Source organism: Saccopteryx bilineata, chromosome 2, assembly GCF_036850765.1.
Source record: "Saccopteryx bilineata isolate mSacBil1 chromosome 2, mSacBil1_pri_phased_curated, whole genome shotgun sequence".
Lineage (NCBI taxonomy): Eukaryota > Metazoa > Chordata > Mammalia > Chiroptera > Emballonuridae > Saccopteryx > Saccopteryx bilineata.
Genome location: NC_089491.1, coordinates 376463850 through 376525471, shown reverse-complemented (window position 1 = coordinate 376525471; position 61622 = coordinate 376463850). Strand labels below are relative to the sequence as shown.

At 47.4% G+C, this 61622-nt stretch overlaps 1 protein-coding gene and 1 pseudogene across 1 annotated transcript; one reads left to right on the top strand and one right to left on the bottom strand.

Annotated features, from left to right (window-relative positions):
* The first annotated feature begins 23948 nt into the window (after window positions 1–23948).
* LOC136323622 (AP-3 complex subunit sigma-1-like) lies at window positions 23949–24524 on the top strand (annotated as a pseudogene).
* A 7057-nt stretch (window positions 24525–31581) lies between these two features.
* TBX21 (T-box transcription factor 21) lies at window positions 31582–44438 on the bottom strand. The gene is made up of 6 exons (XM_066255482.1): window positions 43771–44438; window positions 34727–34881; window positions 34260–34381; window positions 33584–33742; window positions 33375–33436; window positions 31582–33147 (listed from the first exon to the last, which is right to left on the bottom strand). The coding sequence occupies exons 1-6, from the start codon at window positions 44259–44261 to the stop codon at window positions 32529–32531; spliced, it is 1608 nt and encodes a 535-aa protein (XP_066111579.1). The 5' UTR covers window positions 44262–44438; the 3' UTR covers window positions 31582–32528.
* Window positions 44439–61622: the final 17184 nt, after the last annotated feature.

Below are 61622 nucleotides of genomic sequence, written 5' to 3'. Positions count from 1 at the left end.
GGAAGGAGAGGGGGAGGGGTGAAGAAGCAGATGGGCACTTCTGTGTGCCCTGGCCGGGAATCAAACCCAGGACTCCTGCACGCCAGGCCGACGCTCTACCACTGAGCCATCCGGCCAGGGCCTACTCAGTTATTTTCATTAACCCAGTAACTTATATCTCCTTCTTTTAAAAAATTTTTTTGACTGATTTGAGAGAGAGAGAGAAGCATCAACTTGTTCCACTTAATTGTTTCATTTAGTTGTGCACTCATTGGTTGCTTCTGATATGTGCCCTAACTGGGAATCAAATCTGTGATCTTGGCATGCTGGGAAAACTCTATCCACTGAGCCACGCAGCTGGGCCTTATAGCCCCCTTTTTCTTCTTCTTCTTCTCCAAGTGAGAAAAGGAGAAATAGAGAGACAGACTCTCGCATGTGCCCAGACCAGGATCCACCCGGCAGCGCTCATCTGAGGCTGATGCTCTGAGGTCATGCTCATAACCGGAGTTATTTTTAACACCTGAGGCTGAGGCGCCTCAGTTCCTAGAGCCGATGTGCTTGACCCAATCGTGCTATGCTTGCAGGAGAAGAGAGAGAGAGAGAGAGAGAGAGAGAGAAGTGAAAGGAGGAGGAGTGGAGAAACAGATGGTCGCTTCTCCTGTGTGCCCTGACTGGGAATTGAACCTGGGACATCTACATACCTGGCCGATGTTCTACTACTGAGCCAACTGTCCAGGGCCATTATAGCCCCTCCTTAATTCTCAATTTTTATTTATGTCTGAAGGCTAAAATGAAAAAGACTGATAACATGAAGTGTTGGAAAGGATATAGAACAATGAGTCTCTCATACACTGCTGGTGAGGGGGGGTGTGTAAATTGGTACAACAACTTGGAAAAGTGTCAATGCCTACTAAAGCTAAACTTAATATACCCTAGGTCCAACAATTACATTGCCAACAGAAATGAATGCATATGTTTCCCAAAGGACATATACAAGAACATTTGTAACATTCATTATTCATTATTACCAAAAATACCAAATACATTCCAAATGTCCATCAAGAGGAGAATGGATAAATTGTGGTTTGTTTATACAATGGAAATCAAAGCAATAGAGCATTAAAAAATACTGCTACTTACAAAAACATGAATGAATATCACAGATATAAGATTGAGCAAAAGAAGCCATACTACATAATGAATGATATCATTTATAGAAAGTTCCATGGTGCTAGAAAGCCAATTAGTGGTGACCTTTACGGAGAGGGATATTGGCTGAGAGGGGTTCCAGTGGAGGCTTTTGGGGTGCTGGCAGTGTCCTGAATTCACCAAGTTGTACATCTACGATTTGTGCACGTGACTGTGTATAATTATACCACAATACAAAGTGAAAAAAGAAAAAAGGACTTCTGTGCTGTGGTATTTTCCTTAAACGTACATTTCCCCTCTTGTGAGCTCTTCATTTCCTTCTTTTTGTTTCATATTTTATTTATTTTATTTATTTTTTTACAGAGACAGAGTCAGAGAAAGGGATAGATAGGGACAGACAGACAGGAACGGAGAGAGATGAGAAGCATCAATCATCAGTTTTTCGTTGCGACACCTTAGTTGTTCATTGATTGCTTTCTCATATGGGCCTTCAGCAGACTGAGTAACCCCTTGCTCAAGCCAGTGACCTTGGGTCCAAGCTGGTGAGCTTTGCTCAAACCAGATAAGCCTGCACTAAAGCTGGCGACCTCGGGGTCTCGAACCTGGGTCCTCCGCATCCCAATCCAACACTCTATCCACTGCTCCACTGCCTGGTCAGGCTGTTTCATATTTTATTAATAGTTACATTTGGTTATTTTAAAAAGTTTGTTATTTCTAGAGTGAGCATAATTAAATAATATACATACTCTTTGCCCAGAATTGTCATGCTGGCTTTTCCTAGGGCTTTCTTAATCATTACTTGAGGACTGTTATTCAACTTCTCTATAATTAAGTTTTTGTTTTTTTTAAATTTTATTTATTCATTTTAGAGAGGAGAGACAGAGAGAGAGAAGGGGGAGAGGAGCTGGAAGCATCAACTCCCATATGTGCCTTGACCAGGCAAGCCCAGGGTTTCAAACCGGCGACCTCAGCATTTCCAGGTCGACAGTTTATCCACTGCGCCACCACAGGTCAGGCTATAATTAAGTTTTTTAAATGCAAGTAGTAATTTTATTATATTATTTTTAATTATGGTAAAATACATATATCAAAAAACTTACCATTTTTAAGTGTGCAGTTGTATAATTCTGCAACCATCACCATCATTCATTTCCAAAACTTTTTTCATCTTCCCAAACTAAAATTCTATATCCATTAAACATTGAGTCCCCATTTTCTGGCAACTACCATTTTATTTTCTGTCTCTATAAATTTGACTACTTTAGTTCCTTATATAAACGGAATCATGCAGTACTTAACAGGAATTTGCTATTTTTATTTTTTTTATTTTTTTGTTTTATTTTATTTTATTTTTTGTATTTTTCTGAAGCTGGAAACGGGGAGAGACAATCAGACAGACTCCCGCATGTGCCCGACCGGGATCCACCCGGCACGCCCACCAGGGGCCACGCTCTGCCCACCAGGGAGCGATGCTCTGCCCCTCTGGGGCGTCGCTCTGCCGCGAACAGAGCCACTCTAGCGCCTGGGGCAGAGGCCAAGGAGCCATCCCCAGCGCCCGGGCCACTTTGCTCCAATGGAGCCTTGGATGCGGGAGGGGAAGAGAGAGACAGAGAGGAAGGAGGGGGGGGTGGAGAAGCAAATAGGCGCTTCTCCTATGTGCCCTGGCCGGGAATCGAACCCGGGTCCCCCGCACGCCAGGCTGACGCTCTACCGCTGAGCCAACTGGCCAGGGCCGCTATTTTTATTTTTAGTGAGAGAGATAGACAGAGAGGGACAGACAGACAAGGGAGAGAGATGAGATGCATCAACTCATAGTTGCGGCACCTTAGTTGTTCAATGATTGCTTTCCTGATATGTGCCTTGACCAGGGAGCTCCAGCCAAGCCAGTGACCCCTTGCTCAAGCCAGTGAACTTGGGCTCAATTCAGCAACCTTGGACTTAAGCCAGCAACTTTGGGCTCAAGCCAGTGACCATGGAGTCACGTCTATGATCCTGTGCTCAAGCCAGATGAGTCTGCACTCAAACCAGTGACCTCAGGGTTTTGAACCTGGGTCCTCAGCATCCCAGGCTCACACTCTATCCACTGCACCATTGCTTGGTCAGGCCTTAACAGAATTTTGAAGAGGTCAGTCGTTCCCTAAAGTTTGATGTGAATGTTACATGGAGGAGAAAGTATGTTTTCAGATACTAGAAAGTCATATTGTCAACACTGAAAGAAAATAAAAATACTTTCTTATATATTTTATAAAGCAGCAGAACACTTGAGATGACCCTGATCTGTCCACGGTGCTGATAATTCACAAGCCATTTGCCAAACAGGTTGGAAAGATTTGATAGCTAATTATAAAGCTATTGGCTTTATGGTTTCCAGTCTCAAGGAGAACTGTGGGTCTAGACTCTTCTCCCCCCATCCTCACCTGGAGAAAGTGAATCAGAGACATCCTGTCTTGAAACCAATTGACTAGAATACCAAGGAGCCTTGAAAAGAGTTACAAAGCTCAAAAAAGGTGCAAAAAAAAAAACCTTGTAATCGTGTATATATCCATAAATATATCATGTATATATACAGTAAGAATATATATATATATATGATAAGAGTATAGGAAAGTTGGATTAAGATTTTTTTTTAAGGAGGAGAGAGAGACAGAAGTGGGGGAAGAGCAGGAAGCATGAACTCATAGTTGCTTCTTATATGTACCTTGACCAGGCAAACCTAGGATTTGAACCAGCAACCTCAGCATTCCAGGTCTACACTTTATCCACTGTTGCACCACGGGTCAGGTGGATTAAGATTTTTAAATAAAGAATTACAGTAACAAACTCAGAACTCAGGATAACAGTAAACTCTAGGAGAGACCACGGGAACTGCATAGGGAAAGAGGACACAGACAGATGCAAAGTTATTGGTATTGTTTTGGGTCTTAATTTGTGTTTGATTCATTTATTTTTATTATTATTACTTTAAATCCTAGGATATATGCCACATGTATTTTTATATGCACCAAAATTCTATATAAAAGATAATGAAGATTAATATTCCTTAAGGGAATCTTGAAAAGAGTGAGTTAAGCCTAGGAATGTGTTTACCTCATGCTGGTAGAATTGGGTCACCCCCCCAAAATAAAAACTTTAGGTCTATCACCTCCCACATTTTTGATTCTATTGAAAACATATAAATTGTTAATCTTACTACACTTTTATATTGAAAATGACACTATATAAAATAATATATTATAGACTAGTTTAGAAACACTGCTTTGTCACATTTACATTTTATGAAACTATTTGATCCAAATTGCTCCTTTGGTATCTTATTCTTGTTTTCATTACTGGAGCTAAGCACTTCCATCTGAGCTACTTGAGAAGGAGCAATTTTTGCATCATGTGTGACTTTGTCCCTGGAAATTTTATCCCAAGATACTCGTTCGTTACTCATGATCTTCATATTGGAACCACCAATTGTATAAAATTTTCATTTTTATTATGAAAACAAAACAGACAATATAGAGAGGACATACAATGAACTCCTATAATCTCATCCCCCAGAATGAACAATTATCAACCTTTTTGGGAAGGTGTGTTTTCATTCGCCTGGGATAAATGCCCTGGAGTGCAATTGCTGAGTCTTATGTTAGTTGTGTCATCCAGATGACTCTGCATGTGCGAACTCCATATGAATGGAGTGAGCATCGCCCTGGCCGTTGGTTCAGTGGTAGAGCGTCAGCCTGGCGTGCAGAGGTCCCGGGTTCGATTCCTGGCCAGGGCACACAGGAGAAGCGCCATCTGCTTCTCCACCCCTCCCCCTCTCCTTCCTCTCTGTCTCTCTCTTCCCTTCCCGCAGCGAGCAAAGATGGCCAGGGCTCTGGGGATGGCTCCTTGGCCTCTGCCCCAGGCCCGCAACAGAGCATCGCCCCCTGGTGGGCAGAGCGTCGCCCCCTGGTGGGCGTGCCGGGTAGATCCCGGTCGGACGCATGCGGGAGTCTGTCTGTCTCTCCCCGTTTCCAGCTTCAGAAAAATACAAAATAACTAACTAAATAAATAAATAAAACAGTGAGCATTATCCTTCTACGACTTCCCTTTTATTTCTGTTTGAACCTAATGGTATATCGTGGATATTTACACGATCACATCATTCATCTCGATAAATTCATACTCTGTTCCATTGCATGGTTCAGACAGAAACTGTGACCTGCACTGAACAAGCCCCTCCCGAGCAGCCACAGCAGTCATCCTCTCCCAAGAGCACCACCTTTGCCTGCTCCCACACTGGGATACCCTGAAGTGTGTTCTCCAACCCGTTACTTTGTTTCCCTTGTAGCTTGTCAACATAACTCTAAGACTACTAATTTCTTTGACCTCTACTTTTATTTACTCCAGATTTTTCTCTGTTCTTGATTCATTATATTTTCTTCCTGAGCACATCTTCAAATTAGTCTTTCAAGGGAGAGTCTATGGGTGCTAAACTCTCTTAGGATTTACACATCCAAAAACCTCTTTACTTCGCCTCCACATTTGAATGTTACTTTAAGCGCGTTTAGAATGTTAAGTTTAAAATTCGGGGTTGTGCTGGACGCCGGCTCACTACACCTCTACTCAGGTTCCAGTTCTTTCTGGTGGTCAGGCAGGGACTTCTAGCTCTGGTTCCAGCATTGTGTACTCCGTGGACAAAACACAGTATCATTATAATATCATTATGTCTGATCCCCTTTACCAATTGAAGACCCTGACGATGCGGGGAGTACCATCTCAGATACACAGAGAAACCTGGCTAAATGGGGCCAGGAAGTTCTGGAAGGGCAGGAATCTCAGGCTGGCAAAGATAAAGGTTGAGGAAGCATAAATGGGCACCAGCTCCAGCCGTCATCTTCAGCGCGCGCTCCGCCACCAACACGGAGTGGCCTAGGATGAGATGTGGCTGGGGCGCCTAGGGAAAGGAAAGCCAGCCTCGCAGGACTCTCGAGGGTAGAGTAGCTCTGCCCGGCAGGGTGGCTCGGGTGCAGCTGGCCTGGTGGCCGCGGGGCGGAGCCCGAGGACCAGAGACGCCGGAGCGCGGGCCTTGGTAGCGCGGGAGGGGCCCGGTGTGCCGCGTCCTCGGTTGCCTCTGTGCGGAGCGTCGGAGGTCCCCGGCTTCCCCGGGGCTGCCGAGCTCGCTGTGCGGAGGAAGGTGCGGGTGCAGCGTCCGCGGCCATCCTCAGACCCAGTCCCCCAACGGTGAGAAACCCAGCTGGGCTGCAGGAGGAAGCCAGTGGTGGGATTCAAATAGTTTAACAACCGGTTCTCTGCCCCAATGACCGTTTTAAGTATGAAAAAAGATATACTCAAAGGTAGTTATTATTTCATGCATTTAATACTTAAGAATAATAAAAGAGGTACACAAAACCAGATTATAAGAAAGAGTTCTAAAATATTAATGAAAAAATATTTAATAATACCTGACAAAAAACAATAAAACTTATTTAAAATATTTCTAATGAGGGCTTGTCACCCCCCTGGTTGTTTGGCACTTTTCCTTTTTATGTTAGATGTTTTTTTTACTGAAGTAACAAATGTGAGGGAATTAAAATGTAGTATTTCATCAAAGGTATAATGAGTTTTATGAAATGAATAAATAAATATTATAATAGTTCCAACAAATTTTTTTTCACCTATGGACAGAATAAACGTTACTATGGGCACTTAGAATACGCTGTTGTGCAGATGAATGTCAAAATGAATAAGGAATGTAAATTTGTGGTTTCCACATTGGGCAGCTGCCCAGGTGCCCACTTTAGAGAGAACCCAGATTACAAGTGCCATTTTAACAACCGGTTCGCTGAACTCAACAAAAAATTAGGTATCAGCTCTGCTGAATGGTGCGAACTGACTGAATCCCACCCCTGGAGGAAGGGCGTGGTCCTGGCACTGGGGAGGAGCCCATAGGGCGCTGGAGGCCCCATGCTCTGGGGAGGGGCTCAGGTATCTTACAAGAGTTCTAGTTTCCAATCCCGTTAACAGCCTACATTGTGAACACTACCGCTTCCTTTTACAGGACGGAAGGAGAAAACGAGACACCTGACTCCCAGGGCAATGGTCTTTCCATGCCCAGAGCTACTTCATTTTTCTGGATTGTTATCTATCCTGCCGTCTCACCAGAATGCAAGACCTAGGTGCAGGGCCCTGACACCCCTGAGGCCGCAGCTGATGCTGTCCTAGCTGTGATTTCAAATGACAGAAGGTTTACAGAACCCCCATCTTGAGCCAGGGCAGGGCAGGGGCACACAGAACATGGTGGATAATGTGATTCAATGGAAGCTTCCCAAAGGATTTCTGCCCTGAAGGACAGGTTAGGGCATGGTCAGAGCAGAGCTGCGAGGGCTTCATAGGGTGCTGCCCTGGGTACTGGCACAGGAAGTGAGGCCCCCAAAGGCGGTAAAGCTCACCACCCCCTGAAGCATACCAGAAGCCCAGACTGGACATCTGTTTCCATCCTCAGTCTCCTGACACAGTTCCTTGAGGGTGGTCCTGAGTTTGATAGCCTGGGGTCCTCTTCACTGGTGGCCCAGTGGTGCAGCCTCCCCCGGGACCTGTGACATGATCTCATTCAAGCTACTGAGTCATCTTAAATGAACTGGAACCTTCCTTTGCCCACACACTAAGCCTTGTGGTTTCTCTCAGCATGCTGGTTGCTGGCTGGAATTTCCTCAGCTCGGAAGGTTGGCATTGAAGAGTGTCTCTTTGGCCCTGGCCGGATAGCTCGGTTGGTTAGAGCATCATCCGGATGCACAGAGGTTGCCAGTTCAATCCCCGGTCAGGACACATATAGGAAAAGATTGATGTTTCTCTGTCTGTCTCTCCCCCGCCCCTCGTCTCTAAAATAAATTTAAGAAGGAAAAAAAGAGTGTCTCTCTGCCTAGGAGTTTGGAGGAAGCCTCTGGGCTCTCAGAGGACTATGGGAGGGCACGAGGAGAGCAAGTCCTTCCCAGCTTCACGGAGGACAGTTCAACCCAATAGAGTCGCTTGGGTCAGGTGTAGCCATGTGTGGGCAGGGAAGACCCTCAGCTCGCTTGGCTTGTAGGGCCAGACTTCCAGGCAGGCCAAGGACTTGTGAGTCTTTGTTCCAGATCCCACCAAAGAGGCCAGACTTTCTCCAAGCCCTTGGGGCCCCTGTCCTTCCAGAATCACACACCATAATGGCACAATTTGGGGTGATATCTTCTACCCAGTCTGCACCAGCACACTCTGGCATCTCCCCTCCAATACTGCAGCTTCAAGGGTCTGAGTGACCCTCCTCTTGGCCCTCACAGGGAGTGGGCCAGGCTTTTATCAGTGTGACCACCAAAGCAAGGAGACCGTAGGAGGTGGGAACAGGCACTCAGGCCCCATGGGTCCTGACTCCATTTTTCTTCCCTAATGTTATTTGATTAGTTGTTGCTGTTGCTTTTACAATGAATGTGAGTTTTTCTTACAACAATTTATTTGATGATAAAAAGAGGAAGAAAACGTTGTCCGTGTGAACGCCATTCCCCTATCATATACAGATATACAACTTAGGGTATGTGTGTCCATCAAAGCATATGGGAAACTCTTGAACAATTCTTACAAAAGTGTGAATGGTGTCACCTCCCAGGAGTTGGACAAAGAATGGGAGCAGGACTTCAGTGATCTCTTTCATTCCCTTTAGAATTGCTTTTATGATATTTACAAGAAGCTAGAACATCTTTTAGAATTAAAATAAATTTAAAATAATTATTTGTGTATTTTACTCCATGATTCTACTCTTAGTTTTTTTTATTGTTGTTTGTTTGTTTGTTTGTTTTTTATGACATGAACAGAGAGAGGGACAGGTAGGGACAGACAGGCAGGAAGGGAGAGAGATGAGAAGCATCAATTCTTCATTGCAGCATCTTTGTTGTTCATTATGTGCCTTGACTGGGGGACTACAGCAGACTGAGTAGCCCTTGCTCAAGCCAGCGACCTTGGGCTCATGCTGGTGAGCCTTGCTCAAGCCAAATGAGCTGGCGCTCAAATTAGTGACCTAGGGGTTTCAAACCTGCGTCCTTCGTGTCCCAGCCGATGCTCTATCCACTGTGCCATCACCTGGTCAGGGTCCACTCTTAGTTCTTATCCTAAAACAGCAAGCATATGTTGGCATAGATTCATATGCAAGGATGTTGGCTGAAGCATAATTTGGAGGCTTCTTACAGATTGACAATCTAACCATCCATCAATAAAGAATTGACTAAGTTGTTACCTACTCTCCCAATTAAATATAATACAGATTTCATAAATCATGCTTTTATAAATTATTTGATGATTTGGGAAAGTGATCTTGCCAAAAACAGGATACAAATTTAGATACAGTAATTAATATACATAATCTATATCTGAGTGATATATCGGTCTCTGAGTGATAGATTAGTAGCAATTAATAATTTTCTTATAAAAATTTTTATATGCAAGAACATACCAAGAGTGATTGAGTTAAATAAATATAGAGACCATTTAAGCCTGGAAAGGGTTCATAGACCCTCCTATCACATCTTCATAAAATGATGCCTGCAGTGGCTTGTGCCCCCAACCCTCACACCCAACACTTTTACTCCCAACTCTCCCCTCCCCTGATGCAACTCCCTCTTGACCCTCAGTCCTTAATTTATAGGACCTACAGTGTCTTTTCTGTCATCATCCTATAGCCTCCCCATACCCCTTAACAACTAAATATAAGTGTTCGAGGGCCGCCCAGATGGGGGCGCCCTGGGTCTGCCCTCTCTGCAGGGAGAAGCGGGCTGCGGGCTAGGCGGCAGGGTCCGGGGTGCGGCAGAGACCCGCTGCCAGTGTTACTGATGTGATATGGGGACTCTCCAGATAACTTGGGAACCCAAAAAGAGCACCCAATCCAGACCAAGGCAGAAAGAAACCAGGAAACATATTCTCCAAAATGTTGCCCCTCAGTCGAGTTATGAAAGATGGATAAAAATTAGCCAAGGGAAGAAAGAAAGAAGTTCAGGGACAGGGCGTAATCTAAGGAGCCATAAACCATTCAGCGGCAGCAAGTTTCTGGCTTGGACAAAAGGGCAAATTGTTGCGCAGTTCTTAGAGAGAAGGACACGGAAGAATTTTTGTGAGGTGAGGACTAGAGGTTGACACGTGAGGACTCTGGAGGGAGGGGAAGACTATGGTTCAGTTGGATGGAGACACCAATAAATGACTACACTGTTTTAGAACTATAGGTTGAGAAAAAAGAGTAAGCTGTGGAGATAAATTTCGGTCATCCTAATAGGTGGTGGTTAAACTAGAAGAAGGATGCTGTCACTCACAGAAAGTGAGAAGAAAGCTGAAAATACAAAGCTGAGAACATGCACATTGACTGAGTGGTGAATGGAGAGGGCACAAGCAGGAAGGATTCTAGAAAAAGAATAAATGCTGGCCCTGGCCAGTGGTTCAGTGTCTAAAGCAGCTGCCAGGCATATGGATGTCCTGAGTTCAATTCCCAGTCAGGGCACACAGGAGAAGCAACCATCTGCTTCTCTCCCCTCTCCCTCCCCTCCCTTCCCTCTTCCCCTCCCACAGCCAGTGGCTTGATTGGTTTGAGCATGGCTCTGGGTGCTGAGTATAGCTCAGTTAGTCTGAGCACATCAGCCTCAAGAGCTAAAAATAGCTCGGTACTCGAACATCAGCCCCAGACAAGGGGTGCTGGGTGAATCCGGTCGGGATGCATGTGGGAGTCTGCCTCATTATCTCCCTTCCTCTCACCTAAAATAAATAATAAAAAAATTTTAAAATATGCTGATCAACAGCACATTGTGAGAAAATGCTTTGTACTCACAGGTTACAAGGCCTCTGCATATGTAATTCTCTTATTAAAAATCTTTCATGGGAAAGAACAGATTGCCTACAAAGGAATAAAAATCGGGTTGTCATCAGAGATCTCTTCAGCAGCCCCTGATGCAAGCAGAAAGTGGAGCAGAGCCTGAAAGAGTGGAGAGATTGGCAAGACCACTGGTTATCCCCACATCTGTGCCCCTATTTTCCTTAGCAAGAGAACCTTGGGATTTTAGCAGGCACATAGCCATCTAGAGTCAAGGTTATATTTCCTGCCTCCCTTGAAGCTATGTGGCCATGCGACTAAGTTCCGGCTGTCCCTTCATTGCATCTTCCTCTATCCAACCTGTTGCCTGGAGAGCCAATATGAGGACATCGTCTTAATCCCTGAGGACAAAGACCACATCTTACCCGGGCCAAAGGAGAAAACTGGGCGGAGCCTCATCTTCTGCAGGCTTTTCCATGCGACAAAATAAACTTCAACTTGTTTGAGCCACTGTTATTTTGGGTCTCTTTATTTGCAGCTAAACTTAATCCTAACTGATATTGAGGGGAAATTATACCCAGTCCAAATATCAATCAAGTACAAAAATAAAATAGTCATTCTTGTACAAGCAACAATTCAAAAAGAAGTCAGGAAATAGATGTTTAAATATATTATTTAAAGCCCTAAAAGTAAATAATAGAAGGAGTACATAAATATGTGACTGGCAGGAATTAGGGAAAGAAGGGTAGCAGTGACATCAAGCTAACTTCATTGTCATTCATTGTAGGGAGTCAGGAGATACTGTTTAAATCTGATGAATTGCGTGCAGAGATATTAGCATGTTTTCTGGCATTATGGAAGTACGACCAGAAAGGCTAAAAAAAGAAATGGTTGAAAATGATTGATTGCTTCAGGGAAATGAGCCTGAGTTGATGGGGGAAGACTTTGGTTTTTCAATTTTACTCTCTTGCACACTTTAATGTACATTTTAAATGTACGGTTTTACTTGTATGTATGTAGCAGTAGTCCCCAACCTTTTTTGGGCCACGGACTGGCTTAATGTCAGAAAATATTTTCACTGATTGGCCTTTAGGGTGGGACGGATAAATGTATCACGTGACCGAGACAAGCGTCAAGAGTGAGTTTTAGACAAATGTAACAGAGGGAATCTGGTCATTTTTAAAAAATAAAACATCGTTCAGACTTAAATATAAATAAAACGGAAATAATGTAAGTTATTTATTCTTTCTCTGCGGACCGGTACCAAATGGCCCACAGACCGGTACCGGTCTGTGGCCTGGGGGTTGGGGACCACTGTATGTAGGAAAATCTCTGGAGCGTAAGTGTATAACTCAGTGGGGGACCCCTTCAAGGGGCCAGAGTGGACTCAGTGGGGAAGCGTTTGGGCACAGACTAAGGTTTCACTTTATAACTTTTTATATTATTTGGTGTATAACACATAGTGAGCACTCATTAGGTTTTTAAAAAAGAAAAAGAAAAACTTCAACATTTTTTTAAAAGAAAGTGGAGAAGGAAAAATAACGGACAGTGGCCAGAGTCTAGAAAATGTCAGTCAGGACAAGGCCTGCAAGGGCTCATTTCCCTGCAGCAAACAGATGTCTCTTAGCAAGTGTGACTGCCCTAATATTGGCTGCTTCCTGGAGTTATCCCATCCCTTGTCCTCCACAGCCAGACCTGAACGGAGTTTAAAGAGAATTACCCTCTTGGGAGGTGTCCTGCTCAAGTGTCCCACTTCCTGCTGGCATAGTTAGAGTTGGAATTATCTCAGAGCTGAGCAATCGGGGGCTTCTATGTATTTGCCAGGCTTGAGGTTTCTCTGGTGACACAACTCTCTTAAATCCTAGTTGGCTGTCTGCCACTTCAATTCCTAGGGATGCCATGTGCAAGTAACCAATGCTAGAAATCTTGCCCAGTCATGAAACTTGATTCGGAACCTGGCTCTTGTGGTTTGTCTCTTAGCAACAGGCTTGGGGGCTCTGACTATCCATCTAGGCCTTAGGTTAAGAGTCTTCCTTGGCATATGGACATCTGGAGTTGACTGCCCGGCATCCTATCTGGGACTGAAACCTTGAATTTCCTTTGAGGAACCATCTTTCCTTCTCCCATTCTCAACCAAAAGATTTAATCTGGGATTGTTTTCTTCCTCCAAATCTAGGGGTGTGCCAGTCAGTATGTTCCTGTCTCCCTAGCCAGAATGATTGTTCAGGAATGGGCCCATGCTCCGTGGTAGCTCAGAGTGAATCACAGAATTTAGGCTGAAAATGCTAGGACATGGACTTGCTCTTTCCTGATGATATTGAGCAAAGAAGTTTGTAGCCTCAAGAACTAAATGAAAAGGAAAGCTTAGAAATAAATAAAACTTTTGGACAATAATCACTTTACTACAGCCAAACACTCTCAAATAACTGTGGCCTAATCCCCACACATGTCCGCAAAGACCAAGTGAGGAATCTAGATTCATCCTGGTTAGTCTGTAAGTGAGTTTCTTCAACCACTGGCCTGGTGTCAAAGAAAGGCAGAATATAGGGTCAGGACTTGCCTCCCCGCTGAGAGTAGTATCCCCCACTCTCCTTTTGGGTCAGTGGAGATGATGTGGAAAACCCGGACTTCCACATCCACCTGTCAGTTAAGAAAGAGGGCCAACCTTTGCCTCGCGCAATGTCAGAGACAATCAGTTAACCCAGAAAGTTTAAATAAGATCTCAGTACCATAACAAGTACCAAATGTACAGATTTAAATAGAAAGTCATTTGTCATATCAAAAACCAGGATGTTCTCAAACTGAATGAAAAAGAAAAGTAATAGATCCTAACATAAAGGACAGACATGTTAACATTATCTGACAAAGATTTTAAAGCAGCCATAATAAAAATGCTTCAAAAAAAAGGAATCTCGGGCCTGACCTGTGGTGGCGCAGTGAATAAAGCGTCGACCTGGAAATGCTGAGGTCGCTGGTTCGAAACCCTGGGCTTGCCTGGTCAAGGCACATATGGGAGTTGATGCTTCCAGCTCCTCCCCCTTCTCTCTCTCTGTCTCTCCTCTCTTTCTCTGTCTCTCCCTCTCTTCTCTAAAATGAATAAATAAATAAAAAAAAAAAAAAAAAAAAGGAATCTCGGGCCACCAGGAAAGAAAGGAGAACACGGTAAACAAATATACAAGTAAATTCAATAAGTTTTCCTTCCCCTGTTGAGTTTTCTAAATTACATTTGACGGTTGAAGCAAAAAGTATAACACTGCCTGAAGCGGAATCTAAACGTATATAGAGAAAATATTTAAGACAATGTACTAAAAATGGGAAGGGTAAAGGGACCTAAAGGGAGGTGAGGTGTCTATATTTTATTTCAATTGGAAAATGACAATACTAGTAGACTGTAACAAGATATACATGATATATAATGTAATAACTAAAATGACTACTAAAATAAACTATACAAAGAGATATACTCAAAAACACTATAAATAAATGAAAACAAAATTCTAAAATATGTTCAAGTAACCTAAAGAAGAAGATGACAGAAACAGAGAAATGAAGAACAGAAAACAACCCTGAAATAAAAAATGAAATGACAGGCTTAATTCATAACACATCAGTAATTACATTAAATGTCAATGGTATAAATCTACCAATTAAAACACAGAGACTGGCAGCACGGATGAAAAAATATGACCCAACTATATGCTGCCTACAAGAAACTCACTTCAGGCCTGACCTGTGGTGGCGCAGTGGATAAAGCGTCGACCTGGAAATGCTGAGGTTGCCGGTTCGAAACCCTGGGCTTGCCTGGTCAAGGTACATATGAGAGTTGATGCTTCCAGCTCCTCCCCCCTGTCTCTCTCTTCTCTCTCTCTCCCCCTCTCTCTCTCCTCTCTAAAATGAATAAAATAAAAAAAAATAAAAAAAGAAACTCACTTCAGATGTAACACTATAGGCAGATTGAAAGTAAAAGGATGAAAAAAGTTATATCAAGAAAACAGAAATAGCTGTATTACTATCATATAAAGTAGATGTCAAAGAAAATCACCAGAAACAGAGATAATGAAAGAGTTCATCTATAAAGATAACATAACAATCCTAAATGTGTATGCACCAAAATACAGAGCTACAAAATATGTGAATTAAAAAATGATATAACTGAAAGAAGAAATAAACAAATCCACAATCATATCGGAGACTTTAACATCTCTCTCAACAATTTATAGAACAACTAGACAGAAAATTGGCAACTATACAGAAAATCAGCAAGTATTATTTTTAAATTTTTTAAAATTTTTTTAAAATTTTATTTATTCATTTTTTAGAGAGGAGAGAGAAAGGGAGAGAGAAACAGAGAGGGAGAGAGAGAATAGAAGGTGAGGAGGAGCTGGAAGCATCAACTCCCATATGTGCCTTGACCAGGCAAGCCCAGGGTTTCGAACCAGCGACCTCAGCATTTCCAGGTCGACGCTTTATCCACTGCGCCACCACAGGTCAGGCAGCAAGTATTATTTTTAATAATACCATTAACCAACATTATCTAATTGACATTTATAGAACTCTTCACTGCCATCAGCAGGTTACACATTCTTTTCAAGTGCCCACAAAACATACAGCAAGATAGACCACATCCTGGATTATAAAACAAACTCAACAATTTTAAAAGAATTGAAATCGTATAGCATGTGTTCTCCAACCATGGTGGAATCAAACTAAAAATTACTAACAGAGAGATAACAGAAAAATCTCCAAACACTTAGAAACTAAACAAAACATGTCTAAATAATCCATATGTCAAAGAGGAAGTCTCCGAGGAAATTTTTAAAATACATTGAACTAAAAAAAAATACATTGAACTAAACAAAATTTATGGGATGAAGCAGTTCTGAGAGACAGACTTATATAAAAGAAGAAATGGTCTAAATGATCTAACAACACCAATGAAAAGACAGAGATTAGCAGGAGGTGAATAAATATGATCCACCTATATGCTGACTACAAGAGACTCATATTAGATATAAGAACATGAAGAGGTGGAGGTGAAAGGATGGAAAAGATATCCCACGAAAGTAGTAACCTAAAACACACACACACACACACACACAGACACAGACACACACACACACACACACACGAGCTGTGGTGGCTACATTATTGTCAGACAAAATAGATTTAAAAATTTAAAAAGATTACAAGAGACAAAGAAGGACATATATATTGATAAAAGTTTCTATAACAATTACAAATATATATGCACTTAACAACAGAGCCCCCAAAATATATAAAGTAAGAATTGATGGAGAATAGATTAGTGGGTAACTTCTCAGGGGCTAGGGAAGGGGTAGGGTCTGGAAGGAAATGAGTGTGGCTATTAAAGAGCATCATGAAAGATCCTTGTGGTGATGAAAAGGTTCTATATTTTGACTGTATCAAGGTTGATATCCAGGTTGTGATACTGTACTGTTACCATTGGAAGAACTAGGTAAAGGGTACAGGGAATCTCTCCATATTATTTCTTGCAATTGCATGTAAATCTACAATTATCTCAAGTAAAATTTAAGTTTTATGTAAAAATGTATTATTGGTATAGTAATAGACAAATAGATGAATACAGTTATGTGCTGCTTAATGATGGGGATACGTTCTGAAAGCTGCATTGTTAAGTGATTTTGTTTATGAGAACATCATGGAGTGCACTTACACAAACCTAGATGTTATAGCCTACTACACATCTAGATTATATAGTACAGCCTATTGCTCTGTAGGGGAGGAAAAATAATTTTCCCTTTATCCTTCTGGGTTCTTATAGACATATTTTAAGGTGACAAATTCTGTTCCCCTATAGCTCTTAGACTAAAAACATATATGACATATTACTGTACTGAAAACTGTAGGCAATTTTGTAACAGAATGGTAAGTATTTCTGTAATGTGTTGCACTACAACATTATGATAACTATGACATCATTATGGCTATGATGTTATAACGACACATCTCTAAAAGATAGGAATTTTTTAGCTTCATTATAATCTCATGGGATACCATCATATAAGAGGTCCATTGTTGACCAAAACATTATTATGTGACACAAAACTGCAAAAGGAAGAAAATATCTAGAAAGACACCATATATACCTTGGAATTTGATATATGATAATAATGGCATGGCAAATAAGTGGGAAACTAATGGACTAGTCAGATGGCACTATAGTAATAACTATCTATTCATCTCTTATGCACATATTTCTTTTGATGAGGGAGATGCATTGATTAGATCAGGTTAAGCTGCTATACCAAAGAGTCCTCAAAGTATAGTAGCTCAAAGAAAAAAAATGGGCCCTGGCCAGTTGGCTCAGCGGTAGAGCGTTGGCCTGGCGTTCGGGGCACCCGGGTTTGATTCCCGGCCAGGGCACATAGGAGAAGCGCCCATTTGCTTCTCCACCCCCCCTCCTTCCTCTCTGTCTCTCTCTTCCCCTCCGCAGCCAAGGCTTCATTGGAGCAAAGATGGCCCGGGCGCTGGGGATGGCTCCTTGGCTTCTGCCCCAGGCGCTAGAGTGGCTCTGGTCTCGGCAGAGCGACGCCCCAGAGGGGCAGAGCATCACCCCCTGGTGGGCAGAGCGTCGCCCCTGGTGGGCGTGCTGGGTGGATCCCGGTCGGGCGCATGCGGGAGTCTGTCTGACTGTCTCTCCCCATTTCCAGCTTCAGAAAAATACAAAAAAAAAAAAAAAAAAAAAAAAAAAAAGAAAAAAAATGTATTTCTCTTCCTTAGAGACATCTGGATTTAGGGTGAGTAGTTAGCCCACAAGTAGAAGCTATGTAGTATACAGGTGTCTCATCTTTAAAGATATGATACCAGTTCCTGCCTGAAATTCATTTACAGTCCTTTAGTTAGTCAAAAAATTCTAGCTGAACAACCAGACTGTGCATTCTAATGGGACTCCGTAGACATATGGCAGGGGTATTTTTCTATATTAAAAGCTGTTTCAAAGGAGTAACAACTAAATGCAAGGTGTGGACTTTAGGAGCCCTGCAAACACATCAGTTGTGAAAGACATTTGGGGCACAGTTAGGTTGATATGAATAGAAACTTAACATGGGAATATATTTGAATTATTATTGATTTTGTTAGGAATGATCATGACACTATGGTTACGGAAGAAAGTGTCCTTATTTTTAAGAAATGCAGACTTGAAATATTTGGAGATGAAATATTATGATGTTCCTAATTTACTTTAAAATATGTCTGAAAAAATAGATGAAAAAATATGGTGTAATGTTAATCACTGTTAAATCTGAAGTCTTTTTGTATGTTTGAAAATTTTATAATATAATGTTTGAAAAGAATAAAGTTGCCTGACCTGTGGTGGCGCTGTGGATAAAGTGTTGACCTGGAATGCTGACGTCACCGGTTCAAAACCCTGGGATTACCTGGTCAAGGCACATATGGGAGTTGATGCTTCCTGCTCCTCCCCTCTTCTCTCTCTCTCTCTCTCCTCCTTCTCTCCTCTCTTTAAAAAAATGAATAAATAAAAAAAAATAAAGAAAAGAATAAAGTTGTCACTATATATAGCAGCTAAGAAAACTCTCTGGCCCTGGCGATGTTCAAGGAACCACTTTGGAGAGTGCCTTCTGGTCCCTGACAACCTGCTCGCAGCCCCACAGGCTGGATTCTCATCTAGGTGAGTCTTCTCAGTGTTCTCCTTTAAAAGGTAACCCGCTGTTAGTAGAAGGTCCCATCACCATCCAAATGTATGCTCACTTTTTTTTTGGTACTTTACCCAAGTGAGAAATGGGGGGGGGGGACAGAGAGACAGGCTCCCGTATGCACCCGACCAGGATCCACACAGCATGCCCATCAGGGGGCGATGCTCAGCCCATCTGGGGCATTGCTCTGCTGCAACTGGAGCCATTTTAGCGCCTGAGGTGGAGGCCATGGAGCCATCCTCAGTGCCCGGGCCAACTTTGCTCCCATGAAACCTTGGCTGTGGGAGGGAAAGAGAGACAGAGAGAGAGAAAGGAGAGAAAGAAGGGAGGAGAAGCAGATGGGTGCTTTTCCTGTGTGCCCTGGCCGGGAATCAAATCCGAGACTTCCACATGTTGGGCCGACGCTCTACCACTGAGCCAGCCAGCCAGGGCCCTCACCTCTTTTTAACAGACCTATAGTCCGAGGTTTTTCTGGCTAGTGTTGAACATGAAGAACAAGCTGGCTCTGGCTAGGACCCTCTGCTTCAGACTATGGTTGTGGTCCTGGGCATCTAACTAGAAGCTTAGATTGCTTTCTCATCTTTAACTTCATAATCAAGAACTAGCTAAGCTTCTTGAGCTTCAGCTACTCATACAGAACCTGCACTTAATACTTCAGCAAGACCTAGGAATGTAGGGTCAACCTTCTGATGGATCAGAAAAGAATTTCCACAGGGGTAAAACAAGGATGTGGTCTCAGCTCCCCAACTCTAATCCACTCCAGCACCTTTTCACTTTGTTCTCAATCATCTGATATTACTTTGGGAAGAGCTGGATATAAGTCCTCCCACTATAGGAACAAAGTGTGCAACATCGTCTTCATCCTCTTACTCACAGTGATGTGATTTGCTTGTTATGACTGGGAAGGGTTGTCTTAATGAAGGTTGTCTTAGTAGTCTCAGACTCCCACTCCAAACTAAAGGGAAAATGTTAGCACAGGGTGTGGCTCAGAGGACAAACTGAGAAAGTTGGGTAGGACCTGAAGAGGAACTGGAACTAGGAAGTTCTTTCTCACTCTCACTCTTGCTCTTACTATCACTCACTCTCTCTCTTATATTTTATCACTGTATCTCTTCACACATCTTCTCTCCCTCTCTCCACAAACTACATTCTCTCCATTTTCACATACTCGGATGCCCTGGTACATCACAGTTTATATGACCTGAACTCAAGCAATACCCCAAACTAACTAATGACTTTCAAACCCAATTCCTTCATGTATCAACCCTCTTCCATCAGCTATGATGAGGTGTGAGGTGGGGCAAAGTCACATCATATAAGCACAACTTTCAAGGGATTAATTCCTGGAAAGAAGAAGGTATGGGTAGAGTTTTCATAAATGAGGGGTATGGTCCAAAAACAAAATAGCTATCATTTTGCCCCAAAAGTGCTAGAGTTTATTCATTTAACTGATTTATAACTATAGTAATAAGCCCCCATAGTAAGTTATCTCACTCAATTATAGTGCCATTTCAAGATCCAAAAGAAAAACTCCAAGAAACTATTCAGCATCCTCAATAAAATAAAGTATCTGTTAAGAGAGAACTGAGATACAAAAATAATAGGCCAGGATGAAAGGGAGATAGATAAGACGAAATTGTAAAGAAAACTAAAATTCAATGGCAGAATTTTAACTCCCAATGAGGGCTCTAAAGAGCCACAATTGAACTGAGGTAAAAACAAAATCAGTGTAGTGAAAAACCATTATGATCTGATGTGTTAGGAGATGATTCAATCATGTGTTTATGCCACAATGTCTCTTTGATCCCATAAGGATACTTGTTGTACAAGGATAGGCGGTTGTGTTTTCTCAGATGTTTTCTGGAGCAATTCCTGTGCCCGTTTGGCCTACATGGAGGAACCTCTGGTAATCTAGATATAAGTAACTTACAGGATGGGTTCTGCTGAGTCTGAGACAAAATTAAACTGGTGTTTAAGTTAGTTTCACATCTTGACCTCAACAGTTATTTTTATGCCCAGCTATTTATAACTCTTGCCATTATTAACTCTTATAAAACAACATATCAAGACATAGCTGTAACCACAGAAAATCACAAAGGCATTCATGTAAATCATAAGTACAGATACTGAACCTTCTAGATCACTGTTTCCTTAGAAATTAGTCTTCGTCATTCCTAAATTAATATCCCAGTGCTAAGATAAATGTGGAAATCCCCTCCAGAGTACAGAATATAAGTTTTCAAAGATGAAAATAAAATAACAGGAAAAGAAACAGAGGTAGTGATCAAGTCACAGAGTTATGTATGCCCCTGAAAAATTAATACAAACTGGGTGAGAGGTGATCTAAAACAAAATTAAATAAAACTCACATAAATGGGGGGAAAGCCAGCTGATGAAGGTTAAAACTATCTACAAGGTTCCACTCAAAATTAATGAAGAGTATTGAGCCTGACCAGGCAGTGGCGCAGTGGATAGAGCGTCAGCCTGGGACACAGAGGACCCAGGTTCAAAACCCTAAGGTCACTGGCTTTAGCACAGGCTCATCTGACTTGAGGCATGGCACTAAAAATTGGTGGAATGGCTAAAAATTTGACATCAGAGGTATCAAGATGCCATGGCTACTTTCCACCTTGAGTAGCCAAGCAACCATCTCACCACCAACACCACGTAAAAGGACGTCTCTGCAGAAAATGAGAACAGGCATGGGACTTGCAGTGTTAAGAGGGGTGAGACAAAAAAAAGAGGGGTGAGACAAGGCTGAAAGCAGAAAGTTTAAATGAAAGTTTATAAAAGAAAAAATAGACACCCAATTTCTTTAGAATGCAGTCAGACAGGAAGGAATTTCTAAGTCTTAGGAAAACTCAATAATAACTCAGTAGAAAAGAGCTCTATAGATGAACAAATGAGCTCCAAGTGATACGGTAGTAAATGTTTAACAGCCAGAAATCTGGGAGAAAGTGTGCTATTATTTGTGGCATTTGTTGATTTCCATAGCATAAATACTCCCATGGACAATTTCAAGCTACCATCATGATGCTACCGAATGCAGAGTTGGGAAATATGTGCACATTCAGCTTCTGTAAGTTGGTGTGAGGCAGCTCCAGCACACCATTGCATTTCTTCATCTGATCATCCTTTCATATCATCCTGAAGAGAAGTTCAGGGTTAACCCGTCCCCCCGCACACACATAAGATCTCTCATGTAGCCTTATAGGGCCATCTTCTTCTCCTTCTCCTTCCTCTTCCCCTTCCCCTTCCCTTTCTTCTTCTCCTTCTCCTCCTTCTTCTTTTTAGTAGCATGCCTTGTTCTTATATATGAACAACATTTTCATATATCAAGTTGTTTTAAAATATGAACAAATATCCAAGAGTCACCAATTTGAGCAAAGCCTCCAATATGAAATAAAAAATAAAAAATAAATGAACATTAAAAAAAATCTTTGAAAAAAACTGATACTATAAGAAGAAAAAGAAGAACTTCCCCTTCCAATTAATATATTTAGAAATATAAGAAGATATTTCAGCCCTGTCCAGTTGGTTCAGTGGTAGAGTGTTGGCCTGACATGTGAAAGTCCTGGGCTCGGTTCCTGGTCAGAGCACACAGGAGAAGCAATTATCTGCTTCTCTACCCCTCCCCTTCCCTTTCTCTCTCTTCCTCTCCTGCAGTCATGGCTCAAATAGTCTGAGCAAGTTGTCCCCGAGTCCTAAGGATGGTTCTATGGCCTCGTCTCAGGCGCTGAAATAGCTCAGTTGCCAAGCAACAGAGCAGTGGCCCCAGATGTGCAGAGCATCACCCTGTAGGGGCTTACAAAGTGGATCTGGGTTGGGGCACACGCAGGAGTCTGTCTCTCTGCCTCTCTGCCTCCCCACCTCTCACCTTAATAATAATGATAATAATAATAATAATAATAATAATACAGTGGTACCTTGACACATGAGTTTATTTCATTTCATAGCCGAGCTCATGACTCAATTTGCTCATGTGTCAAATAGAATTTCCCCATTTAAATTAATGGGAATGGGAATGCAATTAATCTGTTCCAGCCCCCAAAAACCACATGAATTTTTTGTTTTATATGCTTTTAAATAAGAAAATGTACTTTATAAATAACAAATACACACACACACACACAATAAGAGAGAATGTAAAGAAATAAACTGGTTTATGGAGTGTATTTACCTTCAAGGTCAGGTGAAGATGCTGATGGAGGGGGTGAAGGGCCATAACAATGGCCCTTCCCAAGTAGGAAGATAATTAGCAATTTCACAATTTCACAGACAGCTGCCCAGCGCCATATTTAACAATAAAAGTGAGCAAATTCAGAAAATACAAATTTTACAAACTCATTTGCCCAACAGTCATCATTTTCTTCACTGACTTTTGATATTTTTGCCACACTTTCCTCACTTTCACTTAGAGGACGTTTCAACAAAAACATTTCCATGGAAGTTTGTTTCTTCCTTCCTTTCAGAACATTTGGCAGGCTATCTAGTGGAGGGTGGCGGAAGCCCGTGATTCAAATATTTGCTCGTGAACTAAAGCAAAAAATCCCGCTAGTGACTGCTCGTCTCTCAAATTGCTTGTGATTTAAAGTGCTCATGTGTCAAGGTACTACTATAATGAAGATATTTTATCCACAGAACAAGTATAAAGGGCTATAAAAACATTGGGAGAATAAGATAGAGTTCTTAGAATTAAAAACAAGATTGGAAAAAATTTAAAATCAATAACGAAATCAGAAGATAAACATTATAAACTCTTTAAAATCACAATAAAAAATTATTAAAGTTGGAAAATAAAATGACAGTATCAATCTAGGATATCTATTGTATGACTAAAAGGAGTTGAGAGGGAAACAAAAGAAAGGATAAAAGAGAAAGTTTCTAAGAATGAAGGACAGAGTCTCTGAATTGATATATCTCATTAAGTGTCCTAGAATAATAAATGGAGGGAAAAAAACCAAAGTCTTTGGACCAAAGCATATAATCTAAAATATTCAAAATACTGGAGGTAAAGAGAGGATCCAAAACCATCCACAAAGGATCATGAATCAAACTGGTATCATCAGACTTCTTAAAAGCAATACTGAAAACTAAGAGACAAGGGAGAAATGTCTTGAAAATTCCAAGAGAAAATTATGTGTAACCTAGACTTCTATACCCAGTGAAGCTATCACTCAAATGTACATGTAAAACCAAGACATTTTCAGACATATTTAAAACTCAGGCACAGGTGTGGGAGGTGGGGAAGGAGCACTGGCAAGATCCTCAGGCAAGGATCACACTCCTATCCCTGCCCTGTCCTCTAGCAAGCACCAGGTCTGCTGGGCTCAGCCATGATCAAGGCAATCCTCATCTTTAATGACCACTGGAAGCTGTGGCTCTCTAAGGTCTACCAGCCTTACAGTGAAGACACACAACAACAAATCATCAGGGAGACATTCTATTTAGTATCTAACAGAGATGAAAACGTTTTTAATTTCCTAGAAGGAAGGTTATTAATCAGAGGATCTGAAAACAAACTGATTTATAGACATCACGTTATATTTTGTCTTCTGTGTGGATTCTTCAGAAAGTGAACATGGCATTTTAGGTCTAATTCAAGTGTTTGTAGAAACATTAGACAAGTGTTTTGAAAATGTCTGTGAACTGGTTGTAATTTTCCATGTACACAAGGTTCACAATATTCTTGTAGAAATGGTGATGGAGAAATGGCATTGGAGACCAACATGAATGAAATTGTTACAAAAACTGATGCACAAAATAAACTAGAGACATCTGAGGCTGGCTTAGCAGGAGCTCCAGCCTGAGCTGTAACAACTGGAAAGAATATGAAACTTCCTGAGATTCCAAGGAATATTAATATTGGTGACATCAGTATAAAAGTGCCAAATCTTCCCTATTTTAAATAAAAACATTTTAAAGGCCACTACCTCTTGACTAGGCAGTGGCACAGTGGATAGAGTGTAGACCTGGGACACTGAGGACCCAGGTTCGAAACCCTGAGCTCACCAGTTTGAGCGTGGGGTTACTGGCTTGAGCATGGGATCACTGACATAACCTCATTGTCACTGGCTTGAGCCCAAAGGTCACTGGCTTGAGCAAGGGATCACTGGCTCAGCTGGAGTCTACTGGTCAAGGCACATATGAGAAAGCAATCAATGAACAACGAAAGTGCTGCAATAATAAAGTTGATGCTTCTCATCTTTCCCTTCCTGTCTGTCTGTCCCTGTCTGTCCCTCTCTCCTCTCTCAGTCTCTCTCTCTTTCTCTTAAAAAAAAAAAGCCAATCCCAGGTAAAATCTAGGGGAAAAGTCATCCAAGTTTACCATGTAGTTGTTTACCAAAAATAGATGAGAATCTTAACTTTTGCCTTTGGTTTTAAGTCAAGGTACTATATAGAAGTTATATAAAATCAGTATGGCAGTTCAATGTCATTTTTCTTGCTTAGTGATTCTGAAGAAATTGAGTATTTCCAGTATAATTTTTTTTTCTTTTCTAAACTGCATTCCTGTGCTCATCTAAGGCATGCCACTATGTATTGACTACAACAATATTTCTAAAAGTGTTTGAAACATTTCTTTAAATTATGTACAATTCAAAATGTTGATGTTTTGTATGGATTGCAAATGCAATACTCCTTAATTCTTTCTGTTATTTGTTACAATTGTATTTTTTTAAAGAACCAAATATTAAGAATTATATGATTCCATACATAGGTGGGACATAAAAATGAGACTCAGGGACATGGACAAGAGTGTGGTGGTTACAGGGGTGGGGAGGAGATAGAGAGAGTGGGGGGAGGGGAGGGACACAAAGAAAACCAGATAGAAGGTGACAGAAGACAATTTGACTTTGGGTGATGGGTATGTAACATAATCAAATGTCAAAATAATCTGGAGATGTTTTCTCTGAATCTATGTACCCTGATTGATCAATGTCACCCCATTAAAATTAATTTTAAAAAAAGAACCAAATATGTATTGTGTGAGAAGAGTATGACCTTTTTCTCTTAGTTTAAATAAACACCAAGGCAACTGGATTTCTAAAGCACTCTTCTGTTTGCCTGATATCTACTTTAGCAATAACTTTTTTATGACCCTCTAATTCAACAAAGTAAATAAAAGTATATTTTATCACTGTTATTAAAAAAAACCCAGAAGTCCCTGGCCGGTTGGCTCAGTGGTAGAGCGTCGGCCTGGCGTGCAGAAGTCCCAGGTTCGATTCCCGGCCAGGGCTCACAGGAGAAGCGCCCATCTGCTTCTCCACCCCTCCCCCTCTCCTTCCTCTCTGTCTCTCTCTTCCCCTCCCGCAGCCGAGGCTCCATTGGAGCAAAGATAGCCCAGGCGCTAGGGATGGCTCCTTGGCCTCTGCCCCAGGCGCTAGAGTGGCTCTGGTTGCGGCAGAGCGATGCCCCTGAGGGGCAGAGCGTCACCCCCTGGTGGGCAGAGCATCGCCCCCTGGTGGCTAGAGCGTCGCCCCCTGGTGGGTAGAGCGTCGCCCCCTGGTGGCTAGAGCGTCGCCCCCTGGTGGGCGTGCCGGGGTGGATCCCGGTCGGGCGCATGCGGGAGTCTGTCTGACTGTCTCGCCCTGTTTCCAGCTTCGGAAAAATACAAAAAAACCCCAGAAGTTTTACCTCTTGTGCACCAGAAAACAACTTTAAGAAAACAGGGGGAGGGGGGAAGATGTCCTTTAACAAAGCAAGAAAATAAACAAAGAAAGAAAAAGACATGTGAACCAGGAAACGAGAGCCAACACAAGAGAAACATGAAGACAGTGCCCAGGCTGATGGCGAGGAAAAGATCCCAGGGCAATGGCTGGGCAGCACATGCCCTTCCTTCCACCCAGAGGTTTCCCCTCTCCCTGTATATGGGTTGGTCTTGACCAATAGACTGTAGTGGGAGTGATGCTGTTCCAGTTCCAGGCCTACTCCTTAGAGGCTTGGAAACTTATGTCTCACTCATTTGGAGCCCTGAGTGAAGAAAGTAACTACACTGCTGGAGAGAAAAATCAAGCCATAATTTGGTGTCACACATCTGTTGAAACAAAGGCATCATCAGTGGTAGAAAGTTTCCCCAAGTTAAGTCATACAGGACTTTCATGGGTTAAAAGTCAAATATGATCTTACAATAAAGACCACGAACCGTGTAAGAAGGCAAACCCATGCTGAGTGAAAATCAGAAGAAGCAACATATTTAGATAATGCCCTTACCACTACTCTCCCCAAAGACAAAATATGCTAGCAATGTCAAATGCAAAACATAGAATGACTTCGTATAGAATGTTTACAGGGACTAAAAAATGCAATTATAAGGAAAAACATAGAACAGGAAACCATCAGGATAGTACAAACTAGAAAAATGCACTTATAAAAATGCAAAGCAAAATATTGAAATAAATCTAAATGGAAATATGTAAAATATTTCTGAAAAGTGTTTGTAAACTGTGAAAAAAATCTCAATGGGTGAGATAATCAGCATATTAGATACAGTTAAAAGTAGAATTAAACTAAAATATATATCCCAAGAATTTATCCAGAGTGCAGCAAAGAGAAACAAGGGGAAAAAATACAATAAAAAGTTGTGAGACATGAAATATAATAGAATCGAAAACATCTGGCATCCATCTGATTGGAGTCCCAGAGGGTAAAATTAGAGAGAATAGAAAGAAGCAATATTTAAAGAAATAATGAAGGAGAATTTTCAGAACTGATGAAAACCACAACTATACAGACTCAGGAAGCACAACATAACACAAATATGATCAGAAAAAAAATAAATTCATATCTTGTCATTATAGTGAATCTGTTGGGCCTCAAATATAAATAGAAGATCTAGAAAGCAGAAAGAAAAAGATAGATGCCTGACCTGTGGTGGCGCAGTGGATAAAGCGTCGACCTGGAAATGCTGAGGTTGCTGGTTCGAAACCCTGGGCTTGCCTGGTCAGGGCACATGTGGGAGTTGATGCTTCCAGCTCCTCCCCCTTCTCTCTCTCTCTCTCTCCCTCTCCTCTCTAAAATGAATAAAAATAAAAAAAAGAAAAAAAAAAAGAAAAAAAAAGAAAAAGATAGATGATGTATAAAAGAATGATAATGCCTGACCTGTGGTGGCGCAGTGGATAAAGCGTCGACCTGGAAATGCTGAGGTCGCTGGTTCGAAACCCTGGGCTTGCCTGGTCAAGGCACATATGGGAGTTGATATTTCCAGCTCCTTCCCCCCTTCTCTCTCTCTCTTTCTCTCTGTCTCTCCCTCTCCTCTCTAAAATGAATAAATAAAAAAATAAATTTATAAAAAAAATAAAAGAATGATAATTAGAATAACAGCAGATTGCACAAACAATAATGGAAGCCAGAAGACAGTGGAACAACTTTCATAAAATGTTAACAAAAAATCACTGTGCACTGAAAATTGTGTGCTCAGCAAAACTGTCATTCAATAATGAGAGGAAATACAATTATATTTATATCTTTATAAAAAAAAACAAGCACATGAAGGATTTACAAAGACACTTTGAAAGAACTCATAAAGGATTTAGTTCAAGAACTAGGAAAGTGGTCCCAGGCAAAGATAGAAATGCAAAAATTAAGAGAGCCTGACCTGTGGTGGCGCAGTGGATAAAGCGTTGACCTGGAATGCTGAGGTCACTGGTTCAAATCCCTGGGCTTGCCTGGTAAAGGCACATATAAGAAGCAACTACAAGCTGCTTCCGGTCCTCCTTCCTTGTCTCTCTCTTCTTCTCTCTAAAGAATAAAAATAAAATGAAAAATGAAAAAAGAACAAAAAGAATGGTAACATAAAAATAAAGTCCAACAAATACTGTCTCAGTAAAGTAATGCAGGTGTCTAATCTGTGAGGATGAAAATAAGACAGAACTGAAACATTCAAAATCGGTAAATTGGGATGGAAAACAATAGTGTCAGCAGGGAAGTGATCAGAAATAAAGTGATCTAAAATTGTTTACTGTCCAGAAGGGAAGCAAAATATCATTCAAGTTTGTTAGATAAAATGTGCATATGAAAATGTATAGAGTAACTACTAAAATAATAGAAATAAATTATAGGAATGCCAAACCAGCATAAAGCAAAAAGAGAAATAAATAAGGGGTGGGAATCATCCCCCAAAAAGCAAGAAACTAACATTTGAAGTTCTGGACAGCACAATAAGATAAGAAAAAAATTAGAAGCATAATGATTAGAAAGGAGGAAATAAAACTGTCATTATTTAAAATAATCTGATTAGCCACAGAGAAAATATAATTTTATAGCAAACCACTGTAAAATAATAAGAGAGTATAGCAAGATGGCTGGATCTTATGATCAGCATGCAAAAATCAATTGTAATTCTATATACCAGTGACAAACAATTAGGAAACATATTTTTTTTTACAGATTTTTTAATAAGTGAGCAATTGTATGTCTCTTTTTATTTTATTCGTTTTTGTTTTTTTTTTAGAGAAGAGAGACAGAGAGAGAGAGAGAAGGGGGTAAGAGCCAGAAGCATCAACTCCCATATGTGCCTTGACCAGGCAAGCCCAGGGTTTTGAACCAGCGACCTCAGCATTCCAGGTCGACGCTTGATCCACTGCACCACCACAGGTCAGGCAGAAAACATATTTTTAAGAGATACCTTTATAGAGAAAAAAAAACCTAGGGATAAATATAATAAAAGATGTACAAGATCTCTCTATATATATAAATTGTAAAACATTACTGAAGGACCTTAAGGGTGACCTAAATAAATGAAAAATATTCCCTGTTCATGCATAATATAAGATATATAGAGACATACATACTTTTTATAAAGTTCAAAACAACTAGAACTAAATAATGCAATAATGAGATATATAAAGTGTTAATACAATTTTTAAAGCATGAAAAAACACAAAAATCAAGATACTGGTTATCTACAAAGGTGAGAGATGGGACAGAGTAATATACAACTAGCTATGACATTAATTAGTGTTTAAGTTTTTGAGTTGTATAATGGGTTAATCAATGATCATTATTACAAATAGTATAAGAGTCTTAAAATGTGTTTTAATATTCTTAGTTTGCTGCTTGACAAAGACATAACTACAACAAAATAAAACCAAGACATTATCAACTGAATATGAAAAACTTTATCAGGTGAATTCAAATAAAAACAAAGTACAAATTAGAATATAAATGCCAAACCATACACTATTTTAGGCAAAATGCATTACAGAAACTAAAGACTATGTATGTATATATATTGTAGTCATATATAATATATACATATATATTCAGTAATATATGTATCAGTAAAAGGTATATTTAATAGAGAAGAAACAATAGTAATGAACCTTTATGACAGCATCAAAGCATATGCAGCCAGGTTTCTGGAAAAAAGTGATGAGGTGTGACTCTATCACAACTCCCTTACCTCACTGGATGATGAAATGAACAAAACCACTTTAAAAACAGTGGGGGAGAAGAGTATTGTAATTACTAACAACAGTTTCCCAAGAAAAGAAATCAGCCCAACCTAATACCGTTAACTCCAGAGAGCGACAGCCAAAAGGGTGGGGTAGGGAGGAGGAGTAAGCTGCACTCACAGAGTACAATTCCGGGAAACTCCTAGCATCATTTACAAAATTCTGAGCTTTCAAATCCGAGAAAATGGAACCAAACATGTCTCCTTATCTTCTTCTTCTGACGAGGCGGTGATGAAGATGGTCTCCGGGTAGAGACCAGTAAAGGAAGAGACGTGAACTGGGACAGAAGCAAAGTTTTCCAGGCTCCAAACAGAATTGTGACAACACTTCCAAGCCCATAAGGACGTTCCTCCATTAGAATGGGGGCACCCTAAATTAGGCTGAGGCAGACAAAATAACTCCAACCTGTTCATGTTTCCCATAAGATCCTTTCTTAACTTTACAGTGCTCTCTTCTGGGGGAATATTTCTTATCATGAAGAAAAATGGATCTTGAGTTCAGCAATTCCTTTCATTCATTTGAAAGTTTGGGGTTTTTTTGTTGTTTTTGTTGTTGTCGCTATATATTCTGTTAACTAATATTCAGTAATGTTGAGTGTTGACTAAGAAAAAGCATTTTCAGTATGAATCCAATTTTATAAAAGTATTTCTGTCTTTCTATCTAACCCATCTAATGTTAGTATTGATATTATGTATTGATGGGTGATAAGATTTGAGATAAATAGATAAATTATTGCTGTTTTTATACCTTTCTGCATTGCTTAAATTCTTTAAAAGAAATATGTATCAAACACAATTCATCTGTGCAGAGAGAGAGAGAGAGAGAGAGAAACAGAGCTAGAGAATGAAAGTTAGTAACAACGTCCCTGGCTGTTTGGCTCCGCGGTAGAGCGTTGGCACAGCGTGTAGAAGTCGCAGGTTCAATTCCTGGCCAGGGCACACAGGAGAGGCAACCATCTGCTTCTCCAACCCTCATTTCCCCCTTCTTTTCCTCTCCCCTCCCCCAGCCATGGCTCTTGTGAGTTGGCCCTGTGAGGGCACTGAGGACCTCAGCTGCTGAGCAATGGAGCAGTGGCCCCAGATGGGCAGAGCATCGCCCAGTAGGGGGCTTGCCAGGTGGATCCCAGTAGGAGCACGTGCACAGTCTGCCTCCCTGCCTCTCACTTAATAAAAAAAGAAATTAGTAACAATAACAATAATTTACACACTTAGTGCTTACTGTTTATCAGGCACTGTTCTAAACTGTTTTATGTATTAGGTTGAATCTTAGGAAAGTGCCAATATTTGGCTGTTTTTGACCTACAAAAACAGCAATTTCACGTGGTCCGATTTACATTTACTCCTTCGATCCTTGAACAACCTTAATATGAAAATGGAGAACCAAATTGCCACAAATGCAAAGAGAAATCAAGGCCGTCCTTCCCCTCAGAGCCCCACCCAGCCCCGCCCTGCCCCCTCACCCCCTCCTCCACAGGTCAGGATGCACACGGGCAGAGGGATGGTTCTGTCCCCAGACACCTCATGAGGTGGCATCACCATCAACCTGAGCACTGACGGGTAGGACGTTTGTTCTTGCTCTAACTCAGCTCACCCCCTAAAGAAGCCCCTCCAGATATCTAGGGGATACAGTTTCTTCAGAAATTCAGGTTCTGTTCCAGAGCCCACAGATCTACCTTGATGCACTTGCCATCTCCAGTGGGGTCCCCGTGTCCCCCACCCGGACACCAGAGCAGGATATACTTGACAGTTTCATGTTTATTTTCAGAAAGTGATGAAGACAAAAGAAATATATCCCGACACCACTCTCTGTACAATAAATAGCCACCCCTGTTCCAAAAAAAACACAAAAGAAGAAAAGCGCATACACACATAACCAACCCTCCCCAAGACATTGCTTCTGTGATGTGCACCTTCCCCCTCTTGCCAGTCCCTCCCTCAGGCCCCTGCTGTCTTTGAGTGGGTGGGGCCCAAGCCAGCGGCCCAGAGTCACCAGAGTCCTCTCCCTGACCCTGGCTGGCTGACGGTTATAAAATCCACACATATTTATTTTCAGATCAGGGATTAACATACACGCAAACAAAAATGCTGCAAGTTCCTCTAGAGGATGAGAATTAAGCCTCCACTTCCCCATCTGAACCCCCCACTGACCCCCTAGAGGAGAGATGCTCTTTTGTGTCCAAGACATTCCTGTTCTGTTTTCTGTTCTCCAGCTGGGAACCCACAGCTGGAAGCAGCACCAGGTAAATGACTGTAGTTAGGGCACAGGAGGGGGAGGGACGCTCCTTTCATCATGATCCAGCCAGTGAACCCCAGGATCCTTTTTGGTCCCCCTCTTTCCCCACCAACGACAAAAGCAGAAGGGTCAGAGGGGGCTGGGGACCGCTCAGTCCCGAGTCTGTTGTCTACAGTAGTTGCCGTCCTCCAACCAAATAACACTTTCTGTTCCTTTCATCATGTCATCTCCTCAACTGAGAAAATAGTTATAAAACTGGCCGTCAGTTTCCTTATCAAAAGGTGAAGGCGCCCCAGCAGGGGAGGAGCTGTCGCCACTGGAAGGATAGGGGGACACACGCCTCCTCTTAGAGTCTCCTTCGCCCAGGCCCGAGTCCCCAGAATCTGGACGGATGGGGGTGATCTCGGTCCACAGTGGGGTGGAGCCCTGGTCCTCTAGCCCCCGCCCCTCAGAAGCACCAGAACCAGGTTCCATGGGCAGAGTCCGCATGGGGCGAAACCAGCTGGCCGGACCCATCTTGGGAGGGTACTGGGGGGCCACAGGCCAGCCAGCTCCAGGTGCCAGGACCTCCTGGCCTCTGTAGTAGGACATGGTGGGCCCAGGGGCCGAGGGCAGGAATGCAGGTTTCACGCTGACTGCTCGAAACTCGGCCTCGTAGCTGTGGTCCCGGGGGGTCCCCAGCCAGTAAGGTTGGGGAACCACATCCTTAGGCTGGCCAGGAAGGTCAGGGTAGAAACAGCTGGGAACAGGATACTGGTTGGGTAAGAGAGAAGAATAGTGGTCTCCCCCTAGCAATTGACAGTTGGGTCCAGTTGGGGAGGGGACACTGGTGTCAACAGATGCATACATGCTGAAAAAAACAGGAGGCAAGGAGAGAGGTCAGGAGCACTCCAGGGCACCTATGAGACTGCCTGTAGCACATGTCTCCTTGGGGACCCTTCCTCCCTGCCCCACCACCCCTCCAGCAGCCACCCGCCTCTCCCATCCTCAGGGCCAGAGAGGGAAAGGTGCTGAGCACATGTCTAGGGGATCAAGAGGAGGCCTCTGCAAAGGGGAGCTGAAACCAGTGGCACTTACGACTCAAAGTTCTCCCGGAATCCTTTGGCAAAAGGGTTATTGTCAATTTTCAGCTGAGTTATCTAAAGAGAGGGAAAATAGTGTCCTGAGTCCCAAGTGTGGGGAGAGGAAACTTCTCCAATCCCTCCCAAGGGAGACTGGGGCCCCACTCTGCCTGTCTTCTGCTTCCTGGGCGCAGGCCCGCCCTCGGCCGCTGGGGCGGCCCTCACCTCGGCATTCTGGTAGGCAGTCACGGCAATGAATTGGGTTTCTTGGAAAGTAAAGATATGCGTGTTGGAAGCATTGCAGGCCGCCTCTGGCTCGCCATCATTCACCTCTACGATGTGCAGCCGGGGCTGGTACTTATGGAGGGACTGGAGCACAATCATCTGAGGGAGAGCAAGAAGGTTGTGGGGGCTGGGGAGGAGGGAGTCTGAAGGGTCCTCCACCCTGAGGTCATTGTGCCCATTCCCCTGCCCTGCCACCATGTAACTTCTCCCAGGCCTTCCAACTTCAGTCCCCAGCCCCTTGGAGGCACCAATTCTACCCTCTTGTCCCATTTTCTATCCTCAGATGTGACCAAGGTATTTTCACAAACAGGGCTTTTCACAGCATCCATTCCCTGGGAGCACAGATACCAACACTACACCCAGGATGGTACCCAAGCAATGGCAGCCAGGGATTTGGTAGAGAAACCCCCAAACTGGTTTGGCCTGTGTCAGCCTGAATGTGACATCCTGTCTGCCCTGAGACTCAGCTTCCTCCCACCTCAACCTCCCCTCAAGGTCAAGAGAGTCAGAGAGGAAGAAAAGTGACTCTTACAAAACAGTCTCAGCCTTCAGGCCACCCCTGTGGCCTGCTAACCCAGGGATGAGGGCAGGGCTAGCCCTTGGGGAGGAGTCCCACCTGAGTCACGTTGTTGGAGGCCCCTTTGTTATTCGTAAGCTTTAGCTTCCCGAATGAAACTTCCTGGCGCATCCAGTGGGCTCCAGTGTTGGGGGAATCTGGGTGGACGTACAGGCGGTTTCCTGTGGACAGTTAACCTGTTTGGCATGCAGCTCCCAGGGCCAGACCCACAGTGATAATGGACCTTCTTTGCCTGTTCTGAAAGGGCTGTCCCAAAGGATGTGAGGTGGGGGCAGGGACCAGATGAGGCAGAGCAAGGGGAGCAGAAGACAGACCACCGCGAAGTAGAAAAGATGACAAACAGAATGTAAGCGAGAAGTGGGAGGGGCAGGATAAGATGGAGTGGGGGGGGGGGGGAGTTAAATCCTAGGTGTCCGATGCAGGGAATTAAGGGTTCCTCCTGGATCCACCAGGGGGCGCCCAGTCTTGAGAAAAAGAATGCCCACTTCTCCCAAGTGGGCGCATACCTGGCATGCTGCCCTCCGCCTTTCCACACTGCACCCACTTGCCGCTCTGATACCGCCAGTGGTGCTGGTCCACCAAGACCACGTCCACGAACATCCGGTAATGGCTGGTGGGCTCCAGCCCAGCCACGGTAAATGACAGGAATGGAAACATCCGCCTGGGGAGAAGGAAGAGACCCACCAATTTCCATCAGCTCCCGAAGCCCAGACAGCCGCACCTTGTGCAAAGGCAACACTGGTGTGCTGGAGTCCGCACTCACCCCTCACACAGCCAACTGAAAATGTTCAGGAAGTTTGCCAGCCATTTGTAAAACAGGCATAATTTAAAATTAAGTTATATAAACTCACAACGAAATACATTACATTATAAACCAAGGTAATAAAAAATCATTACTTCCCCAAATTTTTACTACATTTTCCCATTATCTCTTCTGTTGAGGTTATTTACATCTATTGTACTGTCTGTGGAAATACTAGATAATGTGCAATACTCCATAACTTGTCCCAACTCCACAGTCAGTAATATCACTTGGGTAGCTTGAACTCAGCCACCATAGGAGTATTTATACCACGGAAATCAGCAAACACTATGAATTGGTATTTATTTATTTATTATTTTAGTGAGAAAATTGGAGGCAGAAAGACAGACTTCTGCATATGTCCAGACCGGGATCCACCCGGCAAGTCCACTAGAGGGTGATGCTCTGCCCATCTGGGGCCCTTATGTTACTCCACTGCTCAGCAACTGAGCCATTCTTTTAGCACCTGAGGCAGAGACCACAGAGCCATCCTCAGTGTCCAGGGAAAACTCGCTGGAATCAGTCAAGCCATGGCTGCAGGAGGCAGGAGAGGGAGAGAGAGAGGGAGAGAGAAAGAGAGAGAGAGAGAAGGGAGAGGGGTGGAGAAGCAGATGGTCAGTTATCCTGTGTGCCCTGACCAGGAATTGAACCTGGGACATCCACATCCTGGGCCAATGCTCTACCACTGAGCCAACCAGCCAGGGACAAATCAGGGTTTTTTGTTTTTTGTTTTTATATGTATATACAGGGACAGAGATAGAGTCAGAGAGAGGGATAGATAGGGACAGACAGACAGGAATGGAGAGAGATGAGAAGCATCAATCATTAGTTTTTCGTTGCGACACCTTAGTTGTTCATTGATTGCTTTCTCATATGTGCCTTGACCACAGGGGCCTTCAGCAGACCTGGTAACCCCCTGCTCAAGCCATCGACCTTGGGTCCAAGCTGGTGAGCTTTTGCTCAAGCCAGATGAGCCCGCACTCAAACTGGCGACCTCGGGGTCTCGAACCTGGGTCCTCTGCATCCCAGTCCAACACTTTATCCACTGTGCCACCGCCTGGTCAGGCCAAATCAGGGTTTTTAAAAATGGTTTTCTTTCAGATGGTCAGTTGCTAGACTTTAGCTATACTCCATTGTCTGTAACCTTTGCTTCCTAGAGGAAACCAAAGCCTCAAGTCCCCACAGGGAGTTCCTAGGTCCTCAGCCACAGTCCCCCAAGCCCTTGGTCTGGCAGTTTGACATCATCTTCTCCACTGTGGCTCTCACGGTGCTAACACACTCCTAGCCTCATGGCACCCATCCACAGGTCTCCCTGCCCCATCCTCCTGGGCCTGATGTCTGTAGTATAGCCTGCCCCAGGCCTGGGTCTCCAGAGAAGTAGCTAAAGTCTTAGGTGGAGCTTTCCATCAGCCTGAAAGAGGACTCTATTGAGCACAGTCCTCGTGCTCGAAATACTGGTACCAGGGAAAGTGGAGGAAGTTGGTGTTGGGAGGCTGCGTTATTGGGCCAGAGTAATAAATTCAGAGAAAAGAGCACTCCGATATCATGTCCACCACCTTCACCATAACTGCCGTCCCTACAAGCACCACCTCCACCATCAAAACCATCACCTACCTCTGTATCACCATCACTACAGTATCCATTCCATCATCACTACCGTCATCACAACCAGCACCTCAACCATCACCACAACCATCAACTCCACTATTATCATTACTACCATGACCCCCTCCACCATCTCCACCATCACTACGATCACCACCTCTGCCAGCACCAGTGCCATCATCGTCTCCAGGGGCTCGTCCTTTCTCTTCGAACACAAGCAGGAAGAACAGAATTTTCAGGATGTCAGAGTTACCCTCATGAGAATTGCTTTTCATTTCCATACACTTCTCCTCCTATAAGAAGTTCCATGGGATAGGAGGAAAGGCACTGGTCCATGAGTGAGGAAACCTGGGGAAAAGTGAGATCCTAGTCCCCAGAGGGCCCCAGAGAAATACCTTTAACAACCTTGGGGATGTCTCCTGGGAGTGGATTATTATATTCCTCGCTGCCTCAGACTTTCCTGGGCTGAGATCAAGAGACCTACTGGCCTTATGATCTTGGACAAGTTCATTGTCAAACCAAATTTCAGTTTCTTCAACCATAAATAGAGATAGTAACTCTTGTCTATATTTTCTCTGACTGCTGTTAAGAAGCTCAAAAGATCCTGACCGGGCAGTAGCACAGTATATAGAGCATTCGCCTGGGACACTGAGGACCCAGGTTTGAAACCCTGAGGTTGCTGGCTTGAGTGTGGGCTCATCCAGCTTGAGCACAGGGCTGCTGGCTTGAGTGTGGGATCATAGACATGACCCCATGATCACTGGCTTGAGCCCAAAGGTCACTGGCTTAAGCCTAAAGGTCGCTAGCTTGAGCAAGGGGTCATTGGTTCCCCTGAAGCCCCTGGTCAAGGCACATATGAGAAAGCAATCAATGAACAACTAAGGTGCCATAACTATGAGACAACGCTTGTCATCTTTCTCCCTTCCTGTCAACCTGTGTCTGTCTGTCTATCTTTCTCTCTCACTAAAAAAAAAAAAAAAAAAAAAAAAAAATTCAAAAGATGTGAAACTCAGATCACCCTCTCTCCCATCCCACCCCATCCCACCTTCTTCCAGACCCAGAGTTGTCAAAGCCCTAGTCTGGCTGCCGGACCCTGAGCAAGAGTCCAGAGTTCCAGTTCCAGGCTCTGGGTCCCAGTCGGCAGGCTGGTCATCTTGAGAAGTAAAAATGAGGAATGAGGTGATCGAGAGTGGGAGAATATTTTCAACCCATTCTTTCTACCAACTCCTTCTGCGATGGTGGTCAGGCCACTCACACTTTTCCTATATGGTCATTGGTTCCCATCCAAATCTCTAGGACCAAAACCAGAGAAGGGAACATATTCATTGAGCTTCTACTTATGCAGCAGACGGTTCATTGAACCAATCCTTTGAGATATAAAATGTTATTTCCAATTTTATGCTTGAAGAAAACAAGGCTTGAAGAGGTTCGGTGACGGCTCCTTGTGGGGACAGCAGAGCCTGAGTGTCCTGACTGCAGAGCGCAGGCTGCGGTCTCCGTCCCTCCATCTCGCTTGTCGCTGGTGCAGGGAAATGGAGGGCACACAGGCAGAGGATGGCGAAGGGCAGAGGAGAAGGGAGGTCTCAATTTCACCCTAAAAGTCTAGAATCACCACCAGCTGGAATCTCAAAATAACCCCTGATTTACATGACACTTTGCTGGAAAGGACAGGGAGTAAAGATGGGTCTGGTGTCAAACTGAGACCCCCACACACAAAAGACCACTGACCATTCTGTTCTCAGAGGACAGAGGACAGGGACCAAGACCCCAAATTCCACTGCTGCCCCTAAAGACCACCCTGCCTTGAAATATTCCTGGGGTTATGGTTGAATCCCTCCCCTCTCCCAGACACCTCCGACCCATTCCAATTCACCTCCAAGTACAAATTAAAAGGAGACGGTTTTCGTCAGTCACGTTGGCAAAACGTTTCAAAATTGGTAATAGTCCACGTAATGCTAATGGGCTCGTGGGAAACCTGGGTCCTCTCATACACTGCTGGTGGGGGTGTAAGTTGGTACCAACGTTTAGGGGGGTTCTCCGGCCATGCCTTGTGCCTATCAAAATGTAAAATGCGCTCCGCAGTCAAGGGGTCCAGACCCACTTAATAGAAGTCAGACAGCCATTAACAAACAGCCAAACACAAAGCAAAGCTGTTTTCAACTGCCGTAAGAGAAATGAAGCCAATCGGCCCAAAATAAAACAGCCTTAAAACTAAAAACATGTTTGAAAGATTTATAAAGTCCCTGGAACTGGGAATATAGAGAAGGGAGAACCCCAGTGGATGAGGCTGGCAATAGAGGGTTGTGTGGGACTGAGAGTGTTTTATCAACCCCTAACTTCACACATATGTTCACAAATGCAAATGGAGCTACTTAACAGGAGACCTACCCAACGTTATCTTAATTATAATAATCAACTAATCACACCCAGAAAAGTGGGGATTGCCAGCAATTAATGTACACCCACACACCCACACACACAGCCTCTCTCTTCCTCCACTGAGAATGTCTCCGGTTAACTATTATATGCTTACCAACATATTCATAGCACAAATACAGTGTCGCACAGAAACACAACACAAGCCTGGGGTGGGTACCATCCGGCACCTCAAGTCTCCACAAACACACAAATTTGAACATTAAACTCTCCAGTTAGCCAGTCCATCAGTTTGTCCTCAATTTCCCCCTGCCAGCTCCACCTGAGCTGCCTGGATCAGCCTCTGGGCCTGGAATCACCGCCTGCTCCCGCCCCACTCCTGCCCATGGTGGAGAGTGTGAGTGTGCTGGTCCATACTGAGTGGTGGGTCTAGGGGGGGAGGGAGAGGAGGGATCCGGGAACAAGTGAGTCAGCTCAACGCAAAAGGCTGTGGGGCTGTGGGTGGGTCCGGGCTGGAAGGATTTTTCAAAAAGGAAGAAGGCCGTGGGTGATGTGGTAGTGACTGGCAGGTCACTGGAACCCATGAAGGGAAGGCCAGCCTGCCAAAGCAGAAGGACAGAAAGGGAGCTGTTCTCTGAGCCCAACTCTTGCTTTTCAGAAGCCAATAGTAGAAAAAAATGGCCGTCAACTTCCCAGATCACTGGAGCCCAAGCTCAGATAAGGGGTGATTCAGGGCTGGTGGGACTGAATTGGGGGTGGTGTGCCCTCTGTCTCCTCCATCCCACCACAGGACCCCTGAGGCCTGGTCCAAAGGGAGGTCTCAAAGAAAATGGTGAGAAGTCCCTGCCCTCGTCCAAAGGGGAGCCCGCAGTGTCCAAAGTGGGCCCTCAGGGAGGGGGGCAGATCAAAAGCATGAGGAGTGTAGGACAGGCAGACATACTTAAGAAAGAGTCAGGGGCCTGACCGGGTGGTGGCGCAGTGGATAGAGCGTCGGACTGGGATGCGGAAGACCCAGGTTCGAGACCCCGAGGTCGCCAGCTGAGTGAGCGCTCATCTGGTTTGAGCAAAAGCTCACCAGCTTGAACCCAAGGTCGCTGGCTCAGTCTGCTGAAGGCCCTCGGTCAAGGCATGTATAAGAAAGTAATCAATGAACAATTAAGGTGTTGCAACGTGCAACGAAAAACTAATGATTGATGCTTTTCATCTCTCTGTCCCTGTCTATCCCTCTCTCTGACTCTCTCTGTCCCTGAAAAAAAAAAAAAAAAAAAGAAAAGAAAGAAACAGTCAGGGAAGTTTGATGATATTTAAGCATTTCTTTTTAGGTTTGCTAATGGTATCATATTTATTTTATAAAAGATGATTTTTAGAGGTGCATAAAGAAATATTTAAGAATGAAATAATAGTGTCTAAGAATTACTTACTAATTCTTTGTTTGTTTGTTTGTTTGTTTCATTTTTCTGAAGCTGGAAACAGGGAGAGACAGTCAGACAGATTCCCACATGCGCCCGACCGGGATCCACCCGGCACGCCCACCAGGGGGCGATGCTCTGCCCATCCTGGGCATTGCCATGTTGCGACCAGAGCCACTCTAGCGCCTGAGGCAGAGGCCACAGAGCCATCCCCAGCACCCGGGCCAATGGAGCCTTGGCTGCGGGAGGGGAAGAGAGAGACAGAGAGGAAAGCGCGGCGGAGGGGTGGAGAAGCAAATGGGCGCTTCTCCTGTGTGCCCTGGCCGGGAATCAAACCCGGGTCCTCCGCACGCTAGGCCGACGCTCTACCGCTGAGCCAACCGGCCAGGGCCTTACTTACTAATTCTTTACACCATCACCAATATAGCTGCAGACCAGAGGGGTAGAAGTGAAGTGAGTGAGGATAAAGGATAAGCAAGACTGGTGTTGACAACTGTTGAAGCTGGGTGTGGGTTGGTGGAGGCCGTTACATTTTTCTCTCCACGTTTGTATGTACAGTTGACCTTTGAACAACACAGGGGTTAGGGGAAAATTCACTTATGACTTGGCTCCCCCCAAACTTAACGACCAATAGCCTACTGCTGACCAGTAACCGAAGCCTAATGGATAACATAAACAATCGATTAATACATATTTTATATGTTACATGGATTATCTATTGTATCCTTATAATAAAGTAAGCTAAAGAAATTAAACTGTTACTAAGAAAATCGTAAGGATGAGTAAATGCATTTATAGTATTTATTGAAAAAAAATAGGTGTATAAGTGGACATGCTCAATTCAAACGTGTATAGTTTGAGAATCAACTGTACTGGAATTTTTCATAATAAAAAACGGTAAGCGGCCATGGCCGGATAGCTCAATTGGTTGGAGCATCATCCCAATACGTAAAGGTTGCTAGTTCGATCCCCGGTCAGGACACATCTAGAAACTGATGTTTCTATCTCTCTCCCTTCCTCTTTCTCTGAAATCAATAAATTAAAACCAATTTTTTTGCCTGACCTGTGGTGGCACAGTTTATAAAATATCAACTTGTAATGCTGAGGTTGCCGGTTCAAAACCTAGGGCTTGCCAGGTCAAGGCACATATGAGAAGCAATTACTATAAGTTGATGCTTCCCGCTCCTCCCACTGCCTTTCTCTCTCTGTCTCCTCTTCTCTCTCTTAAAAAAAAAAAAAAAAATCAATAAATAAAACTTTTAAAAAATTTAAATAGTATTTTTTAAAAAGTAAGTGTATGGCTATAAATAAGAGACAACAAAACTTGTCAAGAGAGAATTAATCAAGAGCAACATAAAGGGAAGAAGGAGGTCATGGGGCAGAGATGGACACCCACACTCAGAGATGTCCCCCCTGAGATCCCTCCCTAAATAGCCTGTGGGCACACCCGCAGCTGGCCTAGTACCCAGTCCTGAAGTTCTGGCTGATGCTCCGTCCACCGCATCTCTCGAGACTGGAGGGGCCAGGGCCTGGCAGCAGGCTGTGGGTAGAGCCAATCCAAGCCCTAGAGAGGAAGGCTTTCTGACCACACACAGGGTAGAGGCCCAAGTTCAGGTCTCTGTGCGACCAAACATAAGCCACTTACTGTCCTTGCGCCTCAGTGCCCTCATCTGTATAATGGGGAGACCGCTTGGCCTACCTCGCGCACAGAGAGATAATGGAAGTGAAAGCACTCTGAATGCATCAAGGCCTTCGGACACTGTGGGTGCTGTTTTTACTCCTGGCCGAGGGAGAAACCCAGGCAGGTACCATCTGGGTTCTGGTACCAGTTCTGCCAGTGATGGGTGTGTTGTGTAACCTCAGAAGAGTTTCTTACTGACTCTGGATCTGTTTTCTTGTCTGTGGACAAAATCTTCTGGGTTCCCTCCACGTCAGACACAATGAAACTAGAAGCCTGAGTCAAGCCTTGGTGTACCCAGAAGGGCTAGGGTTGAGGGGAGCAGAGAGGAATTATCAGAAAGCTTGGAGATGAAGGTTGTACCCTTGAAGAAAATGCCAACTTTCCTGGGTCCATCCCAGAGAAAGAGGAATAGCTCAGCAATCTGAGCCAATTGTGGTTGATGGACAGGTCCCTCAATCCCAGGCCACCCCACAGAAAGCATCAGGAGGGAAGAATGTTCCAGCAATGCCCAGATTGAATGCCAACTGCCAAGCCCAGCATGGCCTCTCCCCTCATTCTCCCCAATTCCCATACTTGGTATACACTCTTCAACACTTCCCAGGTCCACTGAAGCCACAGCCCCTTCACAGACAGGTCCTTGCTGGTCCCCTGCTCACAGGGCCCCCCCTGGGAAAGATGGGTGCACACTCTAACATGCCAGACAGAAGCAAGGCCCGCTCAGAGTCTTGCCTACTAAACAAATACCACACAAGTTGTGAGTTTCTCTTTCTTTCTCCACACAGGAGGCTCAGGCCGGAAGCAGCACCCTCAGCACCAAACCCTACCTCACACGTACTGAGCCCAGGGGGCCCTGAGCCGTGGGTTCCGCAGGCTGGACCAGTGATTATGTGGACAGGGTTGTGGATAGGTTTTCAGGGAATAGAGCTCAAAGGGTGTGGGACTGCCTGCCAGCTAGGAGCCATGGGTTAGCCTCACCTGCTTGGGCCCATGCGCATTTGTGCCCTCTGGCAGGATCCGGTTCCTGGGAGGGAATCTGTGTCCCCCACAAACTTTACTAACCCCCCAGCACACACGCACCCCCCCCCAGACATATGAACTTAAAGTACTACCGGAAAGGAAACTTGGCGACCACATCTCCATGTCACCAAATCCTAGTCTTACCGCCCTCCAGAGCTGATCTGTGGACAACAGCAGCAGAGGGGACGGGTGAGGTGGGCACTGGGAGACGTGGGCTGGGTTAGTGACGGCTATATTGCAAGACTGTCCTCTGCCTCCCCCTCCACTTCCCCCACACGGGCTGAGCGGTGTCCTGCCCCGTCAGACCCACCTCAGCTCCTCCCCTGCCCACTGCGCCGGGCTGACGCAGAGAGTGGGCACACACCAATTCTGGGTGTAGCCCGAAACACCGTTCCCCCAAACCAAGGTAACTTCTCATTGCACCCACTCTCATCCATCCCCCTCCTGAGTTCTGCCTGATGGTGTCATCTCCCAGAACTTTTCAATACCAGCCCCTCTCCCTCCCTGCAAAATCTAGATCAAAACGGTGAGGGACACGGAGACCCTAGCAACGTCTGGACAGAAAAAGAGAGAGAGACACAAAAAGAGAGAGAAAAGCAAACAAACAAAACCCGCGTCCGAGTTCCGGGCGAGCGTCCGGGACGGAGGCGCCTCACTCACCGTCCCTGTTTGGTGATGATCATCTCCGTCTGGTGCTGATTGAACTTGGACCACAACAGGTGGTTGTTGAGCGCGACTCGCAGCTTCCCGGACACCTCCAGCCCGGCTGGCAGCGCGTAGTCCTCGCGCGGCCCCGGGTAGAGCGCGGCGCGCGGGTCCGGGGCCGCGTAGCCGTCCCCAGGCTGGTAGCCCTCGGCGCCCGGCGTCGGCGGGAAGGGCTCGCTCGGCCCGGGGAAGCCGGCGGCCTGCGGCCGGGGCGGGTAGGCGTAGGCTCCGAGGAAGCGGGCCGGCGGGGCGGGCACCAGGGCGCCCCCGGCGTAGGGCGCCCCCAGGCCGGCGCCCCCACGACGCTCGGCCGCGTCCTGCGCGCTCGGCTCTGGGTAGAAGTAGCGGCTCTGCGGGTCGGCGCCGGGCGCCCGGCCCTCGTCGCCCGCGGGCATCGGCTCGGTGCCGGTCAGCATGTCTCCGCAGCCCCGCTCCACGACGCCCATGCGGGGCGGGAGGGCACCTTCCCGCGGCCGTCGAGGGCCGGCCCCCTCGGCGCGGGGGTGGCCCAGAGAGTCGAGCGCTTGGCGGCGGGGCGGGGCGGGCCCCGGGGGCGGGGGCCCCACCGCAACCCGGGTTCGGACGCCTGGGTCCTGCGTCCGCGGCCGGCGGGCGCGGCAGCTCCCGGGCTCCCTCTCCAGCGGGCCGCTGTCACTAGTGCCGCGGCGCCTTTGCAGTGGCTTTATGAAGCTCTCTGGATCCTCTACACCCGCCACCTCGGCCCCGCCCCGCCTCACCCCGCCCCCTTGGCTAATACTTGGTAAATTCTACGCTGGCGGCTAGGACTGGAAGGCCCCCACGGTGTAGACGAGCGAGTCCCCGCGCGCCTCATTCACGCTTAAAGACTTTGCCTCCTGGGAGGGTCAGCCCCTCTACCAGACACGCCAGCCTGTTTCTCTTCTCTGGACCCTCGTGGAAATTCCACCCACTTTTGAAGGCTCAGCCCCTCCTGCGGGAAGTCTTCGTTGATGGCTTAGATGGGGCTTAAAGCGCCTTCTTGCAGCACTTGCAGGCTCAGAGCCACTTCGACCATGAATATTCAATAGATATTCATGGCTGCCCACTGTGTGCCCAGGCTCTGTGCTGAGAGGCTTTGCATGAAGCGTTCCTGCTCTTTCTCCCGGTTGGTGGCCTAGATGGGTTATGTCAGGTGCATCTCGTTTCTCTGGGTCCAGGGCAGAACTTTAAACTGGTTCCTTGGGGAACACCTGACGACAGCCTCGCACTTGCAGGGCCCTGGGCCAGGCTGGGTGCACAAAAGCTCCCTCACCTACGCATGGCACCAGATGGTCACTCTTAAGTTGCACTGGATTGCCAGTGCTCAGAGTCTCAGGACTGGCTCTGCCTGTCACTCAGGTGTATGAGACCCCAGCAAATCACTTCCCTTGTCTGAAGGTGCCTCAAGTGCCTCATTCATAGACTGGGGAAAACTGATCTACTTTTCAGGGGAGCTGTGAGTCTTACATGCGAGGGGGTCTCTGCACAGCACCTTCCAGTCTATTATTATACCTGGAAAAGCTACTCTGGGCACATTCAGAAGCCGGCCAACAAGAAGGAAACCGGGACTGTATAAATCACCCCAAATTTAGGATTAACATTTCGGTGACCACCCTTCCAGATGTTACTCCCTGCAACACAACCTCTCTGTCTTTTGTGGGAGAGCACACACATAAATACATAACTTTATATTAAACACCACATGAGCAGCTTTGTAATGCTTTTTTCTTTTTCACTCAACAAGATGTCACGGAATTTTTTGCACGTCAATATATAGATAAAGATTTACATTTTTAAAGAGTGTTTTGAAAAGTACTTTCATCTGGTAAAGGCTTACCTTTCCTCTCCCCGCCTCCTCAGCCCTCTTCAATTCTCCCCTGGGGGCTGGCCCCATCTCTAACATCTCTGTCCCAACCCAACAGGGCTTCACCCTTAGGCGTCCATGGGGACTCTCTGCTCCCAACTAGAGCTGAACCAAGAGGCAGATTGTCAGGCAAAGGCAAATCTGGGGACTCCAGGGGGCGGGCATGACCCAGGGAGGGCTGGGGGGGGGGGAGAATCAACGCCTCTCTTGAGGATGGAGTCCAGATACATGACAGCACCAGAACCAGGGACAGGCCTCCTCCCACCCCTTTACCCATCATTTCCCCACACCTTAAGGAAGGTAGAAGTTTCTGCCTGCTGTTTCAAGTGGGGCAGCATTGCCTGGAAGAGAGGGTGACCTTGGGATCCTTGACTACCTTTAGGGAAGCCTGCAAGATTTCAGTAAGACTTCCCTGAATGACTGTCCCCAAGAGACATGAAACTGTGGAATGCTGACATCTCTTCAGGGAGAACTTGTGCTAAGTGCTTGGCTGCGGAAGGCCAATGGAGCCCTGTTGCTCCCTGGCTCTCTCCTTGTCTTTTCCATACTAATCTTCATGTCAGTGACCCATACCCCTGCCTCTGATGACCTGGAGCTCCCCTACCCAGCTTTCTGAGGCAGGAAGGATTAGGAGTCTCAGAATCAAATAGATCTGGGGACATGTCCCTGGAAGAAGAGGGTGGCTGGGGGTGGTACCCCTATAACTTGATAGACTGTTAAAGGGTCTTATAAACCTGGCTCATCAACCCCAGATTCCTCACCCCCCTCCAATCTCTTCCACCCAAAAAAGAAAGTGCTTGTGAAAAGTGGGGGCTGAGTGGCCCTGGTGTCACCACCTTCAGTCCCACCCCTCTGCCAGCTTGGGTGAGAAGAAGAACCTTGGCAGTGACACCTCCTCCTCCTCTTGTCACCTCACTTCTTCTCAAGCCCCAGGGATGAAGTGGTGGGAAGGAGGAGCAGGAGATGAGACCTCCTGGGATGCCCTATCGCTGCCCCTCCCTGCCCCTCTCTCATCCCACCAACCCACTGAGCATCCAGAAGGCTGCCCAGGTGGGGCAGGAGCAAAGATGCACCGGGTGTGTGTCCCAGATGAGAGTCACAGTTATGAGACACGGGATTTCTTCATCTGTTGTCCTCTTTGTGTACTCAAGGCTTCTTTTCAAGCCAGATTCCATCAAGATTCAAAATGAGGCAGGCTCCCGTGCTGTCAGACAGCGCAGTCACACCTGTAGGCTGCAGACTGTGCCAGGAAGCTGTTACAGTGTGGATTCCTGACACCCGCCTCTATAGATTGTGATTCCCAGGCCTGTGGCAGGTCCCCAGAATCTGTGCTTTTAAGAAGGACTACAGGTGCCTGACCAGGCGGTGGTGCAGTGGATAGAGCGTTGGACTGGGATGCGGAGGACCCAGGTTCAAGACCCCGAGGTCGCCAGCTTGAGTGCGGGCTCATCTGGTTTGAACAGAGCTCACCAGCTTGGACCCAAGGTCGCTGGCTTGAGCAAGGGGTTACTCGGTCTGCTGAAGGCCCACGGTCAAGGCACATATGAGAAAGCAATCAATGAACAACTAAGGTGTGGCAAGGAAAAACTAATGATTGATACTTCTCATCTCTCTTCGTTCCTGTCTGCCTGTCCCTATCTATCTCTCTCTCTGACTCTCTCTCTGTCTCTGTAAATAAAAAATTAAAAAACATTTTGTTAAAAAAGGACTGCAGGTGATGCTGCACCCCAGGGAGTCCACACATCCCACTCTCAAACCCTCTCCCGCTTTGCTCTTCCATTCCAAGGCATGTCCCATCACGAGAGAGTCGGTGTGCCCTGACCCTGCTTGCTGCGCGCCTCGGGGTGGGGAAGGTTTAGTGTCTGAGGAAGACTGCCACAGACATCCAGAAGACTATCTTATAGAAGCTCCAGGACAGACATTAGATTCCTCACCCCAGAATCTAATGGCCACCTGGGCCCTCTCCTTAAAATGTGTGGAGTACTGAGCTCCCCAGAGAGCCAGAAGGCTCTTGAAAGAGCTGCTACTGCAAGGTGTGAGGGCGGCCAAGCAGCAGGTACGTGGTGGAGTCGGGGTTGGGAAGGGGACGGCTTTTAGTGGAGACTCAGGCACAGGAGCACCAGCACTCAGGACTTTGGCCCTCTGCCCCGCTGGGTGCAGCCCGAGAGGCTATAAGAGGGTAAATGAGTGAGAAAGACGGGGGTGGTGTTGGGGATGAGGCGGGAAAAGAGAGAGCACAGCGAGAGTCCTGGGCTGCATTTCTGAAAGAGAAATTTAGAGATGGAGAGGGACAGGGACCACAAAGTCAGATACCTAGAAAGTGACTCAGTGAGAAAGTCTCAGGCCAAGCAAGAGAGGAAGGATCAAGAGAGGGAGTTGAACCCGCGAGAGGGAGGTCTGCGGAAGCAGAGGCACCGGCGGGTCCTGTGGGCACTAGAGGCCGCGGCTGAGGAAACAGGGTGGCTGGCTTGGAACCCCAACTCCAACCCTCCCTGGCTGTGTGGCCTGTTCAAATATCCTAACCTCTCTGGTTTCCTTGTCAGTAAATGGTGCTAATACACCTTCTGCCAGGCAGAACGGGGTCTCAAGTGAGGCGTGAAGTAGTGTAAAGGCCGAGGGGTCCTGCCACAAGGCAGAAGCAGAGCAGAGGACCAGGCTGTGCCCAGCTGCCGCCTCCTGTTTCCTCTCCTCCAAGCTGCCCGCATCTCCCCATTCCTCCTTGGGGCATCCATTGATCCCCATAAAACGTACGTCCTTCAAACCAAGCCTCCAGCCTCCACTAAGGGCCATGAGCCAAAAGGGAACTTTTTGTAAGACCTCTCTCCTGCTTGAGGCCGGTATCCCATTCCTGAAGACTCATGTACTGAGGGCTGGGAGGGCCAGACCGGGGGACTCTGGGATCACACAGATAAATTAGGCTTAGCCCCTGCTCCCCAAGAGTTCTTAGCAAGGTAACCACGGGCCTGGAGTTCTGAAGCCCCTCAGCTCATTTGTCCTGCAGGTGTGGACTCGCAACACACCCGTCTGTGCATGTACATCACGTAAGTGTGCACACATGCACCCTACACAGTTACACGGGACAGATCCCTGTGGCCCGCACCCTTTGTCTTGTCCCTCTCACAGGCAGCCTCCCTGAGCTCTCTGGACATCTGCCTGGCTCACCCCGACCCGCCCTAAACTCCCTCCCCCTCTGGGTCCAGACTGCCAGTCCTTCAGAGAACATGGCCGGAACCATCGGATTAACAGCCAGGGAGGGCAGAAGGGGAGTGACAGGCACCTGTAGGTCCCCTCCCCCCATGACAGCTGCAGGAGTTCCGAGTCCCCGACACCCAGCACCAGGTGGTCAGTGTGGGCTCCTCTCAAGGTCAAGGGCTCTGGATTCTCCCCTCCGGGCTGACTCACCGTTCCCACCACACACACCCCTCAAGGCTGGGCAGTCCTCACCCTGGGGCTCCAGGCCACACGGGATCCTGTGTTTCAGGCCTTCTCCTTAGGTGGGCATCTTATATTTCCATCTCCGGTCATTTCTTCTCTCTTGTCTTTAATGCTGTCACCCAGGCCCCAGCTCCTCACACAAGATCCCACCCCCACACAGACCATCCCCCAGCTGTGGTCCCAGGCTAGAGTTCCTGCACCCTCCTGAAGCAAGGTTCAGATGTTGGGCACTTGAGCCCCTCTGTCATCATGGGGCACGCCAGGTTAGGGACAGGCAAGCCAGAGCTTCAGGGAGGCCCTGGGGAGAGGCTGTGTCCCCCCCACCCCCTTCCTGGGGAATCGCAGTAGACAGGCCCTTAATCTCAGGCAGGAAGCAGGGTCCGGTTACCAGGAGTGGGGGTAGGGGAATACCCAGGGCTTTGGGTAAAGGGAGCTGGGGTGTTGGGGGGGGACACGGGCCTAGGGGTTAACCCCTTCACAGCCGGGGCCCCCTGCTCCCCATCCTCTGTTCTTGGAGGCAGCACAACACCCTGGCACAGTCAGCCTCCGCCAGGCCAGGCGTCCTATGTGAGGCCACTCCACACAACCTTCAGCCACAGGACAGCAACATAGCCCCTGCTCTGCCCGCTCCCTCTCCAGGCCTCTCCTGGCTTCCTGAGGGCTGCGCATTCCCCTGTTTGCCCCATGACTCTGTGAGACTCGTGGGACTCCTGAGTCTGTTTCTCTGTTTTGTCTGATTCTGAGTCTCTCCGGGTCCCTGGTTTCTGCCTCCGTCTTGGGGATGTGTAAAGCCTCTGCCTGCTTGTCCTCAGTGTAGGTTTTATAACTCTCTCTGTCTGTCCATCTGCTTTCTTTGGGGCTCTGAGTCTGCTTATTTCTCTATCTCTTCATGTCTCTATCAATGTCTTCAGGTCTGTCTGGGTCTCTGTGAGCCTGTTGCATGTCTGTCTGTCTGTCTGTCTGGGACTGAGCCTCCATCTGTGAGTCTGCCTGGCTCTTTCTGCCTCTGGCCTGAGGCCCTTTGGCTTGTCTGTCTGGTTAAAAGTGTAGGGTGGGGACAAGATGGGGACAGACTTCGGGAATGGACCAGGTATGGATGAGGGGGGGACACAGGCAATAGTGGGGGAAGCAAAGAAGCAAAGAAGAGACAGATCTCATTCTTAAACGCTGTCTGAAGCAAGCTGGACAGCCCTAAAATCCCCAGGTAAACTCTGCCAGGCCAGTGGGCACGGGAGAGAGGACATGGCAACGGTCATACCAGGTCAGGAGTGGGGGGAGACAGGCACAAGTTGCACAGAAACAGAAACTGATGCAAATGGGGAGGACTCAGAAGCAAATGGAAAGACAGATGGGGAGTTCTGGGTTCTGATCCTGACTCCGTCACTAGCCCCGATGACCTTGGGCTAGGAGCTTTCCCTCTCTGTGCCTCAGTTTTCTCCTCTGTCAAATGAGACAGTCAGCAGGCACCATCCTGTAGAATTCTGTGAGAGCCGGTGGGGGTGTGGCAGAAGACTTCCCAAAACCCAGGGCAAGAGACTGGTTGCCCCTTTCTGTCCCTTGAGGAGTATCCCAAAGTCCCTTCCATACCAACATCTTCTGTGTCTTCCATTCAGCTAGGGGCAGGACAGAGGGAAGAATGGAAGCATGAAGGACTTCCTGCCATGCAGCAGGCGGGTGAAGAGGCCCCAAATTCTCCTCTCAGAGGTCCCGGGGCCCCCTCTGTAGGGGTTGGGGTGGAAGGACAGGGTAGGGGTGGGGGCTCAGCAGCTGGGTAATTAGCCGTCGCTCTCAGGCCCCCGGGGAGGGGCCGGCTGGACTGAGAAACCAACGCAAAGTGACAGGGGCAGTTTTGACACGCGGTGAAGCTGACGGGCCCAGGGGGCCGGGGCTTTGGTGTGTGTGCGGGGGTGAAAATCCCATCAGATGATTAAAAAATAGGTCAGAAGGAAGGAGCCGCAGCCGGCGCTTGTCCGTGGTGAGAATGCTGTGCGGCTTCCCCAGGGCTGCGGGCCAAAGTGGGGAGGGGAAGCTGAGGAATATTTGCAGGGGGCGGTGAGCTAGGAGTGGGAACAAGAAGGCTGCAGGCCCAGCCGCGGACCCTGTCTCCCGCAACCCTGTCTCACAGGGCACTCTGGAATTCTACGTGTAGCCCACCTTCTGGCCTTCCTGTTGCACCCTCTTCTTCAAAAGCAGAAAGATGCAGTTCTTCCTCTGTCCACCCCACTCCACCCCAGAAACAGTGAGACTATTCCAGAAGTAATGGGACTACTGCCCCCTCTGGAAGCCCTTCATACCTTCTCATCTCAGGTCCTCCTGCTACAAAGGTGGCTTGCTGACTTATCCTATATTTCTCGCCCATCTGAACAAACACACCTTCCACTGATTCCCTTCAGACATCTTGCCAACTTCGCATCCTACTTGGGGTCCACTCTGGCCCCCCTCCCTCCAGCTGGTTCTCAGAGATCGCTTTTCCCACCTTTCCCTCTTTTCTTCCTTCTCAACTCCTGCCACAAAACATACCATGGCCTAGAAAAAGCATAAGGCAGAGAGCAAGGAGGCATGAGGTAAGTGACCTGGGACAGGCTGATGACCTTTAGGACATCAGATGGAGGCAGGGGGTCTGTCTGGATTGTACAGAACTCTGAGACACCTGGGAGTGTCCCCTCTATGTAAGCAGTGTACAGCCCCCTCCCACATCATCCACTTAAGGTTGGGAAGTTCTTTCAGTGTCTTCCCACAGCCTCTCATCCTGCAGTGTAATCTCATTTTTATTTCTGAGATCCCATGGAGAAATTAGCACCTGCAATTTGGGGGGTGGAAGAGAGGCCTTGGATCTACATGCCGTGCTCTCTCGTCCTCATAAATCCCAGGCCCAGGCAGAAAGCAGGTGGGCAACCAGGTATCGGGGGCAGAGGGACAAACCAGGCGTTAGCAGTGCCGTCTCCAGTGAGTGGGCACCTGGGGCCCAGCCACTGCAATGGAGAGCACGCAAGGCCGTGTTGGCATGGAAGTGGATTGGCTAGGTCTGACCTTGAGTTTAACCCCACTTACCACCCCAGACACAGATCCACTCTGACATGCAAGTCCGAGATTTCCCCGGGAGCCTGTTGTCTGCTGCACACCCCCCTCAGTTACCGAGGAAGTGTCACAAGGTTTCCTGCCAACCTCCTTCCACCAGGGCCATGGGCAGCTGGCACTCTCTGCAGGGTCCTGAGACAGCCCCTGAACCCGCATCTTCAGCCACAGGGGGCATAAAGCTGGTGTGGTTGCCCATCCCTGCCCCCTTCCACATGCCCGCCTCTGTTTCTTTCCAATCACTGGCATCAGGACCTGACGTGTTGCTTGCGTGGTTATGGTCAGGCAAGTCCTTAACAACTGGTCCAGTGGCTGGGAATCAAAATACTGGACCCATGGTGTTTGCATTACACACACACACACTGACCTGGGGTCGCCACCCAGGGCTCAGGGCTCAGGAACAGGCTATATGCAGGGTTCCCAGGCTCTTGCACCCCTGGACATGGTGGCGAGTCCAGCTTGCACTCTGTCTCATTTTTGACTCACAGTGAGTTTATAACCTGGAAAAAATCTGAGTTTTTCCTGATTGCCTCCCACCCCAGACAATTCATCCTGTTGATTTCATTAACTTCACAAGGCTTTGAGGTCAACTGGGCAGAAATCATTGTCCGTGGTTTATAGATGAGGAAACTGAGATACAGAGAAGTTAGGCACCTTGTCAAAGTCACACAGCTGGTCACCCAGTGCTGAACCCTTATGCTTGCACCATGCCTTTTCATGACCGCATTTGCAAAGTAGATTCTTGTTCTTCCTATTTTACAGATGAGAAAACTGATGCTCAGTGTTTTTCATCCCCTATCCCTCTCTCCTCACAAGGTATCCTACCCAACCCAGTTCCAGCTCAGAGTCCTTCTGCTTCCTTTGGAGAAAGGCAAGGCCCTAAATCCTCCCCAGGTCACCCAGTGAGCATTCCCTTGTACTTTGGGAAGTCAGTCCTTTTCTGCCTGATGACCCTAAAGAACTGGATCTCATTCCTCAGCAAATCACATCCCACTTGCGGGCAGGAGGGGTGGGAAGCAGGTCTGAAGAATGAAAAGGGCAGAGACTGGCTTAGCCACACAGCATGGTGGCAGTGGAGGAAAAGATCCAATGGGACGAACCCAGGGGGCCTGGGTTCTAGGTGCAGAGGTGGGGCCAGTGGCATTCTTCACTTCTCTGAGCTTTCTGGCCCTGGCACGTGGGCCCACTGCCACACATCTAAGCTGTTAGGTGTTTCTGTCTGAGTGGGGAGGGCAAGGTAGGGGGGGATAGTGAGCAGCTCTTAGAAACGGGAGGAGGACTCCACAGGCATGCTTCCTGCCATGTTCCCTCTGCCCACTCTGAAGTTCATCACACTTTCAGCTAATTGAACCTACACTCCTCTTCTTCTCGCTTCTCACCTTGAGACCTGTGAGCTACTGGCCGAGAGGGGGGCCGCAGAGCCAGCTGGAGCTGCCAGCTGCCCCCTTCTCCGTGCCAACCTGCCTGCCTGTGATTCTGGGGGCCCTTGTGTGCTCTGGTTGCGGCCTCAGCAGCAGCTCTGGGGACGGCATGTGGGGCTTAAGACCTCCTGTTCTGGGCTGAGAGTGAGGAGGGAGCTCTCTCTGACAACTTACATGGGGAAGTTGAGGTCCCTATCCCTTGGCCCCAGACTCTTGTCAAGATCTGAAACCGCTAAACCTGTCATTCTTCCTTAACAAACCCAGGGCAGACCTCCAAAAGATTAGTCTGAGGCAGGGTCCCTTCCTTGCACGGCTCTCTAACCCGAATCCTCGCCGAGGGGTGGAAGAAGGGGGCAGAGATGAATCGCAGTTTCTTATAAACCCGGTGGCTTCTTGTTCCCCGACGACGATGCAGCGGAGGAACTCTGAGGTTCTGGCTTTGACTCAGGCCCCATTGCCTGGGCGTCCCCGGTGCCATCTCCCTCCGCCCCTCCCCAGACTGGAAAATCAAGCTCACGCCCCTGCCCGAGTCAGTGCTTCCCCTGCTTCCCCTCAAGGTCTCTCGCTTTCCCCTAAAGAGAGGTATTTCCTTGAAACTGGGAAAAGACAAGGGGGCAGAGACCTCGCTAGTTACCAGGACGGGAGGAGGAGGCACGTGAAGGGGCGGGGGTGGAGCTACCTTGCCTTCCTGTACCAAGCCCGGCCCGGCCCGGCCCGCTGTGCGCCCAGCTCCCCAGCACTGCCCCTCTCGCTCCTCGGATGTGTGCGGCGAGCGCGAGCATAGTGCGCGCGCGTCTGTGACTGGTATAGGGTGGGCATCCCAGCCCCCACGGGTGAAGGTGGAGTGGAGGAGGGGAAGTGTCATACCTCTGGTATGCCTATGAGTGACATACATTTTGTTCATACACACATGTTCCTCCTATGCCTTGTCTACATGTGCTCTCTATCCCGCCCAGAATCACAGGTCTGATTGGTACCCAGCTCCCCACGTTGCATCTTGGGGCATTAAACAGATCCCTCTCTTCTTTAAGTGAGAAGGAGCACCCCCTAGGGTCTCCAGAAAATCAGGGGACTCAGGAATCAATGAAGAGGCAGGCACTTTACATGTCAGAAAACTGACTCTTCTTTCTCCCACCAGGGGACTCCCTAGTTCTGGGCTGGTAGGGGCGGGTCTGGCAGACCCTCAAACTTTCTGCCGACTTAAAGGCTCAAAGAGACGTGAACCCCAGTCATCATCCAACTTCCAGACCCTGGATGAGCGCAGGTGGGTTTGGGGAGGGTCTCGTTCTGCGGGGAAACTGAATCCTGGGAAGGGGGTGGTGAGAAAGTCCTGAGGCAGCAGTCTGAAGAGCTCACATGTTCCCACCCCCATCCTGGGGCAAGATGGCGAGAACAACGAGCTGAAACAGAAAGAGCGGAAAGAGAGATAGAGAGAGAAAGCAGGAGAGAGAAACAGACACTGGACAGTGAGAAAGGGAGTGACGGGCAGAAGTCGGGGCAGAGGGCACTGGGAGAGAGAGAACCGGATGTGTGCAGAAGGGGTCAGGGAATGGCTGCCTTTTCCCTTTCGCCACTAGGATCACAGATATACAAAACCTCGGCACAGAAAGAATCCAAATCTTTTATCTTAAGAAGGGGAAATCGAGGTTAGTGATAGAGTCACCAAAAGGGAAAGGTAAGCCAGAGTCGACACACCCTCCTGGCCCACATGGGGCTCAGCCCAGAGGGAATGGGAGGACCAGGTGCTCCAGCACCCCCAGCACTGTCTGTGGGTACAGGTGGGTCTGGGGGTGGCAGGGGAGAGCACTGGAGGTGCATCTGGATGCTTATTTGCAGGGTAAGCACATTTAAAAATCAATAAAAATGACAAAGCTTTCTAAAGGATGCTTTACCCCACATTACATAACATTGAGATGCGGTGATGGGACCTTCTCCCACGGCTGTGACTACCACTTCATGCACATGAAGGAGGAGGTAGGAAAAGGCACCAAGGGCAGTGTAATATCAAGATGAAAAAAGAAAGCTTCTCTTGCACACCCCACCTCCACCCCAACCTCAGGGTCACCTGAGTTCTCTCTTCCTAACTCTGAGAAGGATGGAGAGGTAGGCCCTGTCAAACTCCACAACTGTCAAACTCTAGAGGACACTGGCTTGGGGAGGTTGTTGAGGGGTGAGCATGTACACTCACAGCCTGGCTTCACCCATCGGCACCACCCCTGCCTGAAGAACCACCCTCAGAACTTGGCTCACAGAGAAGAAGGGATTGCCTCCAGGTGATACAGCCATCTGGGAGGAAAGGGGGATTCCAATGGAGGACCCTGGTCCCAGGCCCAGGCATCAGGGGGGCTGCTAGGCTCTGCTTATGTGACCCACTGTGCCCTGTCCTACCCTCAGGACAAGCTCAGGCCTTGGACCCTTGGGATTTGGAGCTGAAAGAGACAAGTAGAAAGGAGATGTTTGGGGGAACCAAAGTCCCTAATCCTCAGCCCCTCTCCACTCCAAGCCGTTGGGTGAGGCAGCCCTAGAATAATGCCAACCCCATCTTAGCGACCTCCCAAACCCCAGGGCTCACATGCTGGAACGCAGTGCCTTCAACACTGCCGGCTGGGAGCTCAGCCACTAGCAAAAGCTTCCAAAAGATGTCACTTTTCCATCTCTGCCTCTGACTCCTCTGAAAATTTGGGGGGCTAATAGGAGGGGCCTCCAACGCCCTTAGTCATCCTAGGAAGCCAAGCTGAGTAGCAATGACTGATATTCACCTGACCACAAGCCAGTTTTGTGGTTTCTGTTGTTTTCAGGAGCAGTAAAAGCAGGGCAGAAGGCCCTGAGCAGAGAGAGGAGTGGGACTCCAGCTCCTGCCAGGGACACTCAACTCTGCCCTGGCACGACCCTGCCAAGCTCAAGAGAGCCCAGAACTGCCCCCACCCCACAGATTCACACTGAAAGGGTTTGTAACAACTAGGAACACTGCTCTCCTCCATTTCCGCCATGTGTCCGTGGTGACTCTACTGGTTAGGCTGACTGCTTCCTGGATCCAGGTGAACTCATTTCTTTTTGTTTCATTTTGTTTTTCTTTCTTTCTTTTCTTTTTCTTTCTTTCTTTTCTTCCTTCCATTCCTTCCTTCCTTCCTTCCTTCCTTCCTTCCTTCCTTCCTTCCTTCCTTCCTTCCTTCCTCCCTTCCTTCCCTTGTTTCCTTCTCCTCCCCCCATCTTTTCCTCTTATGTGTGTGGCAGAAATCATTCGGGAGCCACAGCAAAGAGAACTGAGGCTGCTGGAGGTTCCTCAAATGTACATGACCTGCCAGGCCCCAAACCCAAACCTGCAGGAGCCCAGGTCCAGCCTCCAGCTCCTCCGGCTGTGGCACCCGCTGCCCCCGACCCCCAAACCTCACTCCCCCTGATCTGGGAAAGATCAGGAATCACAATAAGGGCTACTTCTCATAGAGTCGAGTTTAGAAGAATCTCAGAAATAGAAAAAGCCAAAATGTCAGCACTGAGAAGGAAATGACAACTTCCTGGTCCAGTCCCTTCGTGTTTTTTCAAACGAAGGTGGGAAAGCTCTGAAAAGTGGTGCGATGCCCTTAGGGCACGGCTGGAAGGAGAGGTCTTCCTGCTCAGGACTGGCTTGGACCACTTCTCCTCCCTGCCACTCCCCCCCCCCCCCCCCCCCCCCCCCCCCCCCCCCGCTAGGAGCACATTCTCGCTCCTTTTCAGTGCTGACAGGACTCCTTGTCCTGATAACCAAGGAGAAGAATGAAGTAACCAGGGCCTGGCCAGGCACAAGCCCACAGGCACATCAGCAGATGGACATAGAGAGGTTTAGCATTTTTCTGGGAGCAAGTGGCATCTTCTTGACCTCTTCCTCCTGGGAGCCTGCCTGAATTAGCTATGGGCCTGTTACATTTCCTACCTGGTGGCCACAGCTGTGGCAGAGAGACAGGGGAGGGAGCAAGGGTGAGAGCGTGCCTGAGAACCAGCCACAACAGGGCACAGCCACGAGTGACAGGGAAGGAGGGGGAGAAGTGAACGGGGCTGGAAGTGGGGTCTAGATAGGATTAGGGGTGTGGCCCAAATGAGTCCCTGCTGCCCAGAGGTGGTTAAGGTTTATCATGTGATTTCTACGAAGGGTGAAGGAGTTCTCGGCTGGAGCTGGTTCTGTGAGTCTCCTCCCAATGGTCAGCGTTGTCACATGGCAGGTTAAATGGAGGGCCGGTTGTTCTGCACTGACCAGCACTCCACTGGATGGCGGGGACAGCTTCAGAGCCAGGAGCGCATTGCAGGGCTTGCACGTGCATGTGAAACTTCGCATGTGTGCTGGCGTGCGCTGCTCCTGGGGTCTGCGTGGGGTCATGTGTGACTGCATGGCAGTGAGTTCCTATGTCCCTGTCACAGCTGGGACATACCTATGTGGGACCGGGCTCCTGGTCCTGTGAGAGCCTGTGTGTGTCTGTGCCGTTGGGAAGAGTGTGTTACTGCGGGTGGGAGCCTCTGTGTGTGTGTGTGACTGGGACCCATACACTTTATGCATCTGGAGCTGGGTGTGACGCGGTGAGTCTGGAGGATAGTGGGAAAAGACCCATACGTGCTCCTCGTGGGGACTAGAGCTATGCCTGAGACCAGAGACACCCAAATCCCTGGGCTCTGAGGATTCAGTGGGGTGGTGGCTGAGACCCCCTGTACCATGCACGTTCTGCTCAGCCCCTGTCCGTCCAGGAGGGAGTGGGATACTAAGGCAGGCAAGGGGTTGTGTTTTTTAACAATTAATTAATTTTTTTTAGAGAAAGAGAGAGAAACATCAATTTGTTGTTCCACTTATTTATGCATTCATTGGTTGATTCTTGTATGTGCCCTTACCGAAGATTGAACCTATAGCCTTGGCCCCATGCTCTAACCAACATAGCTACCTGGCCAGGGCTTGGCAAGGGGCTCTCTTATCCTAAAGGTAAGCTCTTTCTGTGCTGAGCTCACCAGAAAGGCCAGCACCAGGGGGCACTGTCCTCTTCCCTGCCCCTCACCCATGCTTCTGGGTGAACTATCTCCTTCACACTGTCTCCTGATCCTCCCCTCACCACCCATCCACAGTTTGCTTTTGCTGTCTGGAGAGGGTGGGGATAGGAGAGTTCAGCTCCTGCATCATTCACAAGGCCAAGGGCCCCAGGAAGAGGGAGGGACATGATCACCATTCAATCAGACCCATCCCCCTACTCACCTGTGGGCTGAAAGCCTGGGCTGGGCTCCCCTCTGAAGCAGAGGGTTCTGGCCAAGGAAACGGGCTCCCTGTATCCCCCTGCCTCCCTCTGGCCGCCGCAGGGAATTTGGCTCTGCAACCACATCTCCCAACTCCCTTTCCACGAAGAAGCCCTGTAGGCCCCTTGCTCCAGGCACATGGGGAAGCAGCTGTGGCTGCCCCTGTCCCTTCCACAGTCTACAGGGCCAGAGGAAGAAAAGCATGAAGATAGGACTTGGGAGAGGGGCTGAGATAAGAGACCAGCTTTCTCATCTGTCTTCTTACTCAAATCCCTTACCCATGGTCTGACTTGGGGACATATGTCTTCTGAGACCTGAACCCTCCCTCCCTCCTCCTCCCTGGAGCTTTCAGATGCCCACCACCTGCAGTGGGTCACTCTGCTCTTCTCTCTGCCTCTGGCCTGCACTGCCCCAATGCCAGCCTGAACTGCCCAGCTTCAGAGGGAGGGAGGGAGGGACCTACTGTGGAAAACACTCAAGGAACCGGAAGCCTTGGTTCAGCTCAGGAATGTGCCTCCGTATCTTCACTGGAAGTTCTTCCTAAAGTCTAATCTGATGTTCCTTCTACTATGGCCATGCCCAGCACCTCACTAGCTAGTAGCTGGGCCTTCTGCCCATCTCAGCCAACCCTGCTCCTTCAGCTGAAGCTGGGCTCCAACAGAAAAAGAGCCTAGTTCCAAAAATGAAAACAAAAGTCTCCACTCATCCCCAGCACCCCCTCTATGCACCTTGTCCTCCCTACACCCCACCACCACCACAGAAACCCACAGGGCATTGGAGCCTTCGTCCCAAAATGAGTCAGGGCCCCTCAGAGGAGTTTAGCTGGGGCACAGGAATTTCCCTTCATGCCAAGCAAGGGCTCTGCTTCAGACTGACCTCTGTCCAACCTCCTTAGCCCAAAGGGGCAAGATCAGGTCCCCCACCAGGAAGGGTGGGACCTCCTGCAGGCTGACCCAGCTAACCCGTGAAGCGACTTCTGCCCTAGCCTCTTAACACCAAATAATACCCTTTGAAATTTAATGCGAAGGGCAAACCCAGGCAGCGTACCTAAGTATGGAGTTGGGGGCAAGAAGTGCTCAGGCCCCTGCAGGAGTACCCTGTGGGCACCTCACCCCATGCCCTGCAGTATGCTCCCTACTTTTATTCCAAGGAAGTAAAGGAAATAGGAGCTTCCTTCTAGATCTGAGGTCACAGGAGACCCTCCAGTCGGTGCCAGGAGGCCAGCTGCAAATCTTCTCGCTCCTTTCTCCTCTGTGCTCAAGAGAGCCAAATGCCAGGGCCAGTGAAGATGGCTGACCGGGCAGAGTGGAGGTAGCTGGGGGTTCTGCTGACCCCCGTGGAAGTGGCACCCTCTCCTCACCCTGTGCCCTGCACTGCATACATTCTCTCTCTCCAAAATAGCATCTCTGGAGGGGGGAAGTGGGGGCAGTTCTCACTCAGCTCATTCGCTCCTTCCCACAGTGTGTTCACAGCCCTCTGGCTGTCTCTCGCGACCTGATTTCCCTGCCAGGCCCTTCTGCTCTGCCTCCGCCCCCACCAGCCCGCTCTCCTGGGTCCCAGGACCTCTAGGGTAGACAGTGAGCCTCCCTCTCCTCAGCCCTTCATGTTTGCCACCTCCCGCCCCCCAGCCGTGGTTGTGGCCTCATTCCCTACCTGCTTTGGGACAGAAGTAAATTCAATGCACATAAATTGAGCACCAAATGTGTTTGCAGGGGCGGGGTGGGGGGTCGGTATGATAGTCACTGGGGCAGGGGATAAAAATGTCAAAATATAACAGTCCCCCGTTCTTTTCTTCAAGGATCTCCCCAAGGAGAGGCCTGACACCTGGGGACTCTCCGGGAGTGAAGCTGCACCCGAAGCCTCCAACACGGCCCGGAGTCCCCTCTCCCTTGCACCCAGGGCCCTAGGGCCAAGGTCCCAACCCACACTGGACCCCGGGCCACCTCATGCCAGCTCTAGAAACGACTCACAAGTTCCCTTGCTATTGTTTGGGCTGTTTCTTATGCCGAGTGTGGCCCTGAGCGGCTCCCAAGTTGGTAGGGGCAGTTAGGGCCCTGCCTGGGAAATGTCCAGTCTGAATCTGGAAGCAGGACACAGAGCTGGGGTCATCACAGCTATGAGAGGGCTCCAGGGATAGGGGAGGGTGTGTGGAGTAGGCTCGGAAGAAGGACAGGGGCAGGGCTGGGGTGTCTGGGGCTGAGGGGTGTGGGAGGCAGGACGGGGTGCTGCCCAATCTGAGAGAGGAGTAGCAGTGGGTGCACTTCCCCTGCCAGGCCCAGCTGTGACGCTGTGAAAGGCCTGACCTCTTGCCCCCAGCGCCACGAGTGTGTTGGAGGCAAGGAAAGACAGCCTCAAAGCACCCCCCAGGGAACCACCTCCCCCCTTTTTATTTCTGGCTCCATTTACTTGGTCAAGAAGGGTGTCAGTGGTAATGCAAATTAGGAGGTGTTGGAGGTGCTGGCCGACACCCATCCTGTCCCTCTCCCAGGCCCGCCCCCCATGCCCACACTCACAAGGTCAACTGGAACATCTGCCAGGCGCGCCTGGTGCCCTTGCCCTTGATTGAATTGGCATGGAGGGTGGGTGAAGCTGCTTGTTCTCAGGGTTCTGCTTCTGCCACAAGGACAGGGGCAGCCACCAAGAGGACCAAGAGGGCCTCCAGATGACGCCCAGGTCCTCTCCTACCCCAGTCGCCTCCTGTCCTACACCTGCCAGACCTCCCTGGGTTGTTAATATCTAGACAGTCAGTCAACACCCTCAAACAAGAC

What these genes read in the sequence shown, in the direction of transcription:
- TBX21 (XM_066255482.1), bottom strand. Translation starts at nt 44,261, where the DNA reads ATGGGCGTCGTGGAGCGGGGCTGCGGAGACATGCTGACCGGCACCGAG. An exon ending in ATCATCACCAAACAGGGACG is followed by an intron (nt 34,882 to 43,770) that starts GTGAGTGAGGCG and finishes CCTTCTCCCCAG; the next exon opens with GCGGATGTTTCCATTCCTGT. An exon ending in CTGCCTACCAGAATGCCGAG is followed by an intron (nt 33,437 to 33,583) that starts GTGAGGGCCGCC and finishes CCCTCTCTTTAG; the next exon opens with ATAACTCAGCTGAAAATTGA.